This window comes from Mizuhopecten yessoensis, unplaced genomic scaffold (genome assembly GCF_002113885.1).
Source record: "Mizuhopecten yessoensis strain PY_sf001 unplaced genomic scaffold, ASM211388v2 scaffold10913, whole genome shotgun sequence".
In the NCBI taxonomy this organism is placed as follows: Eukaryota; Metazoa; Mollusca; class Bivalvia; order Pectinida; family Pectinidae; genus Mizuhopecten; species Mizuhopecten yessoensis.
Genome location: NW_018408784.1, coordinates 253,025 through 325,113, shown reverse-complemented (window position 1 = coordinate 325,113; position 72,089 = coordinate 253,025). Strand labels below are relative to the sequence as shown.

Sequence of the window (72,089 nt, the reverse complement as noted above, 5' to 3'; positions counted from 1 at the left end):
ATAGGTCTGGTTTTCTAGTCTGTCAATTTTTGTTTTTAAAACCATTCATTTATTTTTCATCTTTATTTACCATTTTCCTTAAAGTAAAAGTAGATACCCTGATTTATCAGACCAAAAATCAATACATATTTTAACATAGCAAAATCTGACTGATAATTTGCAAATTTCTGCTCATAAATCAACTAAAAATAAACACTTCCAGAGTACCGACCATGTTATCAATCTCTCCCGTTATAGCCAGTTTTGCCTGTCGCTCTTTCTCCATAAATGGGATGAGGTGAGCCACCGCCTTCTTCATGACACGAGCAGACTTGATGACCTGGGGCAGGAACATTTTCCCCGCCCCGAACAGGTCTCCCACCACACTCATACCCTGAAACACAAATAATTGTTCATTTTTTCTTCTTCTTTTTGGACTCTAAAATGATGTCTTATCACATTTAAACACTGAAACATATCTACTTGTACTTCTCAATTGCTTCTTCTATTGTGGGATTGTGTTCAACTTTAGAAATCTACTATATACATAACGAAGGCCGTCTTACTTCTGATTTTAATTTCATAACTGCAAAACTTTTTTTTTACTGAATCTTTTATATGTCTTACCTACTTTAACCTACTTTTCTCTAAAGAAAATCTATCATTGTTCAGAAGATGTAGGCCAGATTTCTGACAATTTTGTTTTGCAAATCCATGTCAATAATACCTTCATGAGTGGGCCCTCGATCACGTTGAGTGGCCTAGGGTACAGTTCTGTGTTTGTTCTCGCCTCCTCCGTATCACCCACTACAAACTTGTCTATACCCTGTCAGGATCAGGCAAAAACAGACTTAGAATTCATACATGGCTAGAACTGGGCACACAACATCATGTTTATTATTCTGCATAGGTAACAAGAAATTCAAATCTGGTATTCCACAAAATGATCTCTAAGGTTGATTCTTATACTATTAACTCATTCACCCCTGAAATTTCATAATGTACTATTCCAACCTTTGAATTGGACGAGTTCAAATGCGTCTGCAGGGGTGAATGAGTTAAGTACATGAATTCCTTTTTTCCCAGTTTAGTATTATATCAACATAATTTTGAAATGAAGAAATGTTACCTTTATGAGAGAGTAGGAGAGTCTCTCCTCCACTGGATTAGACCGCCACTCGTCACTGACCACACCCTTCTTAGCGTCCGCACTCATGCTCTGTAGAGTACAAGTTTATACCCAGGTAAGAGAACATGTGATTCAGAGCACACTTGTGATGCAAATTTAATAATATACATGATTTCCAGTGGAATAAACTTTTAAGGAATGTCAATCACCAGTTTTCATTTAATTTGTTCCAGGGCTTGTTGGAAATTTTAAAATAACTTATTAAATACGAACAAAATGCCTAAATACCTGAGCATATACAAGTAGTTTTTCGGTGCCTTCGGGGTCCTTGTTCCACAGAAGATTTTCACACATTTCCAGCAGTTCCTTGTTGATGTCATCGTACACAGGTAGACACCCAGCATTCACAATCCCCATGTCCATACCTTCCTGTGTACAGATTGTGATACGAAGTGAAACACAAACTCTAGGTATTCACCATTTCTATGTCTATACCTTCCTGTGAACAAATTGTAATACTAAATGAAACACAATCTCTAGGTATTCACCATTTCTATGTCTATACCTTCCTGTGTACAAATTGTAATACTAAATGAGAAACAAACTCTAGGTATTCACCATTTCTATGTCTATACCTTCCTGTGTACAAATTGTAATACTAAATGAAACACAAACTCTAGGTGTTCACCATTTCTATGTCTATACCTTCCTGTATACAAATTGTAATACTAAATGAGACACAAACTCTAGGTATTCACCATTTCTATGTCTATACCTTCCTGTACATCATACACACAGGGAGACATCAGATATTCAAAATCATGGTAATTTTGAAGTCAATCCTGTTCTAGAGGGTTTATATTTTGAAACCAATTCAAATGATATGAAATAGAGGAAAGAATACACCAGGAGTGACAAAAACAAACCAACATTTCAACACAATGTATCACCACTGTTACTTTGTATGTAGTTAAATATAACATGAAAGTATTAAACCTGAAGTAGCCAGAAGAAGATGTTTGAAGAGAACTACAAACCTTGATAGCGTGGTACAGGAACACACTGTGCATAGCCTCTCTCACTGTCTCCATACCACGGAAAGAGAAGGAAAAGTTGGACACCCCACCACTCACACGGGCCCCTCGTAAATGTTTCTGTAAAAGAATCATTTATCAAAGTTAACAAGTCATTCTCTATTAATCAATATAATATAATGTCCAACAGTAGATGATTTACATGGTGTTGAAGACGATTCTGTGTATATATATTGCTGTCTATTTTGTCATTGATACCTCACACCTGAGAATGTTAATTCGTTTTTATTTCTTGTTATTATTTCATACCATTTAATATTTTTCATTGTGCATAGACTTTTCTCTTCATTTTGTTCCATTGAGAATTTATCTCATGTTAATACCAGTAATTATTGGTAGTGTCTGCTCCATTGGTGACTAAATCATTTTCTGATAGGGAAGGATAATTGAAATGTCTGTCTGTGAGGCCAGTGGTACCCAATGACTTCAATGACCATCTGTAACTTACATTACATGGTCCACAGATCTCCCTTCATGACACCCAAAGAGACCAATTTCGAGCAAATTTTGAACATTCCCAGGTGTAGTCTCTTAACCCTTTCACCCCTATGTAACTTTAGTAGACTCTACCATGCATTGATCTGGACAAGTCCATTATGGTCTACAGTGGTGAAAGGGTTAATATGAATTTAATTGTTTCAATCTTTATGCATACATTATTCACACGACTTGTGAATGGAATTTCAATTGATTTTTTCTTTCTTTCTATATTCATCTTAAGTCTCAGACTCCTACCTTTATTTCTCGCGTGGCCTCTATGAAATCGATTCCGTAGGTGTTGTGTTCCTCAATGCCCGTAGCTATGGTGAGTATATTTGGATCAAAGATGATGTCATTACAGTTGAATTTGACCTTGTCGACTAAAACATCATATGACCTTTTACAAATCTCAAACTTCCGCTGACTATCTGTCGCCTGAAATGAAGAAAGATGAAAACTGATGAAGATATGCATTACTGTCATGTCTTCATCCACCAAATACTGTATACTGAAAAACCTTCACTGGGTGAAGTATTCACCTAGTAAAATCTGTCTTCAGACACTTTTTATTTCCACAGTGGAAAGCATATAGCACTACAAGACAAGAAGCTGCAGATTGTACACCGTCTAAACTGAACAAAAAGTTGGTTCTTAAAATGAAGACAATCGAAAAACTCGAACTCTCTACAAATGAGCTAAATTATGTGGTCTCGAGGGTATCTGGTTAACACAGAGATGTACTCATATTGGCTGTGATAATAAATTTGGGCTTGTAGCAGACAGGAAAAGACGCAAATATTTTATAATGAACAGTCACCAACAATGACTGAAACTTGTGTTTGACTTGAAGTGTAAATAGGCTAGCCTATTCAAATGTTTACCACGGTAGGTGAAATCATCACTTACATTTAACATGCATTCAGACATGGTTGTTTACAACCTCAATATCTTTGATCACATAAATCACCCTTTATCCATTTCACTTGCTATCACTAAAACAAATTCCAGTAGTATGTTAAGACAAAGGATAGGGCTTTCAAAATTTGTATTAGAATTCAGGAGATAATGCAATGAGAGACATATCCACACTATAGCAATAATTTCACAAGAAATCGGGTTGATGTATCATAATTCTATACAGGTTTAAAGGAACGTCACAATGTTTTGAAATGCATTACATAATGGCTATTTTTAATTGGAAAAAAATATCAGGATTGTGACGGGCTACACTGCACTCGGAAAGTACCTGTCCCTCCTCATCAAAGGCCATGATGACGACGGCAGCCCCGTAACGCTTGACCTTCTTTGCCTTATCGATGAAGTCCTGTTCACCCTCCTTTAGACTGATACTGTTGACTATACACTTGCCCTGGGCACACTTCAGCCCAGCCTCCACCACAGCAAAGTTGGACGAGTCTATACACAGAGGCACCTAAAAACAACAATCATTTTAAAAACAAAATAATTGATTTTTTCAAAGCTATTAAAGAAAGAAAGGCAACTTCTGTTAAGTTCATTTATAGCTTAAATTTTTATTCTCGAAAACACAAATGAATACGAATGATTACTATCATAAATTACACAAAGGTTTATAGGATAAGGTACTGTTTTTTTGTAATTTCTTAATTAATTAAAAATGGATTGTTGAATAGATTTTCTCCATAAGAAGTTACTCTATTACAAGACAAGAGATTTAACATCTGGCTAATTTACCCTTGAGATGTCAGGTTCTGATGCAACGAGGTTGACAAACTTTGTCATAGCAGAAGGCCCATCCAGCATACCCTCGTCCATGTTGATGTCCAAGATCTGGGCCCCACTCTCTACCTGCATCTTGGCTATAGACAGCGCCTCCTAGAATGTATAATGTACATCTGAAATTACAGATGGTCATACCTTCCCTGCACAGATACAAAAGCCTGGACTGAGAAAATATGGATAATAATATTTAGGAATGATAATTTTTCATGATAATTGTTATTTCACCTATATAAGAAGTTGAAGTAAAAACTGCAGAGTTTAAATATCCATAAATCATTGTGCATTCCACCATCATATTTGCATTCTAAGCCATTAACAAATTACATGAAACTGTTATACCAAATGATGGCATGAAATATCCTGTTTGAACAAGTTTATCTAGAGTATTTAATACAAATGCAAATACAGTGTTCTTATCATATTTGATAAAAAAAAAATCTTTATAAGAAAATTCTAAGATTTTTTTTAACTTAACAGCCATACTTCATAATCTCCATTTTTGATGAGCTTGGCAAACTTGCGTGACCCTGCCACATTGCATCTCTCTCCAATGTTGACGAAGTTGGTATAGGGCCCAATATAGGCTGGCTCCAGACCTGTGGAACAAGAAAGACGATCAGACCACAACACACTATTGATAAAGTTTAAAAACACATTGTTCACATCAACAGTTAATTTTCCTTTAATAGTTGAACATTTATATTACTCACCCGACAGCAACATGTATTCATCCCGGAGGCCCTCAGGAGGGACTCTGGGTTTGTACTGCCCTACTTCTTGTGCAATCACCCTGAAAACAAAATGACATGGTCATTACTTATTAAACTATTGAAATTACTGAAGAATTATACCGTTGTTAAAAAAGATACTTACAGGATTAATTTTTGTGTTTGTAATATGAAGAGCTTCTTTTCCCATCTCTGAAATAACAGATATTTTCACTGAATCCACTTTTTGCCTTATTATTTTGACCAGGAAAACACAGAAAATTTGAACCACACAAACATTGGTAGGTTTACTGTATATAGTGTTGTGCCAATTAAGGGCACGCCAATACTTCAAACACAAAAATGTTTTGTAAATTAGAAAAGTTATTTGAAAATTCAGATTTTCCCAGCACAGTGTAAACAACCTTGGTTATTCTGCAGCCAGGTTTTTGATCAAGCACTAGCTAATCCTCCTTACTGTATGTGTTTTGGGGTAGTTCCGCAGCAGCCACCAACTATGTTCAGTAGACCATCCTTGGCAAACTCCTGTAACAGAAACATTAACGCAGTCAGAAACTGTACAATTCACACAAACATTTTCAACTCTTTGAAATCTTCTTGCTTCAGATTTATAGTACCTGATAAACTAGCAATTTTCTAGGAGTATAAACTGGGATTTTGAATGGTAGAATGGTAGTACTAGACATACAACATAATATACATGGTACATGTAATACATACAGGATACATTTGTGTGTTTACAACAGAATTTTAGCCTTTTTAAATCTGAGCATTTATTTATTTAGATAAAATGAATGTATAATGAATAATGAAACCATTGTAATTTTAGTCCACATCAAATATTCTCCTTTCTCCAGTAGAATTCATAATAGCCCACTGATAAATTTGTCATGAACAGTGTTCTACTATTTGTTTTCTGATATGTTCACCTGCGATAAAGAACTAGTGAAAAGGCAAAAGTTTGCAACAGTGAAATAAATTTAAGCATTAAGCTACAAAGAACTTGTGTTTACATCACATGGCCTTGTAAATAAGAATTTTAAAAGGTGTATTAGAGTGATAAGAGGTCACATTGGCCAAAACATCTCGATTTGGCTGGCCCCGTCTGGTTACCATGGTTTCCTTACCTTCAGCTGACCTGCCATCATCTCTGGAGTTTCATCATAGTCACCAAATGTGTTAGGCAGACCTGAAAAAGTATGATTTGTGCATAACATCTTCCATTTTCAGCACCAATATTTTTGGATTGAAAATAAATTATTATATGCTCAAACACTAAACAGTAGAATTTGAACTTATGAAATGTTTCCAAATTTGGTAATTTAGAGTAAAACAAGAACACAAACTGATCAGCATTAGGGCCCTGCCATGTGCATGACCATAACCCCATGTTCTATTTTTAGTAACAGTGACCTTGACCTTAGATACATTTTTAAAAACCTTCATTTTTATTGCATGTCTATATAGCACAGCATTTTACCATGTCAAACAAACAGATCAGTCTCTTGTGTTCAGAGATAATCTCCAGAAACGAAAATGTGGAAGGAAGGACAAACGGATAAGCAGAAGCTATGATTTCTGAAATGCACCCACATGTCTGATGTTGTGCCCTACTTATACAAAACATTTTATTAGAACACTTTTATTTTCATTAGTTTTATGAAAAAAACAATGTTGATGGATAAATATGTACATGTAATGAACAAATACCCTTATAACGGAAACAAAAGCAACTGAAAACTAGAAATAACATCATAAAGCGACAAACCTGCATTTGGGTAACATATAACATAGGCCTCTGTGTTTTTGCTGACTGCCTCTATGAATGGTCTCATCTCCAGGGCACCCAGAGCACAGTTGAGGCCCAGACACATGGGATTGGCCTGGGACACACTGATGATGAACGCCTCTGTTGTCTGTCCTGACAGTGTACGACCACTCTTGTCCACGATTGTACCCGAGACCTGAACATAATGTAAGTAGTGGAGGCCTTGAACAATAAATACTTCCAACAAGATTGATGATACAATTTTCCTTTTAAAATCTCCCCAAAATGCAGAACCTTCTGTAGATTGCATGACTGGATTAAAGGCCTGCAATAGTCCTATAGATCCGGCCAGTAAGGGCTATTCCAGGTATAAACCAACGGAAGAGGAGACTGACAGGGAGGTCCTTATCATTGATGCATGTATATATACTGGTGATAGGGTATGAAATAAAAGTAAAGAGGGCCACAGGGAAAATCTTGATGTACTGTTTGTTCCCACTTTACCTGTAAAATTAACCTAAGTCTGGTGTTAATTTTGCCTTTCACAAGTAATTACTATATTGTGTACAGCTACGCTAAGTACTGTTATTTGCTGTCGTGATAAAAACCTCATTCAAATTACCTTTCATAACTTTTACAGTTCATTAAAATAGTCTTACTTTTAAAACAGTAAAGCAGGTTATAACTTTAGCTTGGTGACACTGATTGAAATGCTTGTTACGTCGACATCAAATAATACATCTTTCAAGTCACATTGTTCTCTATCACGATTCCACAGCATACAAATAAAGAGAGGTTCTACATTTTGATGACATACTTACAAAAATTGGACAACTTCTATTCTCTTTTTCAAACAATTCTTCAATAGCAAATAATGCTGCCTGAAAATGAATTTCACAAGGAGATGTACAACTCATCCAAAATCATTATTACATTAAACATCAGTTCGAATCAGAATTTCAATTACAAAATATACTGCAAACTGCATATCTTTCTTATTTTCCAATTAGCTTTTCCCCACACAATTGGCTCTGGAACGATTTGAATATGTGATTAGCAAAATATTTCTGGTTTTAAAAAACATATTTTAAACCATGTTTTAATTGATAACTTTTGAATAAAGAAAATTTATGCAAATTATTAATAGATCCTCTCTCTGACAAATATAAGTGGTATATACATACTACTATTTACTCATTCACCCCTGAAATTTCATAATGAACTATTCCATCCTTTGAACTGGAAGAGTTCAAATCTGTAATCAGGGGTGAATGAGTTATCAAATGAGCACCTTAGAATTAGCTGTGTCAAATATTGTTTCCACCAGCAAAACATCAGCTCCTCCTTCCAACAAACCACGGGCCTGTTCTGTGTAGGCTGAAACTAGCTCATCAAAAGCTGTAAAATATTCAATAAAAAATTACCATAAGATGCAAGAAGGGAATCTTCATATATAACGAAAAACCATTAACTGTTAAACATGATGTTAATATGTGAATGAGCTAGTTGGCGTATTTAAGAGTATGGATTCATTATTGGTGAAATATTCTCAGTAAAAATCAAATAAAAACAGAGAACACAAAAAAATGTTAAGTATTAATTTTTTAATGTAACAATTTTTAAATGCTTTGAGGCTTTAATTTAAAAGTGCATTTATTGCAATTCTATTATTGTAGTGTTTTTTTTTGTGTTATACAAATGCAAAAAGGAAAAAACAGGAATTAAAAAAAAGGCCAATGTGTGGTGAAATATCTCCCACATTATTATGCTATACATTTGATACATAAAATTTCAATTATTAAACCATTTAAACCACAGTAACTCTCTTACTGGTTTTTATCTTTTTGATCAAGTTTTTTTTTAAGACTGTTTAGACACAAGGTGCATGTTGATTCAAAACACTCCATATGCCGAGAGTCAAACCAGCGCTTACCAGCACACATTGGTTAAAACATATGATGCTCTATACCTCACTGCTGACTGGTGCAGGACGTCATTAAACCACTAATGACAACCAAATACTTGTGTTTGGGTCAAAAAATAAGTAATGGTACATACTGACGTTACGGAACTCCGGCCTTTCCACGGAGGGAGATATAGACAATGTCCGGTTTGTTGGTCCCATGGCTCCAGCCACATACCTGGCCACACCTGGACAGGTCAGATGATCAGTTTATTAAGTTTTATCCAATCAGATTCAATTTATTAATAGCTATGAAAGGTTTAAATATTTCTAATCTCAAAGTGAATATCTTAAATTTCTGAATATAAATATTGTGGATATTACCGCATATTTCACATTTCTGACCAAGAAACCTTCATAAGAAGCAATCATTTCGACAGTTCCAGGATTACTGTTTGTAATGCATTGATACAGATACTTCAATATCAGAAATGTCAGGGAATACTAAGTATTATTACAATGTCAGTATATGTATTGAACCACATTTTATTATTGTTTATATATATGTCTGTCAGCCAGTGTGAATGCATGGCATTTACATGATCATTTACCATGAAGACCAATGGAATGTAACAAACTTGCATTTATGTCAGAATGAACATTGGTGACAATGCCATTCAATTTTTATTTGTACAAATTGTCAATTTTGATTATGGAATGATAATTCAATATTGAAATCAATATCTCTATTCAACAATTCAAATGTTTACCTGTATTATTAGCAACATCTCCACATGCCCTTTTGGCAATCTTGGCTGCTTCAAAGTTGAGGCGAAATGTCTGCAAATAAATCCAAATACTTCAATTATACTTCAAATCAACTTCACAAATATAACTAATAAGACTACGATTTCCTACAAAAAAAACCACCATTGTTTTGTTACTATCTAAAACACATATATTAATGTTTAAAGTACTTTTCTAAATAAACTAGAAAACATGCTTATAGTCTGAGACGTGCAATGAAGTACAATCTGTATATTAAAATGATGGTTCTGACAATTGTAAAACAAAATGCATCTAGGATCTAGATGTATTAACTAACATAGGTTACAAAGAACTGTCACTGTAAACAGGTAACATACTGACCAGATCCTCTGTGCCGTAGTCTGCCTGGGCAATCCTTGTGCCGCTGAATGTGTTGGTCTCCACAAAATCGGCCCCTGCCTCTAAATAATCCTATAAATAAACAAATGTTTCCTTCACTTCATACTTTATCCCTCCTGCTAATTTTCATATCTTTTCTTCATCAGCTGGATAACCAAACTACTCGGTAGTGAAACGGACGTAAAACACTCAAACAAACAAAACAAATGTTGAATATTACTGAAATATTTCACCTTTTTTTATTACACCTGTATAAGCTATAAATCTAATAGGTAGCATTGATCAGTATTTTTCGCTTCAGAAGTTCATGGCCTTGTGTTCATACATATGTAACAGATAAACAGTTTGCGGGAATACTCATGGCATCAAAATGACCTGTCTGTGGGGTTCTGAATTATGATCACCTCTCCTTTCAAATTGAAATAAAAATTAAAAAAAAAATAACTGACTTACAATAAATGCACTATAAAATATCTACTGGTTTGCAAACATTTTCAAAACAAACTTATGAAACATGTATGTTGTAATATCTCACTTTATGGATCTGGTAAATTATATCTGGTTTTGTAAGACACAGGATGTCATTGTTTCCTTTCAAACTTTTTGGGTGGTCTTTGAACTCTGAACCTCGGAAATCTTCTTCTTCAAAGCGGTGTTGCTGAATCATGGTTCCCATCCCACCATCAAATATCATGATTCTTTCCCTCATTGTCTGTCTCAGTTGTTCATCCAATGAAACTGAAAAATGAAAGTTTATATGAGCATTATTCATTGAAGAGTTAATTAATTATTATTAAAGTTACTATGCCGCAATCTGTCCGGAAACCTGCTGTTACAATTGAAGTCATAAAATCACATAAATATTTTAAGGTTATATTAGTATGAAAAGATTTTAAATTCAAATGATGTATATTTATGTCAAGTATAAGCATATGAATCCTAGCTATTCCTGTCTGTTACTTATCTCACCAGGTACAGGGTTGAAGCCATGTTTACATTATTATCATGCATAAGCGAATGGACAAGATGTATTAAGAGCATAATCCAATGAATGACGACCGTGTTCAACTGGGTCAGAGGTAATGTTGACATTATAAATGTGCAATCATCTTAATTGATAAAAAAATATTACATTACTTGGTATGCTGAACAACTTTACAATTCACTTATAAAGTAGTATTAAAAAGTAGTAAAAGGAGAAGATATTTCTTCATTTAAAGGGGCCTATTAAGGCATGCGTGACATTATTAAAAAAAAAAAAAAATTTTTTTTTTTTTTTATATCTTTTACACATTTAAATTCACATCCTGAGTGTGCATGGTATAATATCAGAAAGTTAATAACTTTGCTATGTAAGAAAAATTAGAAATGCCAGTTTTTTCCTGATTGTCAGAAAGATTAGCGAAGGTTAGCAGCATGGTACCTTTAATTTAATTTTATCATTTTATGGTACCTTTAATTTAATCTTAAATAAAGGTTGATTTTAATAATAATTCCAATTGAAAACTACTTACCTCTTTAACACTAACAAACATATTTATTTCATAACATTCATAGTGACTTGCCATAGAAAAACAGAGCCCTCTAAGCATCAGTTGTTACATCGTGAAAACAGAAAGTAGAAAGTTCTAAAAATAGATCTATAGTTTCAGTATAAAAAAAACCTTAGAGATTCAGAACACACGATATTTTGTTTGTTTTTCCTTCTATTTAACAAGGATGACTTCCATAATTTTTCTATTTTTATTTCAGTATGACGAGTTCATTGAATTTCACAAAATTATTTTCAAAAGCGTGGAAGGCCAGACCATAATGATGTTTTGTGACTTGTTTACATGCACGTGAAAGATAAATTTTTACAAATCAATAAAAAAATATACCAAGCAACAAACCATTGGGTGTAACAACTTGTTCTGATAACATCGGAGGCATTTTGCTGTTTCGGGACCCCTTGCCGATGCTTTGTGCTTGTTTTCAATTTCCTAAAATTCCATCACTTGTTCCTTCGATGTTCACACTTCACGGCCTACCGACCAAATGCCGATTTTACAGGAAATACCCACAATCCACTACGTTCTTTCGGAACATTTTTCTTGTTGTATAGAACGAGATGGAAAGCTACAAATAATTCCGAAACATAAGTTGCGCATGCGTGGAATTACAGGAAATTACGTTGTTTGCTTCGTGGAGGTACTTGTGTATTTGCGGTGTTGTTTAGTGACTTTATTAGACAGATGAGAATTGGGAAGTCAACTATTTCTTAATATTTTAGTGTATTTACCATAACATACATAAGGACATTAAGTCAAACCAGGTAAATATCTTGAATCTTGATTTGGAAACGAAACCGACTATCCAAGGCGTGTCGACTCAACCTGCTGTCAGACCAAAATACAGTGAAAATCGTGACTTGTTCGACCATTTATCAGACTTCATAAAGGTGTCACAGTGTCATCGATCACACGTTTATTTTTTGTTTCTGTTTTTATGCCTGTTACATAATTAAATCTAAATTAAAACAATACGCATACTACTATTTTGTCTAAAACATTTTGACACAGCTACAAAATCTCATATGCAGTTCCACACTGAGGATAAAACTATTGTCATGATGCTTGACTTACAAATGATACATGAAGTTTCCTTATGTGACTCATTTTTAGTCATTATGATATAATTAGTCTGCATTGTCACATTTTCCATACATGTTTTAGGCTGAGAACTGTCATAAATATCTGGTGCTCAAGCCAAAATTGATTGAACAGGTTGAAATTCTAATTTGCTAAACAAATCACATATCAACTATTTAGTGACTGGTTTTTTTTGAGGAGACAAAATACATTAAATTATATAAACAATGTGCCAGATTCAAATGTTAATCCAAGTGCAAACAAATGTTTAGAAATACTGAAATAACTTTTGTAACATACCGAAATTGGTAATTACAAAATGACAACTAGAATACCAAGACATTAATTCCCCTATATTTTGTTTGTTTTCCTAGGCATAGTGAATGTAACCATTATAGAAACAACATGTAACTAGTTATTAGCTTGATACAGTAAATACTATCATGCTGCAATTGTTATTCAGGTCAGGATAGACATTTTGAATACATATAATGATCATGTTTCTTTACCGTAATTTGTTGAATACATGTAATGATCATGTTTCTTTACCGTAATTTGTTGAATACATGTAATGATCCATGTTTCTTTACCGCATTTGTTTTGAAAACATGTCTAATAAAAGAACAAGCAGAGAACTGATTTTACATGATAGGTACTGCATATATTAATGAGGGAAAAATTACTGTTACTTTATCTCTCCTAAATAATTAATCAAGTAACTCAAATGCTGGCCTCAGTGTGTCATACTGCCATCATTAATAAGTTATTCACTAATCTAGAACCATTTGTTAACCCTTTTGTGCTTGAAATATTACACTAAATTTATAACTGTGCTAATCACAGTTGCTGTATATAGTTTATTGTGTAGAAACAACAGATTATGTTCATCCTTTGACTTATGTGTCACCAGTACTTTATTTTTATTTAAACCAAATATGAATTTGAATGCCCGAGTTAAAAAGATGGTGAAGCGTTTGCAATGTTGTCTAAATTAATTGTATCAAATGTTTGAAGAGAAAAGAAGATTAGTAAAATGTGGTTTAATTATTTTATATGTGATGTACATGTATGTACAATATTTTCCCTTCTTTTTGCAGATATATTAATTTTGAGGTGATGTAAGGTGATAGATTCCAAATGATCGCTAGACGTAGGAGAGTTAACTCTGGATCTGAAAATCAGCAGGAACAAAATCACACAAACCAGCGCAGTGGGACCACTTTTGTAAGCGGGAGCCAGTCATCGGCCCCAGCAGCACATCTAGACGCAGAAATGTCATGTCGAGACCGATCCTCGGAGTTTATGTCCGCAGTCAAACTCCTGCAATCACGACAGGTATAGTGAACTTTGTAAGGTTATTATGGAGAAAATTGGAAGAAATAAGTTAAAATTGGACGAACAACAATTTTGTATGCTCTTGAATTTGGAAATTTTGGTGCATGTTTCAAGTTTTTGTCTATGTGTGAGAGGTCTAATTCCATCTATGACCCACTGACATTAGTTACAGCTGACTAGTAACCAGTTGAATGTCAATGAGTCGGGCGGGCGGACATCTGTGTAATTGTGTTTCCCCATCCAATGAAAAGAGACTTAGTTAAGTACTGAAATGAAGTCACTGTGATTTTGACCTCAAGATCACGAGTCAATTAAACGTAAAGTTTCCACCAATTTCTTGACTGGTTAAACTGTTAAATATATCTTAATTGAAATCCTTAAGTATACATGCATCACCCCAAGGAGAAGTGCACTATATACAATCATTAACTCAAGCTCAAAGGTTAAATAAGTGCGAAATTTTAAGTCAAATATCGTCTTGGTTATAAGTTTTCAACAATTGAAGATAATTTCATGAACCTTGAACAATAGCTGCATAACTCACAAACGGTCTGCAGTGCCTAATAGGTGTATATACTGTAGGTCACTGGGATATTTCACCTCTTGGTAAAGGTCAAATAAGTGCAAAGCATATTGGCTGATAAGTGGAGATATACCGGGTACACATATGATTATCTAGCTAAATGGTGTTTATCAATTAGGATAGGGGTCAACATTAAAATGTTTCTTAATTATCTATCTCATTGGCCGAAGTAAGAAAAAGTTTGTTTTAAAATTGACGTTGCAATTACTTGTGGTATGAATAATGTGAAAAGTATTTTAACCTGGCAGTATGATATTAATACAGTATACAATGTACTTAAGTATTTTAACCTGGCAGTATGATATAAATACAGTGTTTTAAAGTATTTTAACCTGGCAATATGGTATAATACAGTATTTTAACCTGGCAGTATGATATAAATACAGTATTCTAAAGTATTTTAACCTGGCACTATAATATAAATACAGTATTTCAACCTGGCAGTATGATATAAATATAGTATTTTAACCTGGCAGTATGATATGAATACAGTATACAATGTACTACAGTATTTTAACCTGGCAGTATGATATAAATACAGTGTTTTAAAGTATTTTAACCTGGCAGTATGGTAGTAATACAGTATGTTAACCTGGCAGTATGATATAAATACAGTATTCTAAAGTATTGTAACCTGGCACTATAATATAAATACAGTATTTTAACCTGGCAGTATGATATAAATAGAGTATTTTAACCTGGCAGTATGATATAAATACAATATTTTAACCTGGCACTATAATATAAATACAGTATTTTAACCTGGCAGTATGAGATAAATACAGTATTTTAACCTGGTAGTATGATATAAATACAATATTTTAACCAGGCACTATAATATAAATACAGTATTTCAACCTGGCAGTATGATACGAATACAGTATTTGAACCTGGCAGTATGATACGAATACAGTATTTGAACCTGGCAGTATGATACGAATACAGTATTTGAACCTGGCAGTATGATACGAATACAGTATTTGAACCTGGCAGTATGATATGAATACAGGATTTTAACCTGGCAGTATGGTATAAATACAATATTTTAACCAGGCACTATAATATAAATACAGTATTTCAACCTGGCAGTATGATATGAATACAGTATTTTAACCTGGCAGTATGATATGAATACAGAACATTTACTCGTGGATACACTGGATTATTTAATGCATGATAATGAAAAAATAATTGCAATCTTTGTCATTTACTATTTAATTTACATGAATAAGACATTACAGGAAATACTTTTAGACAGATTTCTGCTAGGATAGGAATGTTGTTTACATTTTTGACCATCAGTGTTTTGGCTTCAAATTTAAAAGACAGACAGGTCTAGATCTTGATGAGGCCCAGTGTTAGACAAAACAAGTGTTTCTTTTTCTGTTGAATTAGTACTCAAACTGCATGCTGTATTACAAGCATACACATAACATGTTAGTGCATGTGCGCTACAATAAGTGTAACACACAATTTCTTTGCACATAACATAATATTAATGCACACCATAGCTATAGCCATTTGTTTGATTAATTTGCCTTTGACATTCGCAGGGAAATGGAGTCAATCATCAGAAACAAAACCACGCTCTCAGGCAGAGAAGTGAATTCACACAAAAGGCCAAGTAAGTTTCTTTTATAAGTCATATTCTGATAAAAAGAGTCATTTTCCTGTAATATTATCCTTGAAATCCTATTATGATACATTTTGTTTTATCCATGTTACTGATTTTGCTGATATCTATTTTCAGAGGTGTGGGAAGAGACTTGTCCAATACATTTTCAAAACTTGAAAAACTCACAATTTGTAAGTGTCCATTTTTTCACCTTGAGTAAAAACATAGGATATATATGTAATGAGAATTAAAGTGAAGAAATCATTTGGAATGTTTAAAACCTGGTGCTTGATAGAGTAAGAATTCTACATTTGATAACTAATAATCAAATGTCTGATTCATGAATGTGAAATCTTGCCCAAATGGAAGTTACCTATATCTAGTTTCTCTGATAAAGTTTAGTTTTAATACTAAACATTAAAGAAATTGTTGCAGAAAGCAGAACTGCCACTACAAAAGCTTTGATCTCGCCTAAGGAGTCCTTTCATAGGTTTTAATGGAATTCGTTTTCGAAATATATACTTTTTTTTATTGATTGCAAATATTTCATTTTCTGTTTTAGTGGCAAAGAGAAAGTCATTATTTGACGACAAGCCTATTGAGATACAGGAGTTGACGTACATCATTAAACAGGACATCACCAGTTTAAACAAACAGATTGCCATGCTCATGGGTCTGGTCAAATCACAGAGCTCACAGAACGGCCGCCATTTACAAAGTCATTCCAACACTGTGGTAGTGTCACTACAGGTAGGTCATCAGCAATGACTGAGGTTTTTGTAAAATGGGGTTTTTAGTCTCATCAAAAAAAAAGCAAAAATGTGTTATTATTGGTATTCAGCTTTCTTGAATTATTGTAGCCCATCTCCAACAAAGTTAGGTGTGTGTGTGGGGGGTATATGGGAATAAGGGTGTCCATATATTAAGGGGCAGATGTCTTTGTCACACCATAGCTCATTTTCTCCATGAAACTTGAAACACCTTTATTAGTAACTTTGTAATGTATTTTAGTTTTAGATTTTGAAGATTTTGTTGGGAGTTATGCCCCTTTTGTTATAACTCTTTGTAAATTTTGTCTGGAGCAACAATACCTTTCTGACTGATAATTTATGAAATTTACTTCACTTATTTGGGTAGTTGTATGGTGGTGCCTACTTGTGATTTTGACTCTTTCTATTGGATATGTGTCCATTCTCTGATCATGTGGAAGCTGGGGTATTAGTTAGCCGGTAGGGAATATTTCTAGCTGAAATAATCTATAAGTGTGTGTCTTGATGTCACATTGTCTCATTTTCATTTGTGTTGAGAATTAACTCATATAAATGGATTTAAATCACAATCAGCCCCTGCCATCTGGATATATGTTGTTTGTTCTGGCTATCATTGTGTAAAAGATTGCTAAGATGTGTAGTTTGGTTCTTGTGAATTATCAGTCTTGAATGACGTCTTTCTTCACTTAAACTTGTAGTTGTAATTAAGTAATGTTTAATCCTGTTTACAACTGTGTTGGTACTGCGTTCAGCTTATGATTGGTAAATAATTAATAACTTGTATTAATTTTAGTAAAGTAGAATTTTAACCTTGGTATGTTACTTTTACAAGAGTTTTATTACCAAGACACATGATGTCAATATTTCTTGTCTTCCTTTTCAGTCCAAACTGGCTTCAATGTCTACTGACTTCAAACAGGTACTAGATGTACGAACAGAGGTACGTATTGTCATGAATATTGTCTGTGATCTGTTTGGATAACATTAGTTTCTAGTTGTAACTGAATATATGTAGATAACTGAAAATGTTCAACTCACACAGAAAAAGCAAACCATTGTCGAAGAGTATAAAAATCTCACCAGTCCATGTCCTTTCTCATCCTCTAGACTCATTGGAGCTTTCATGTTGCATCTATCCATCTTGTTGATCTACATGTATTGTACTGCGATGCAATGTTTACCATAATTTCATAGAACTAATGACGTTGTAGATGATTTTACCTGACTGTTTGATATCAGAGACAATTTATTAAATAAAAATCTTGACATAGGTTACCAAAATATTTTATTTAATCCTAACTATAATAAGAAAAATGAAGAAAGCAAAATATATTTATTGACTAACAATTATTATGAAGAGTTCTCAGTACATATATTAAACCTTTTATCTAGTTACAAAGTTTAGTCTGATTTTACAAGGTTAACTTTTCATTTACAGAACCTGAAACATCAGAGGTCAAGACGAGAACAGTTCTCACAATCTGTTGGAGCCACACCAGTGGCATCATCAGGGTTTGGTGACCGAAGTAAGTTAAACATGTGGATTGTCTCCCTTGTATTAAAAGAAGTGATGTTTATTTTGTTATATTCTGTTTGTGCTGTACACTCAGTAGGAATTAGTTTTTAGAGTCGAGTTTTCGAGACTCATTTAGTGTTGGATGAGGGAACTACTTTTTAAGCATTACGTTGCTGAACATTTTCAACTTTAATCCACAAATAGACAACAACACAAGTAAAAAATCTGTTGGACATTTTTCATACTTTCCATTAAAACCTGTTTTCTGGATGGAAAATCTGTTGGACATTTTTAATAAATTAAGGATTTTTCAGGGAGCCATCAGTACTTTTTCTTTTATGAGACCGCTGAAAACCTAGATCCTTGCTACTGCAATTATTTTTCTTTTTCTACTTGACGTACACATCAAATCGATAGTTTTTGGTTCGCTATACCGTAACTTATTTATTTGATGCACATGGTGATAAAAAAAAGTAATGCAATCACACTTTATTGAGACATAGTCGCACCGCGTAATGATACGCACAGACAGTCCACTTGTAGCTAAGAATAGAGTTCTTTTACTTTCGTTTTCGATATCACCTTGACTTGGAACAGAATATGGTTGGGCCTCTATAGTTTGCAGAAAGCAACGTTTCTGTTGTCATTGGTAATTTAAGATATCTGTTTTGCTCTGGATAACATTTTGCAAGACAGTCCAAGTATTTTAAAATTTCCTCTAGTTCCAAGAATCATTTTCTTCCCTGTACTTAACATTTCTATCTATGTGTTTGTATTATCCCCTGCTTTCACCGAAACAGGTTATATTAAATTAAGCTCAGCCAAGTTCGATGACGACTTTCAGCAGACCCCATTTGGCGAAGTTATTGCCCCTTGAATAACGAAAAAAAGTAATTATCTGCTGGGTTTCGTTTCTGTGCAATAACTACAACAAATGTTAACCGATTTTCTTCAAACTTGGTCACAGGGTTAAATGCCTTAAGGTCTCAGCCAAGTAGGATGTCCCCTTGAATAACAAAAAACGTCATTAACTGTCGTTTCTGTTCATTAACTCTCGCCAATATTATCCGATTGTCTTCAAACTTAGTAACAGGGTTCAACACATTAAGGGCTTGGCTAAGTTTGACAACCACTTTTAACGGACTCCAATTGGCAGAGTTATGGCCTCTTGATTAAGGAAAAACGTCATTATCTGCAGTTTCCACTTTATAACTCTAGCAAATATAAGCCAAATTCCTTCAAACTAGATAACAATGTTTGTGTTCCTCTGTCTTTCCTACCATCTGGGGCACTCCTTGGTTTTCGTGTGATAATTGCTGTAGATATTGTTAACATGTTTCAACCAAATACCTTATGCACATCCAACTCCTGCTAAGTTTGCCAACTGATGTGATTTGTGCATATTTACGGATAATCAATGAGGTATAAGGCTTTTTTTCTTTTCTTCAAGTTTCAAGCTAAACATTATGTCTCAACAGCACGATACTCACATGTTTAAACCTAACCTCAATAATGTTAACCTACAATATGTCCTGCAAGCGGAGGATATAAATTCCACGAATTTTCTTGTTTGTCTTAAATATCATTTACCTGAAAAACCTTCAAAAACATTTGCCCAGTGTGTAACTCTCCATATATTCCAAAACCTCTTAAACATTGCTTTATCCATCTTCTTCATTTACTACCAAATATCTTTGTACATTCTGTAATACCAAACTTCCACTAGATATTATATGATTTTAGTGTATATGATATATATATATGCCATATATTCCATATGTAGTTTTGTGTTGTTTTATAACTGACTTGATTGGGTTATAGGTCAGTCAGTCCTGCTTCAAGACGAGGCTAACCACATGAATGGGTTAGCCCAGGGTGGAGATTTCGTTCTCAACATGGACGGACAGACAGTGGAAAAGTCTAAATATCACCAGCAAATGCAGATCATTGAAGAGCAGGTACGATTAAAATACCAATTAGTGACAAGTTTCTGCCAAATGTGAATCATACAAAAAAATACTCTTCTCTATGAAATATGTGCTTTGCTTGTGCTTTTAGAACCAAAATGATAATGGTCAAGGTCTCACCTCATTTAAAAGTTGTTACCCCTAATTTTATAATTTCACAAGTGCAGTAACTTTCTAATATTTTGTTCAAAAAAGAGGGATGTATCTTACGGTTGTGGTTTGCTTTGTTTACAGGATAATTATATACAAAGTCGAGCGGAAACGATGCAAAATATTGAGTCGACAATTGTGGAATTGGGATCTATATTTCAACAATTCGCACACATGGTAAAAGAGCAAGAAGAAACAGTACGAAGGTAAATCTTTTTTTCACTGTTGAGAATTACTTTAGGATCTGTAAAATATTTCAACTGATTTTGTTTTCAAAACATTACAAACTTCATGTTTAAAGTAAGCCTGTGTACAACATGGCACAGTTCATCATAATTTCTTGGCATTCTTTTTATTCCAGAATTGATTCAAATGTGGAGGAAACGCAAATGAACGTGGAGGGAGCACACAGTGAAATTCTGAAATATTTCCAGTCAGTGACTTCTAATCGGTGGTTGATGATAAAAATCTTCGGTGTGGTCGTCGTATTCTTTATATTCTTTGTGGTGTTTATGGCGTAATCGGGACTACAGAGAAAACAGAAATGTCAGATCAATAGAAACAGTTCAGAAACTACTTCAGGGCTGTGGTCTTTCAAATGTAATGGTAAAGATTGCAGTACCACACAACAGTATTTGACCTGTAAGAATTGATTTTATCATGATCAGTTCAAAACACATACATTGTACACTCTTCATAGGTGATCTAACATTGTTGTACATAGCTACTAATTGATCAAATATGAAAGTACCAAAAAGAAGAAGGGAAGTTGTAAATTATTTTTTTTATCACAAATTTCATTGAATGCTTTAAAGTTCCCGTGTCAGAAATAGAATATAATTCAAAAAACAGATCTGCTTTGAAGGGAGATTAATCTTGGATGTTTCAAACAGAAGACGCTATCAAGACAGGAAGCAAGATGGAGATGAGATTTTTAAAGCATGATTGGTATGCCAATATGTTGCTATAGATTTATTTATTGAAAGTGACGTGGCTCGCATACAAAGAGGTGTGCAAGGAACATACAACTAGACGAATGCAGAGTTTGCAGTACACATAGCGGAACTTAGTGACAAATTGTGTACAAACATATTGTGCCAACACAAGACATGCTGGTCACTGTCCAGTGAGAGTGACACTCTGTCCAGTGGTGTGATGACCATTGGTCTTGTACAGGTACTTGCTGACCCCTGTGATCAATGTCCAGTGGTGTGATGACCATTGGTCTTGTACAGTTGTTGACCACTGTGATCAATATCAAGGATGCCTTTAGTTCTGTATGATGTACATGGTATCCAACTATTGTTTTCAAATTGACAGATTGTTCCCGGAACAACAAAGAATGTAATCTTTGAAATTTGGAAATACAATGTCAAAAAGATGTGCAATCAATAATTCCATGTGTTGTGGTTGTTTTTTAATGAATTATTTAATATTCTTCATTTAATTGCCATAATTCTAAGTATTTCATTAAACAAGAAAGCATTTGTTACATATTAATTTTGGAAGTGCATGTTACAAAAACTGGTTTAACAATAGCAAACAATATAATTGGGTACATAATATTTGTCACACTGCAAAAGAAAATGTACGAAATTCCAAGGGTTAATCACTCTGATTGGTTTAAGCATGGGTAAAGTAAGATAACTCCCCGAGTTGTCTGGTAACTTTCATGCCATTAATTAGAAATAATTACAGGTAAGACTAATTCTAGTCCCATCTTGGAAACAGTTGATATCCCCACCCCTTGACCAGTCGAATACAGATATGCTACAAGGATCAGCCATGGGTTCTACCGTCTGATAGTTTGCCATGATTGCTTAGATATCAAGGTGAGTGATAAAGGTCCTCTGGGCCTCTTGTTTGTGTAGCAAGACACTAGGTATATAGTTTATTACAGTTTCCATGGGCGTGCTGTTTTTCTGGATTTCGTAATACCCTTGTCATTCTGGATGCACATTTCGTTTTGTTCTGCTTTATTACCGAAAAAAATGATATCATGGCTGTGTGTAAATGCGTGCTTTTTTTAGCGTTTGTTAATTGATGTGGAAATACCCAAACCCAAACATTTATTTATATATATGAAGATTTCAGAACCATTTACAACATGAAAATGTCCTAAGGGTTAATTTCAAATAGCATTTCCACACAGGAGAATTTCAACTTTTATACTTAGTTAAAAGGAGGGGGGGGGGGGACGTTTTTGCTCATTAAAGGATGCAACATAAAACATTAATCTTTCCTGAACATGAATTTTAAAGGTCATTCAAAGGCCTTTTTTTGCCTACGAAAATCGTTGTATAAAGAGGATAGAAGGGTGGTTTTCAATTGAATGACAAAGATAATAAACTATAAATTACCATGCCACAGATGTTAAGTGCTTATATGCTATTCTAAAGGAAGCTGGTCAATTTTCTAGTTGTTAACAGTTCTGTAACTCTAAAATCTATCGTTTATATTGAGAGAAAAAAATCCATCTTAGAACATGCATGACAGCGATATTTTCCAAGAATTTTATTTACTGCTGGTTACATTTAACCACAGATGGTCAAAATCTTTCATCTGATTGTTCCCGTTGTAAAATATGATTTGGCTGCTAGTACACGTAATGTTTAAGCCCGATTCATTACCTTTGTTAGACAAATTTTAAACGACCCCAAAGTTGTTTTTGGTACAAGCAAGTACACGTAGTGATCACCAGTCTCTAACACAAGTCGTTACTGTTCTCTGATTTGTACAAACCAAACACCAGAAACATATTGTAAATAAGTTCTATTCCGTGTCTGAGGAGACTGGTGCACAGCAAGTGTTCAAATGAATAATTTACATTCTCAATTTACCTTACATTAGATACATGTTATAAATCAATTGCAAAAGAATGTCCAGGATTAGTTACTATTACGTGCACGTGTATTTTGTGTAAGTGATTGTAAGATCTGTTATAAAGGAAATATTATATTAAAAAATATATACAAATCATTGGATAGACGTGGAAGGAGCATGTCTTTGCAGGGACATTAATCACGATTATCTGTGTTTGTCTTCGGTTATTTTAAGTAATCTGAAGAGAATAAATGAATGATAAATGATTGGATGCATTTGTCCTTAATTAACTCGCATAACGAAGATTATATAGTTGATACTGTATATGAAATAGTAATGGGTTACTTTTTATTTATTTTTTTATTTTTTTATTTCCAAAGACCACAACGATGTTAAAAATGAAACACTAATGGTTTAATAAAGGTTTACGCGTTTAGTTAACACACATTTTACTCAAGACCCTCACTTTTTAAAAATCACTTTAATAGGCCCACAACGAATACAACTAGTATAACGTTCTGTTTAGCAATCGTTTTAAAAGCATTGATATATCAAGGTTTTACATGTCATAGCTAGAATTATGTGTAATCAAGAAGATTGCTTTTGAGATATTGTTCTTCTAGTTAATAGCCAGATTTTTGACATGTAATCGACAAAGTTGAATCATATTTATCGGATAGACTCTCCCCATCCTCGTATCGATTCTTAGTGTCTACTTTAGTGAACGCTAGCGTTATCTTATAGTGTCTCTTTTATGAAACATCAGACATGAGCTACCTGATCCTCAGGCTGACGGACTCCCGTACCAATCAGCGGCACAATCACTTTGTATTCGCAAGAATTTGCATTGAATACATTGACACGGCAATGTTTATACAAGAAGTACCAGACCAATATTTACACGGTCGAATCAGATTTTGATTATAGACACTTAAATATTACCAAGACTATCATATTAACTTGTTTTCACTTGACTACTGACAAAGAGACGTGAGCGTACAGAGGAACTGTAATATTGATCCTATTAGCAAACTTTCGATTTGTTAAAATGATGTTGAACTAACCCCCTTCCGGATGAATTGAAGTGAACTAGACACTTACAGTGACGTATCGACCAGCCACCCCGACTGGATTAAATGTTGGAGCTTATTGACATGTCACAATTTTACCATATGTCCATTTTACCTGCTCTGTTCAGCGTTATCTTATCTTATGACAACGGTCATCAAAGTTTGGGACTACCACATTGGATAGTTAGCTATACAGATTCAAATTATGCATTTTTTTTGCATATATTTATTGTTGAATAATGGGTATATTATTATATTGAATAGACAATAAATTGTATCCGGCCGCAAAATATTCAAAGGATTATATTTTTTTTAAGAACAGTAATCAATTTTTTAACCACAAATTTTGTATATTAAATATTGGTAATTATTTTCAAAAAATATTGAGTTATATATAGAGCTATAGTATGGATGTGTTTCTGCGCATGTCAGTTTCAAATAAGTACCCTGTGAAATCACCAGCACGGGGTTTATATAGCGAGTTGTGGTCATCTTGATTGGAAGATAGACACGTACGGACTATATCTAACAGACACGTGGGCGAGTTATTAATACACCAAAAACAAACCATTTCATTCACCGTATTTAAAAGGAAAGTATCGTGAGATGTGTATGGTTGTTCACTTCTTAGTTGGAAGATAATCTGAGCGCTTTTGGTACGGATCGTGATGAAACCAAAAGGATACCAGCCTGTTAGGTTTATCGATTTCTGAATATACCAACTCTAGTGGCGATAGTACACCTTTACGGCAACGCTTACGCATTGTCATACAGTCCCACGTGCACGCACATAGTGTAGGCTAGGGGACACATTCTGGATTCAGAACCATATGCCATGATGGCGACACTCGTCCGTTGGATATGGGGGATTGTTGTTGTGGCGTTAACGATACCACCAGCCTCTACAGTGTCTTATACCACAACCTGCGTATGTTTGTCGGAACCTGTGCAATCCGGAGATTTCCACAGTCCTGTGGCATTTATACAAGACAATGAGCGATACCTTGTCGCAGAGCAGAGCGGGAAGGTGCATTCTTACTCCCTGTCGTGGCGGAAGTACGAGGTTTTATTCCTGGACATGAGGGACAAGGTTTCGTTTGATCCAAACACACAGGACGAAAGGGGACTTCTAAATCTAGCACTACATCCACAATTCAGTGATAATAGGAAACTATACACATTCTCCGTTCGTACTCTACAAGATGGACACGATTACGTCATTGTGTCCGAGCTGCAGGAAAAGAACGGATATGTTGACACAAAGAAAGAGAAAATATTGTTGACTATTCAACAGACATCTCCATACAGGAACGGTGGAGCGGTGAGTTGATAGGTCTTTGGCTCAAGTGCTGGCATGCTATTTACTTTCTCATCGATAGTTCTCTACTTAATGAAGCCACAATATTTACTGAACCATGAATTACACAATGCATAACTCAATGTGACATTTGGTTGTTTGGGATGCTTTTAATTAACCTATTTTCCAATGAAACAATGTAAGAGTCATTGATTAATTTAACGGGTATACTGATATTCTGTGAAACATCACAAAACAACAAAATTAGCATGTTATTACAGAACTTTGAGCAAAATTAATGTTTGCTTTTGTATAGGTTATTGTCTATCCTAGCGAGGCCAAAAATACGTATGTTTTGAGATAGAGCGTCCTCGGTTCACCAATGTGCAACGTACACTCGTTTTAACAGAACTTTTTCGAGTGGTACTTAAAAGTGCAAAGAGACTGCCTCGATCGCCATAATACATTGTTATTACAGCAAGAGTACATTGCAAAACAAAAACAAAAACAAACAAAAAACATTAGAAAAGTAACTGCTTACGAAAAAAAGCCATTCGTTCCGAAATAATTACTTCTACCAAGGACTACTAGTAACTTCCTTTTTGATAGACACCCAAAGGTCTGGTAATATGGATGTTACAATACTCTTGTGACTGTCCAAATAGAGCAGTTATCATCTATTAAATTGAGTATGTCAAATATTGACGAAAACCAGGTATTTATATTTATATTTTCAATGACCGATGGAAGGCTGTAGTAGAAGGAGTAGAAGGAAAAGTTGTGGTTGTGAATTGTATGATTTTTAGTTAATGTTTATATTTCCAGCTTCTGTTTGGTCCTGACGGGTACCTGTACGTAGGCGTTGGTGACGGAGGGACCCAAGGGAACTCGGGGAACGAGCAGCTTGCCACACAGGCCCAAGATAAGTAAGCAATTGTATCTATAACACGCGCCTCTGTCTGTATTCTCATTTGCCATGACACTTTGGTTCTTCCTGAGTTTTCGTGAAATGTTTTGCATTTACATGTGTATGCTTAGCCCGAGAACCAGACATCTATCTGTCAAAATGTCCAAGTCTGGTGTCAGGGCCAGAGGAAACACGGGCTAGTGCATGCTTAGCGACATACGTGAATTAGGGCACGATTTTTTTTGTGATAACTAAAATTCGATCCATCTGTTTGCGTTGAAATTGAAATATTGTACTATGTAAAATAAACGATACCATTCCATGTTTTTACAGACACAACCTGCTTGGTAAGATTCTGCGGATAAATGTGAACACTCTGAACTACACAGTTCCAAGCGACAATCCGTTTGTCAATGGTAACAAAGGTCAACCAGAGATCTTTGCTTACGGATTCCGGAACACATTCAGATGCAGTTTTGATAAATGTAAGTGTTTTTTGTTTAAACTTTAATCGATTTCGATTGATAAATATAACATAAATAAATATATAATATTGCCACTTAAGAATCAACAACAGACATCCTTTATTTTAAGGCATTACTTTTTTTGCACAAGTCTTGCTAGGGGTGTGTACTTTTGGTTGCCAAAACTCCAATCATACATGTCGATGTCAATGCTCCTACAACATTGAAAATGCCGAGCGGATTTATATAAAGTCATGATACGTTACTGCCGGCTCATATCGGCCATCGTAACATCGATATGAACATTTTAGTGTTTGCCTAGTCTAAATTATATAACTGTGCAACATTTAGTACTTTCTCTTAGCCAGACTTTGCCCAATTGACACATATCAAGTTGAAACAAAATCTAGCGAATGATAGAACAGTTACGACACGTGATGCAATTTAGGTGTTTGCCACTCATCGTTACAGTTTCAACACCAAATATTTACCCTCTATTCCATTACATTTGCCAGGTAAAAAGACAGTGTATCAGATGTCAAATATGTCTATATACAATGAAAGTTTAGTCAGGTTTACAATTAATTTACTGATTTTTTAAGTCATTGCTGTGGTTCTCTTCTTTGAACTATCAATTTGCATGCAGTTCTCGTTGTAACTTAAGTATTTGAACATAACAATAATATTTGAAAAATTAAGATCAACTAATAAGACTGCGAACAAGCAGTTTGGACGTAAGGAATGAGATGCATACCTGGTTTGTTGTTCAAAATACATTTCCTATACAAATGCTTTGTATTTACTTGTGTTACTCCAGGATTAAATATTTAGAAAAATAATATTTATTTCCGAATTGCATTACTGGTTTTATTTAGCGTTCCTCCTTGTTGACACATCGGCCATCTTATGATTATTCGGCGATACTTTTCTTTAGACAGCAACGAGCTGTTCTGTGGTGACAACGGAAACCATCACCAGAACGAGGTAGACGTCATACGTAAAGGAAGAAACTACGGATGGAACATCAAAGAAGGGGATATCTGTTTAGCGCCAGGCCAGTGTGAACAACTAGGTATTTATGTCATTTCTCTCAAGCATGATAAGCTTACACTTTCACTCTGATATTATGGTCGGTTATTTTTTCTTCAAAAAGCCATATACCTTTGTAGGCTTTTTGAACCCATGTTGGAGTCCCCCCGCCTCTGCTGTCTATCCCTGACATGTTTTCCAGGAAACGCAAACGCACACTTTCAAGATCAGCATACCTGATGGATGAATTTAATAAGACTCACACAGGTCCTTTAGAATTTGGTAATTGATACAGGGATTATGTGCAAAGGACACCATAATACAGCCCGGGAGAGGATACAGCTAACAGAGGATTCACCCTGGTCACTATTGGATTCAGAAGGATCAGACCTTCCGTTTGGGTGGAAAGGGTTCTCAACTCTAGGTCCAGCTCCAGGTTCAGTAAGCTGCCCGTTTTCACCTGCTAGGCACCAAATGATGATATAGATGAAAAAGACGAACACATTATACAAGAGGTTCAGTCAGTCACGGATAACATCCCAATGTGTGATAAATTAGTAGCTATGTGACATTTCAGTGCACGAGTGGTTGAGCATTGGTATCACAATGGATGACGCCATGAATATCATTAGTGCGATGTAAGGTAACGAAAGTAAAGTTGGTAATTTGGTAATAGAACTATCTCAGTCGAAAACTTCTTTTTAATCATTCACATTCCAGAAGCGGTAGATGAACTGGAGGTCAGTATTAAAGCTCGTTCTGAAGCTGATTTCTGTGAGGATCTGAACTCACAGGAGTGGTAAGGTGCTGGGAAATACTAGCATCTGCCCAGAGGTGCGGAAAGTCAAGTAATAAGATTTCCCCATAATTCTTTGAAAAATCTTTTATCGGACATGGGAGTAGGAACAGACACCAGAAAAACGTGACATTATCAATATGCCAAAGAAGGGTAACAGAGGAACTGTTAAAAAATGGCCAGACATCACTATCTTGTAACATACAGATAGAATCTTCAGCACAATTTCATAGAAGAACATGTCGCCATATTTATAATGAGACGGTATCAGGCTGTCTTCATGACAGAAAGATGAAAAGAGTGTTTGAAGAAAAGATTTGGTCAGAAACTACCATTAATTCTGTCTTCATTGTCTTTGCCAAGGTTTTTGCCAGTTTACATAGGAAATTCCATTGCACTAGGATGTGCCAAAACGTGATTTCACAGAAGATCGTAAACATTATCAAAGCCTTTCAGACGTATTTCGGCAGCCAGGCTACCTGCAGCAATCGCCAATCAGAAACATTTAGCGTTAGTACTTAGATGATACTGAGATGCCTTTTTTTCTCTATTAATTTTAAGTTATTAATAGCACAGATGACATAATGATCAATGGGTTTTGAAATGGTTTCATTTGCCATTTAGAAAAAAACATTAATAATTAGTTTTTGTTGTCGACGAACATCTTTTATCACAAGCAGGTATCGGGATCGCTTTGTAGTGCTGTATTCAGTCGATTATTGTGCGATTCTTGCATGAAACCGCCAGTTTTACTGTTAAACAAGTGCTAAGTATTCATGGGCCAGCTTTTATATTGATGTACTTAATTTGTCTATATGCCATTTTAATGTTTATTTACTGACTTGCATTTTGTCACAGCTGATGAAGAGAAACCGATATTTACGTATAATAACTCCAACCAATACAGTGCTGTGATTGGAGGCTACGTATATAGAGGGAAGGCGTTCAGATTACACTGGTTAGGGGACTACATATTTGGGGACTTTTCAGGGTATGTACAGGCTAGACATATTCTTTAAAGGATCATTTGTGAATTGCTTTGCTGTATTGGATAATATTAGGGGTGCCACCCGTGCAAATATGACAGTTTATAAGTGCTTAATGATTACAATAACTTTTTTAAATGTAATATACGACTGGAAACGAGTTGGTGGCTTTGTGAAAGAGGTAGAGTCAAATTTCCAGCAAACATGTTTGTATTACGAATGTACATATACCGTAAAAGCTAAATTGTCGATGTTTGATGGTGTACTTTTGTAGATTATATCTTGGTGATAATCAATATTGTGTATTTTTAGAGGTCTTCTGCGTTTGGTGAGACACAATGACAAATGGCAATCTCAAACAGTCCAGTTGTGCCCTATTAGCTCTTGCCCGTGTGATGCAAGAGCAAAGTACGGCCAATATCTGCATTCTTTCGGCCAAGACGACAACGGTAAGATAGTCACAGAGAAACGAAACACGTCAAATTTCTATGTGGAAACATAAGCTACTAGATGTAGAATTAGGTGATAGTTGTATAATTAGTGTATTGTATTCTTCGGAAAAGGAGATCGTTTTACGTGTGTGTTTTTGCGTACATCAGTGCTCAATAAGTATGTGAAAAATTAAATGGCGTGGTGTAGAAACAAGATGAGGGTATATATAATTTGCTGTATATGAAAACTAATTTAAAAAATCGACGTGGCATATTTTTAGCGCTTTAACTTCGTGAATGATTAATATATTAGAATTTTTCACCACATCTAGTATAATTACTTAATCCAGCAGATAACAAGAATCTATTACCCCCCTGTCATATAAACAGAGAACTACACTCTATTTCCTCTGTGTTATGTAAACAGAGAACTAGAATCTATTTCCTCTGTGTTACGTAAACAGAGAACTAGAATCTATTTCCTCTGTGTTATGTAAACAGAGAACTAGAATCTATCCACTCTGTTTGATATAGACAGGAAAATAACAACCCGGGGTAATATCTTTGATCATAAAAGGTGTGAAGATCAACGACACTGTCAGCATAAATCCCAGCAGTGATAGTGATTTCGGGATCTCTGAAGAGGGCAATTTGCTGTATTTCTTTATTTAGAGAAAAACATATCATTCATAACCAAAAACTGGAACAAACCTGTGAATTGTCCGTTTTTAACTTTGTAACACTTATTTTTTAGACCTTGCTACCGATAGTGTAGCTTTTTGTCATTTTTTTCCTTGTCTTGATTAAGAGACATATGATTATTATGAAATACAGATGTATATTTTTAATGTTCATTCTTAATCTTACACTTAATGTTTATGTGCCGACGATAGTTGAACTAAGGTAAACAGACGCATCAGTCATCCTTATATATTTGTTCAAAAACTTGTGGAAATATAAAAAAAATCAACAGGCTAAGAACATAGGGAATACCTGTTGACAACTTGCAGCAAGGGAGAGAACTTGCTTATATACAGACACGACTCTGGATCCTAGCATCCTCGATATCAAGGGGTTACGCTTACCCTGGAATATGTCATGGGAAAATTGAAGGCACGAAGATAGCTGTTTGATTGGTCTGGGGTAAAAAAAAAAAACCTGACCAACCCTAGGCTGATACCTGTCCTTTGAAGATTACAAAGGAGAGACTACCGACTTCAAAGCCTGACAATTTTACCGTTACGTGACCGCGAGATACTTTTGATGTACATCAAAGGATCGAACTAGTCTTCAACAAGGTGGCCCACATCGAGCCTTTAATTTTGCCATGACATATACCAGGGTGGTAGAGAGCAAACGTGAACGTAAACCCTGGATATCGAGGATGGGATCCTAGATGGCAACACATTACAAAGTAATGCTTTCAAGATAGGATTTAAAACATTACTTCGCTATATCGTTAAAATCCTCCACAGCTCCACATACTGTGACAGTGATCACGACGAAACTTAACCTATATATAAGATGAATGAAACTTATCCGATTTAACTCTAGGGCACTTTGATATACATGTTTTATTACATTCGATTTACAGGTGAATTGTATATCATAACATCGACATTTAACGAGGGCAAACAGATGGCTTCTTTACTCAAGCTAGTCCCACCCAGGTAAGTGTTTTTAACTTGTTAATTTTAAATCTCGGTACATTACGCCATGGTTTTAAGTTCATTTAAATTATCAACAATAATAGAACACTGATGATAGTACGATTCACACTACAATTCTTGCTGATTATTTCGAGATAACCGATTACCTATTTTTTTCAAAACGCAAATTGCAAATTTTCTGTAGAAGTTGAATAAAATTTAGTAACTAATTCACTATAATAATTAATATCCCGTAATCGATTAATGTATGTATGTTGTGTATAATTTCAGTTACTTTGTCTCCAGATCTGATTAGAAAACTGGTTAATAGAAAACACATATCCCGCTTATTTAGCTAACAAGTAAAGTATTGATTTCAAATTTTGTTTCGGTTTCAGTCCGAGTTATGTAACATGCTCCGGAACGAATATCCAATTTTCTGCGGACTTGACTCTCTTTATCTTCCTGGCTGTCCTTTTTTTGACGACAGCATTATTAGACACTTAGATTGGTTTCGGAAACCTATAAGAAAGATAGTTGTTTGAGTGATACATACAATTATATATTGCAAAACAATGATGCATGCATTGTCAATAGAAATCTCAAACTTCATTATGTCAATTATGGGTGTCTAGCAATGCATTGTCAATGGGGAATCCGAAGCCTTATATTGTATCGTACAACGATTTTCGATGAGTGATTTCACAACAAACGATGTCAATTACAAATGTGAACGCAATACCATATCAATAGAAGAAATCAAGCAATCTTATGTCGCTTGAGAATCTCGAGCAATACTATGGCCATTGGAAACTTGGAAATATGACATTTTACATTTTCTTTGCATTCTATTCTTTATGCAAAAAATACGAACGATGACGTTGGAATACAAATAAGAATACAAAAATTCTTGTTTAACACAACGATCAGTTTTGTTGACATGAAATATGTATTCAGTATTTGATGTTAATACTTTTGTTATTGTATAAAGTATACATGTTAAATTTGACTGAATAATAAAAATAACACAACATCATAGAGGATTTTTGCATTATTTACTTCTACTCAAATTAGCTGAAAAAAGTGTAAACGGCGTTCCAACACATTAATAAATCTATGAACACTAACTAACCTTATATATTGGAGATAAGGAGAGACATCACGCATGTAATCGTTTTCCCTAGTGACTTCCTGCTATAATGAAGGTTTATTGATTATTGGCCGTCTTATTGTGACGTCACAATCCATCACCCCTTGATGTCATACGGATTTTATGCTCTCAGAAAAATATACTTCCAGTGTTTGATGAGGCATTGAGTGAATAGATTTCCTATTTTCAACCATTTAACAAGACCCAGTATTTTTAATCTGTTTAGTAGCATGCATTCTGACTGAAGTGCTAGGAAATTACTTCCATTTCATAGAGTCTGAATGTGAACAAATACGTTCTTTTAACTTTTCATTACCTGTTCTCATAATTTCCCCTGGGTACGAAACCTATCATTGTATCGCCTTGTAGTTTTAATAAGACATGTTGGCAGGACAGGAAAAGTTTGATAAATTGATGTATAATCGTAACTTAATGATTGTGAATTTGAGTTAAATGAATATAACGCATTTCACGCGAGTTTAAAGAGAGTGACATAATCTGCAAAACTTTCCAGTAACACATTGACACACTGAGCTCTGATACGTCAAACAAGATAATCTTATAGAACTAAACCCTTGCTCTGTAATAGGTTTCGGCGATGTATCATCCGTTGAAAATCTTCAATAATAGGAACAAACCTATTTTGTCGTGATATTGAACATATGAATTACTTCGATTCTGCTCTTTACTGATTGACGTATCCAAGTTTATTAACAAAACATTTCACGACTAAAGATTCTGTAAAACTAACACACATATTTTAAAATGATATGCATAACAAATATATTTGAATACCAAGCTAACAGTAGACAAACTAGTCATGTTGATAAAGGAGACAAGCCTTTGTTTACATAATTTTATACTCGGTAGCAACATAAAAACACATTTTAAGTCAGATATAAGAAATCGTGCTACCAAATCATTCCATGTATTTTTATAGTATTGATTATTAAACCTGGTCGGGATGCTTTCAAATCAGATAAGTTTCTTCTCGATTTAAAGATTATCATTGACTTCTATTAAAAATCACAACACTTTACCGGCTCAAACCAAAGAGATTCGGCAATACTCGTTACTATATGAAATCCTGTGTCTAGCCTTAGAAACACTCTATTTTAAAATGGTACTGTGATTCCTTCAACAATAACATAATCAGCGAGGTATTGGATAATGGTTCTACTCAGGGGTTAAGGGAATGCTAAACGTTAAAACAATGTAAACAATGAAAGAAAATCAAACAGACATATATCTACAATCATACTTTTCATCAAAATCAATTATCATATATACAAATAATTGGATTAAAAAATACCTAAATAAATACTCTCTTCTTTACAATATTTACACTCAGGCAATTAACTGAATTAAGACAATATTATCTGCAACTGTTGCATGGACATTTTGGCGTTTTTGAAATGCTCGCATGTTTGCGCGTTTAGTAAAATAAGCGCCAAAATAAACACACTCAAAATAAAAAACAGATTACATGCATTACGGATATATTTAAAGCATATATAGATTTTAGAATCATTGTCAACGCGAACATTTCCACAACGCGATAAGTTTAAATGGTAACAACGCAAACATTTCCGCAAGCGAATATTTCCTCTTTTACAGTATAACGTTATCATACTTCAACCAATTTTTTGGAAACTTTACAATTAAATGCCATTTTTACATTTATATCAACACAATATGTACATTCATAATAAGTTATTGTAATAAAGAAATTTTTGCTATTTTTCAAATAAGAAGATTCGAAATAAATTTTCAGAATATTCGGAAATATTCTTCATGTAAGTTTTAGCAATGGTTATATTACAGGTCAGAACCAATCCAGAGAACATTCGGCAGTAATACGTCAGTATCCAAATAATGAACAGGATAAGGAAATAATACAGAACTCACATAAAACTAATGTAAGAATTATGCTTTCTAACATGAAGAGTTATCCTGAGACTATGCGAGTTATTTCCCCTTAAGACTGGTTTGTAAGACTGTCACATTATAAACTGGTTATTTGTGAAGTTATTTTTAAAATATCCTAATTGTGATTATGATATAGGTTTACAACAAAATTAAGGAAAAGGAGAGAAAAATAACCTCCATTTTACCCATACATAAGTTTTATACACAGTGTAAGCCAGAATACCTCATGTGATGAGTCTTATACAGATCATTATATGATAGCATTATAGGATAACTCTGTACATTAAAGTCTGGATATATTACTTAATGTCCTTAATTTTATTTCATTTCCTTTTAACGGTCAACGATTTCAAGGTCCCATTTTTCTGTTTTCTACGCATCCCTTGATGGATTTTCAATATTCTAATATGGCAATGTATTGTCAATATTTAACATTATAAACAATGTACACACACAATTTTCACACTCATCATTACAAAAATAGAAAATCTTATATACATATTTGATGTCTAGTTTGACTTGTTTTCCCAATCTTCACTTTTTGATTTTTTGCTGAAACGAAACATCATGGTTCTTTGCACATTGTATTCCTCTTATTACCGTTTTCTATCAATTGTTAGTTACCCTTCCAATCCAGTAATGATAATAATAACACGCACAATTGCAGTCTAAATTTGAACCAAATAATTATAAATCACACAAAGCCATCTACGTAGTTCGTTGTTTTCGTTTTCTTTGCTTCAAGATAGGTATCTACATTTTTTCCCGCCGCGTCGATTGCAGTACTTATCCGTATTTGGATGACCACTCATGTATTGCCCATGAGCTAGATCACAAATGTAATTCTACTAACATATATGATCGTTTCATCAAATACCACAATTTACCGAAATTTCTTAATTATTCCCTAAGATTCTCTACGAAAAACCTGGGACAAGTTTGGAAAAGAAGAATATACGAGATATGACACTCAAATTGACAGGTTCGTCTTCTTGTTGTACGTGTATGACGATACCACAAATATGCATTGCTACATAAGCAGATATGTAGATATGCTTATCTTCGCAGTATTTCACGAGGAAGGTAAATCGAATAATGTTAGGCACATGTGAACAGAAGATATATGTCTGTTTTTGTTCGTTTTGAATCAAATTCTCTGTTTGATACTCGATTGCAAAAACTGAGTATTTGCAACAGCAAAATGCGTATTTGGAACAAAAAAGCAATTACAGGGATAGAACATGAAAACCTATCCATTCCCGATCGTATACTTCACCAATGTAGCTATCCCGGCATTCCAAATGTTCTAAATGCACAGTTTTTAAATGAAACATGAATTCTTTGTCAAGAGAAATGACTGTTGGCCAGAGAAAAATTAGTTAATTTTCTTTATCTTCTGTCTACATGGGCAACATACTAATCAAAAGGTCACGAAGTGTAACTCTTCTTTGAAATTATAATGTTTGCTATGGTACCCTTACCTTTCTGTACATATGAATATGCCATGCGGCTTTTTGCGACACAACAAATTTCGCTAAAACCCTAGAGTGAATGATCTTGCTCATACAGCTGTCATGTCCCTTTGCTGATCACTACTGGCTCCCGGGGGCTGCAACAACGATTGGTTGGCACCAGGATCAGACGAGCGGTCCACACTTCGCTGCTGTAGTGGTCGGGGCTTAGTCTTAACCGGGTCCTCCTAGAATACATTTAAATGTCAAAGTTCACAAGCAAATTATTCATGATATGAAACTTTGACAAAACATGATGAACTAAAGAATTATAAAACACAGTCTGAAGAAAACTACATCTACACACATAACTAAATCAATGTGCAAAAAGGTAAAAAAAAAAAGGAATAAGAAAGTGAAAAAAAAGCGTAAGCAAAACCAGAAACCCCGAATGTTTTGCCTTCAATAGGCCTTTAAGTTTTAAATGATATTTCTTCATTTTATGTTAAAATGATATAATATAAAATAATATCTCTGAGCATAACTTACCGCCGATTCTGCGTATTTGAATATGACGATTTCCAACAGAGTGACCAGTCCACCAAGAACCAATCCAATAGCCAATATGAATAGAGCACCACTAAATGACCCTAGATCAAGGGGATAAAAATGTGGAATCTCAAATTTTTCGTCCTCCGACTTCTCTAACATATATTTGTTGCAGTGACCACGGAACCACTTAGCCTCCAGCCTACGAAGTTCTCCATTCTCAGATAGCGTCAGCAAGGCTTGGTTCACGGCCTTCATATCAGATGAATTAAGGGGAAGTACTAATCCATACTGGGTTGTCAGTAGTAAGTCATTGACAAAGTAGAGTTGACAACCAGCCTGCTCTGTGTAGTACTTAGCCATGGCCGATTCTATAATCACTGCGCGTGTACCTGGTGCAGATTCCATGACCAATTGAATTCCTTCTCCTATAGTGTTAACCAATGATTCTTTGTTTTTAGAAATTTTAGTTGCAAGAGTTTGATGTTCTGTAATTTTGGAATTCATGATATTTGCCTGCGTTGCTTCACCTTTCACCACGTGAACTATGATTTCCTCGTTAAGTGCCAGGTCGTTGAAGCTCCTGACTTTGGCATAGGTTTCTATGGCACTGGGACGTGGTCCGACGCGGAGAAGATTTGACAGGTTTCCTACATAACTGGCGAAGAATACAATGACAAAGAACCACCAAGTTATCACCACGATCCTCGCGCCAGTCGAACGTGGGGAACGCGTGAATCCTGAAATATAACATAAATTCTATACATTTAAAACTATTATTTCTCACTTATAATAGAATTTGGTGTATGATATAACTTGTTCTGTAAATGTTTACAAAATAGTTAAGGAATGTTTGAATGAAGAATGATAAGATATATTTTGTACAATTACTATCGTTGTGCATACGTACAAATGGTTTGCTAATATAAAAACACTACATAAATCTTTTACGGGTTGACCTAAAGAAGATCGCAATTACTACCTTCTTAGTAGCGAAATTATTGACTTTGGTGGGAAATTTTCGAGATAAATAGAATATCCCGATATTTCGTCTTCCTCAACGTGAGCCTAGCTGTGTTTTCTTTACTTCACGGGTCATATCAAGAGGTAACAATTTAACACGAATCTGTCATTAATTGTTCAAGACATAGTATACCTTGTAGGAAAACAGCACTTATTGTGAACCAGAACGAGTTCAGACAAGTGAAGGATTCCCCTTCACGAATGGTGGCTTCACCATCACGTGACATCCGCCGCCATTCATACGGGTTACAGTAGGATATGATGTACACGATACTTCCGGTTATGAGGTACGCAAGGCAGGACAAAAGCCACACATCGTTCCTGAAAGGTTTCAGGATGTGCAATAGACGGTCCTTAAATGGAGGCATTTTTTCATCCGGTCTGCGCATGACGATCACGGGACCGGTAAATTGGAATGGTTGTGAAAAATCTACAAACTTTGCTCGGTTTGACGTCACAGTAATGGGTCCGGCGGCCATATTTGCATTCTTCGGGATAAAAATTAACAAAACATGATTATGTTAATGTATGCCTAGTGTATATTCAATAACATAACACAAAGCATATATGCTAATTGTATCAATAATAGTAAGCAACCTACATCTGGTGTCAATTGCATGATCAAATCTATTTCCTGTACAAGAAATGCAATCACTTGACTCAGTCAACGGTTTAATATGCATAAACAACAATACTACTTCGTTTAAAATGGTGAATAATATTTCTTATAAAATGTAAAAAAATAAATATGAAACAAATAATGATGTTCAATCAATTCATGACAGTTATGCAATAAATGATAAAACGACTGTATAACATCAACCCAAAGAATAAAATCAGACAACCATACGAGTCGACGTTACTTAAAACAATTTTTTCTTTAAAACATCATTTTAGTAATAGCGGCATTGAAGGGTTCCCTATATTCCATACTAACCGCTGACACCACCTGACCCACTGCTCCAGTCCATGTGCCATTCGGGAGCAGCGTGCCGAACATCTGGTCTATTACTGGCACGAGCTCGTATTTAAACTTTAGTCTGTCCCCTAGCAACTCCATTAAGTCATTGATGAACCCTTTGTAGGTCGCGTTCCCAGACCCAGTGTTTTCGTCATCCACCATGACATAGGGAGGTTGCTGTTATAACAAAAATAACAAGAAGCGTCATCGGTTTTCATTTGTTTGAACAAATCTAAATCACACAAAACGTCATCTTTGACATATTAATCAAAATAACTAGAAACGTTTAAATTAGGAAACATTCCTAAGGGAACAAAATGCTAACTGAAATGTTTGAATATCCATCAATTATGGCTATTTGTTTAAGTGAATATGAGGTTATATTGACCTGAGAAAGTAATATTGAACGAGACAAAGTTGAGGCCAATACCACTTTCTCAGGTCCAACTATTTATCACGGACAAAGTTCAATATAACTTTCTTTTGTTTATATAACTACATAATTTACCATGTTGTCGAGGTTAATATCACTTTCTCAGATCGATATAACTATATATTCATAAAAAAAAGTCTTTGATTGTTACACATGATGCTTAATAATGTTTTAATCCTAAAAAAGGAATGTATGTAGAAATGTACTGTATTGAGAAGAAAGCATCTTGACGTAACAATTGAAATGACGTCATTAAATTAATATTGACCTGCTATTTCTAAAAGTAGCAAGACCGAGTCCATATCACAAATCTCTGACCTCCACGTGATTTTGATCCAACCAATGGTCTAATATTTTCTTTTAACTACTGCTATTATTAGAGCACCTTTACTTTTCCAGGGAAAAATCTTCGCTGGAACTCTACGGAAACTAAATTAGTGATGAAAACAAAGGAAAAACAGAATTTTCATTATATTGTCATTTGCGCAGGAAAAGAAATACATACAATTTTAATGTTTGAAGAATGTCTTTAAAATATAACATCTTCAATATTGAAATAAGAAGTACATATTTAATTATGGCATGATTCACAACCAAAAGCTTTTTAGTCATTTATATACTGTTTAGGATTATATTTCGATTCGAGAGATTGAGCAACGTTGAGCAAATTTACCAGAGTAGATCATAATTATATCATATGTGAATGAATTTCCCCCGTGTGAATTAACATATAGGAGAAAAAAAATGATGTTGTAAGGGACATTGATAGGTTAATAGAAACGTAAACATCAAAACAAAAAAAGATCGAAAAAATAGCAACATATACAAACCAGACAAGGTAAAAACATTCCTAACTCACAATAAGACACGGCAGGACCATGTCTTCTTGGCACAAGTTTTAACCTATTCAAGATCCTTTCAAACGCGAACAAGAGTGTGCTGATTCCTTTTTTTCAAACATCAAGAGGCCGACAGTGTTTAATGTACAGTTAAAATGTTGTAATGGTATATGGTAAATATCACTCGTCTTGGCAACTATGCCCTGGCTTCAGTTTTATAAAGCTTTGTCATCTTAATTATTCAGTTTACGGCATCAATTCACTTACAACTTTGAGTGAACATGTTCTAAATCTTATTATTATTGTCGTAATGTCAGTATTTCATATACCTGCGGTACACATTTGTATCTTTTTTTTCATAATATTCGTCATATAAAAATAAGTTTTTCGTGTAAGCTTACCAGGCTTTGAATAAAATAGCTAAGTATAAAACGATATATAACTATTAACTTGAATTCTATCATTGTTTAATTATACTTTATAAACTTTTTTATACTTTAGCCAAATTTGATGCCATGCGACTTAGTATGTAATGTAGTGACCAAATGCTGTAGAATTCATTTCAGATCGTTGATAATAATTTCACGATGTTTTGAGTAAATACTTACAGGGAATTTAAGTTTCCAAATCTTGATTTGTTTCATTTGCTACGAACACGATTATTTGACAATATAAATGACAAATTATCGTGTTTGATAACATATAAGCATTCGTCAAAATTATAATGTAATATACATGTATATATATTTTAAAATGCAAAGCTAGAACTTTGAACAAATTGCAAAATATCATGACATATTCATTATGCTAACAATACTTTATATCATACACGTCGATGGTAACAGCGTGGTTTGGCTTGTGCTGGTAGAAGGTTTTGCAGAGGCATTGTTTTGATAGCACAATATATACAAGTATATAATACCTGTCAGCATGGCTGGAAACAAGATGGCGCCAGAATTAATGGGAAACAGATACAAATAACAACGTGATACATGTAGTCCCTGATTTTATTTCTTTATGTTAAAAAACTAAGCACGATGTAATGGCTAATTATATTATTTCCCATCCAATACCGGTTACACCTCACAAATCTTTATTTGACGTCTAAATTGCATTATTTTTTTCCGTATCTACATGAAGACACTAACAAGTGCACGTGAGTACGCCTGCACAATAAGCTAGTTTTATCTGCGACTTCAGATAACCAACGTCGAAGACGGACAGATGATGGCACGTTATCACAGCAAAAATGTGGTTCAGTAATAATTATGTTCGCAGCCTATTTCCGTTGCAATACATTGATTTAATCAATGAATAGCAAAAGATGAATTGCACTCAAAAAGAAGGGCGGTACAACATTATTCTATTGAACATACGTGAAAAGGAACATTGCATTACATGACCAGAAAATTGTCTGTATGGCTACAGTAAGATTACAAGGTATGCACTAAAACTGGCTGTATCAATAAAGTAAGATACATTAGGTATGTTATAAAACTGGCTTAAGCACTACCGTTAGATTTACCAAACGCGTAATAAAATTGTCTGTAATACTGCAGTAAGATTCATCAGGTATGTGAAAAAAACAGCCTTTATCTCTTTAGTAAGATTCATCAGGTACGTTAAAGCATAGCATGGCTGTAAAACTATAGTAAGAATCACCAGTTATGGGATAGCTATAGTAAGATTCACTAGATATGTGGAAAAAACAGCCTATATCTCATAAGTATGATTTACAAGGTATGTAAAGGCATATTATGGCTGTAACACTAGAGTAAAAATCACCAGTTAAGTGATATAACTGGCTTTACTGTGTCACTGTAGAAAGACTCACTAGATATGGGATAACTATAGCAAGATTCACCAGGTATAGGATCGGATAAGCGTGCATCGACTGAATTGGTATAAAATAATCTGTCTCTGATAGCAATAACCTGGAGTCTATAAATAAACACGGGGAGAGTCAATTGAATGCATACCATAGCAGATGTTCTGTTTGTCTCTCACTGTGTTATTGGCAAGCAGATGTTTATTTTGACAACTACATGGACTGATCCCTTTCTCCCTCTAGTAGTGATGATAGATTGGTGCCTGTTAGGACTGGTATGTAACGCATGGAGTACAAATTTGTTTTATTCAGTTTATGGTATGTGGGGGTTTATAAAGTTGTGATTTTTTTCCTGATATCTATTGTTGTTGTTGTTGTTGTCATTCCTATACTAGAAAATATCCTAAACTGTGAAGAATTTATTGACGAAGGTATTATGGCTGTTTCCGGTTGATTAGTATTTAGAGATGCGATCTATTGCACCGTATTTAGTGACGCTACATATCATAGCAACCGTAAATGGATTAATATTACTAGTATCAATACCGAAGAATTAAAACAGAAGGAAAAAATAAAAGTATAATTCCCATTTGAAAGACAATAAAAGCAAAAACGATACACCAATACAAAATTAACGACCTCTTGAACTTCCATAAATATTATATCGACATCTTTTTTAGAGGGTTACGGAATGTTTTCAAAATGTGAATAACCTTCTTCAAAGAACATGAAAATGGGGGAAATGGTTTGGGGCAAAATTTAGGACTAGTAGCTACTTCATAAACTATGTTTGAGTTATGATCGACAGGCTGGAAAACTTTTCCTTTTAAGATACGAATATGCTTCCTATTTGTTTCTCCTTTGAGATGATATTACAAATGAAATTAAATAGAAAATACCTGACACTATGAAAAGTTAGTTAAGTCAAAATATCTGTATTGATATAAAAAATATATAAGTATACTATGTCGTCATTCTAACATGTTTAAATGATTAATACATGTTATGAAAATGTGTTTGAACAAAAAGCAATGTAGTGTCGAAATGTTTATTTTCCGTAGTATGATATGATGAATCAATGAATCATGCTATTGGAGTCATATACTCACCAATAAAGTACTTATGGTCAAACGTCGTGTCTGAAATAAAAGAACAAAAATTCATCATATATATGTTACTTCGAACAATGCAAAATATTTTTTATTGATAAGAGCGATTTGAAAACAAGTTTTCAGCTTGTGAGCATTTGACTCATTTGACTTCCCATACAATATATTCAGCTCAACAAAGTACATCAATTGTTATTCTAATGAACATTCATACTGACAATAAGGTGATGGAGGTTTGAATAAATGGTAACTGAAAAATATTTGTAAAAATGCATTTTTCAACACGTAGCAAAATTGAAAGTGTCTTTTGTTTACATATTCAGGTGGGTGTGCGTGCTATATTAAGAACGGCAGATGGAATTCAAGATAGCGACGAGAGAGGATAAGAAACGTTCTTTCAGGAGAGTTTCCGCCCTTCATTCTGGGAGTGAGTTTATCATGACAACATTGATTTATCACACACGTGTTGTTTTATGTCACCGGAGTGATAGATATAAACAAACTTTCAATGATGAAAAAATCTTTAGTTCATTGTTAAAAACATCATGAAATTTCGTTTATTATCGTTTAAGTTTGTTATAGTAAATGTCTGTAATTAATGTTTCATCACTTGGTCGATTAAATCAAATAACAGCACCTTTATTGCTGATCAATTTGAAGCATCCTAAATAGTGTATTATAGTTCAATACATCATATGTGCAAAAGTCTCAAATAGCATATTAACTGAATCGCATGTTTAACATACCGTATTTATAAAATACTGAATTTCTCAGATGTTTTCGTCACGCTTTGTCAGTATTTCTGTTAGCTCTTAACAGCAAGAAACTGATAGCGCATGTAAACTTTTCAGGGCTAAAATAAAAATCCCTTTTCAGATATTCTGGATATTTATGTATTTTGCAGTACTAAATCACATATACGAGAACGCGGATCTATTTAGGCATGTGCGTATATATATACGTTTTTCATGATGTATCTTCTCTGGAGGAAACTTTTCAGAAACAAGCAGCTCTCATTTGATCCCAATCCACAACAGCTGTTATAGATATAAACAGCATTTTTCTGTGAAGGTCAAACATATTATGGACCGTGTAGTCAAAAAACCGCTTCGGACTTCTTGTGACTTATCCTATACGAACTTTTGTTGTTACCATGACAACAAAGTTTCCGGAAGCAATTGCTCCTGCTTGTAAGAGCTTCTAATGATGCATTTTGCTACATTACGTTTGGAGTCTACGAATAGATTTTCTGGCGTCAGCATCGTAAAGTGAAGATACTTTTCCTCGCCCGGAATGTTACAGAAGTATCGCATCTCGCTGAGGAATCCTTTTTGTAAATGTCTACTTGATTTCATATCTTTCATACAGAATTCTTCCAAACAATTTTTTCTGAAGTGAATAGACTACTGTACATAGCAATTGCCAGTTTGAGGTATTATGTTCTGTCAGTTAAATTCATGTTATTTAAGTAGCATAAATGTATCATGAACTTATTATTATCATATCCGAGTAAAAATTTCGTATTAAACAGCATAAAACATCAAAACAGAGTATTATATATTCTCAACGTGGATTTTATTTTACTGGCGTCTGATTTTGTGTAAAGCAAAACACACAAAACATCACGAAACCACTATAAAACATCAGGAAACCACTATAAAACATCACGAAACCACTATATGTATAATAATGTAACATAAAACATATTTATTTATTTCCAATCGATTGCTTTGTTATTTAAATTTGCTACATGATAAATATCAGTGAAATATCGGAAACAAACATCAAAATCAGACATAGTCATATCCTAGCAGAATAATCAACAAAGAATAGTTATAATCAGACATAAACATTCAAACATTTCTACACATTTACAAATACCTAACAAGAGCTTATATAAACATCCTCCAATTATGTTTCTTATTAACACATTTCTTTTCTTAGTCTAATCTGTGGTCAAGTTCGGAACAAGCGCATACCCTAGGTAAAACATTCATATTTCCCTCGGAATCTCAAGAGCTGGGTCAAATCGGTACCGTTTCAAGAACACCTGAGGCTAGCAGCTGTTTCGGTGAACATATAACGCCCAAATAATTGCGAATTAACCATAAGTGCCGCGTGAACGAATAATGGGTGCTAGCGTAAGAACGTTGGCTAGTTTGTATTCTGTCTTATATACTGTATCAAACAAAACATTAATTAACCCATTATGATAAAAAGTTTGACCCAGTGCCAAAATCCTCCCTTACCCCACCAGACTACGAATCCAGCGATGTTGTCATTATTCATATATACCGTATATCAGTCTTTTTACACGTGTTGCAAATTTAGCAAATATTTGGAAAAATTAAATGTTTCTCGTTTGAAGTTTCCCTTTTTCTTTACATGCTAATGTTATCACTTAATAACGTGACATTTTCGTTTAGTGATCATAAGTTCGCATACTATCATTATTTTCTTTATTCATTTATTTTTAATTTGCTTTTGTGTGATTTCACCTCCCACGAATAAAGCGGGAAAATAGATAATTTCGAAAAAAAACTGGTATATGGTATACTTTAAAGTATACTATAAAATACGTAACTACACAAACAAGGATAGCAAAAATTATGAATTTTCTTCTCAATACAGTACTTTCTACATACATTCCTATTTTAGGATTATCCACAAAGCACTATATCATTGTGACATCTTAAGCATATCAGTAATTTATACAGTTTGGTATCCGATGGATTGATTTGTAGTTCTATTTCCTTTTGCTTGATTTACATCAGTCAGATAAGAGAGAATATATGTGGGCCTGAGGTCAAATCAGTTTCTGAAGGTTCGTTTATATTAATGGTGTGTGCCTTTACATTCTCTGCCTGGGATAGCATCATAGAAATCTAAGTCCAGAGTGATTTAGGGAACTCACTGAATTCTACTTTTCGAGAAGACCAAAATACTCATACTTTATTGAATAAAATGTCCACGAACCGATGGAAGATGAAATTAAGACACACTCATGGGGCTGCACCTTCTAAATTAGGTGATATTCCGTCTTTTTGTATTGTAGAGTTATCTTCTCCTGTAAGCAGGTATTGATTGTTACGTCATTGGTTTGTGAGAGTAACGTCATCAATTTTTGAGAAACCGACGTAATTTTCTCAAACAAACCAATGACGTAACAATCCATACCTGCTCACAAGAGAAGATCACTCTGCAATACGCAAAGACGGAATAAACAGCATACCAAAACTGAATAACGCTGCACCACACAGCTGTTTCGTCATTCTAGGAATCATCGGTGATGGTAGAGGCCGCCACTGTCGGAACAAAAGGGGGAGTTGCGTAAACCCCCTTAATGATACGAATTCAAAAAAAAACCACTACTGGTTAATTTCAAATTAATGACAACGATTAATATGTGTATAGAAACGTGCCACTACTCAGAATAGATTACTGTGGCCATCAACGCTACATCAAACCTTTGAGACTAAGATATCCACCAGCAGAGTCTTCCGACTTGTATCTTGAAAGATGAGTTACAGATAATACTACACATTGATTGACAAAATCTCCAGGACTGCACACTACAATGGAAGCCTAATGAGTTGAGTAAGTAATTCACGCTACGCCGACAAGATGTAACGGGCCTCATAGCCCCTCATTTCTCATATGAGATTTCGATTTATACTATCTTAGATTGTCAATGTCTAACATAGCAGCCTTTGCTGTATTTGACGGAAATAACCATAACGGGTGTGACATGTGGTGACGGAAACCACCACGACGGGTATTATATGTGGTGACGGTAATCGTCATAACGGGTTACACATGTGGTGAGGGGAACAACCATAACGGGTATAACATGTGGTGGACGGGAACCACTATAACGGGTAACATATGTGGTGACAGGAACCGCCATAACGGGTTTCACATGTGGTTACGGGAACCAAGATAACGGGTTTCACATGTGGTTACGGGAACCGCCATAACGTGTTTAACATGTGGTGACGGGAACCACCATGACGGGTATCAATGGGGTGACGGTAATCGTCATATCGGGTTACACATGTGGTGAGGGGAACAACCATAACGGGTTTAACATGTGGTTACGGGAACCACAATAACGGGTTTAACATGTGGTGACGGGAACCACCATAACGGGTTTCACAAGTGGTGACGGGAACCACAATAACGGATATCACATGTGGTGAATGGAGCCGCCATAACGGGTTTTACATGTGGTGACGGGAACTGCAATTACGGGTGCCATTTTGTTTTCATATCGGCTGTGAGTTCTGCTTTTCTTCCGATTGTGTAGCTGATTTGGCATGTATACTTTTTCTGTTATACCTGCTAAATGCTGACTTGTGAAGAATTTTGAACAATTTGTTTTTTGGAAGACAAGATTTTTCTGGAACTTATTCCGGCCTGCATGGAGAACATACAAAAATATATAAAGCGTGGGGTAGCCAAAAAGACAAATGAATGGACATGAAATGTATAAATCATATGATAATCTACTTACACAATGGCATTTTAGTTTCTTACTTGAACAATTTCGACAATAGGATATACAAATGTATATCTACTAGTAAAGATAGGAGTAGCAGAAATAGTACATAAACTGGGACTTCATCATCACCCCGTATAATGAGGACGAGAGGATGATCAAATACTAGAGATGCCGAACGCAGCTTAGAAACGAGGACAACTGTGTTGCAATCTGTCCATCATTATGGCTCGTAGCACTCTATTTCATAGGTCCTGTGTTAGGTTATCACTGCGCTCACAGCTGTAGACGGAGTGTATGCTGGTGTACCTCCAGAGACTTACCAGGTATTGTAGTTTACACAAATAAACACATGCCGAGTGGAAAAACATTCCTAAAAACATGTACTGCTCCTTGGCTAATGAATCTCTTCAGCAGGTTACGGCTCATGAACGTCGGAATATCACTTTGTTCCGCGGGAGTTTACGAGAACACTGCTATTTATTACACAACTCCCGGGAGGAACGTGAGAGAACTCAAAGGTAGTTAAACACGTGAAACATTACAACTATTACTACTATATATAACAGACAAATTGTGATTGCTTAAGTGCTTAAGTGTATTCTTTTTAAAGCAGAGGTGCGTCTCCGATTATGCCATTTCAGGGTATCTGTTTTGTAGTTCCTTGTTTTACAAACAAAGTAATTTTGATGTTAAATTGAAATATTCTATTGATGTACACACAAGCATTCGTCAAGATTACTCCCGGTTTTTAACATTCAGGACAAATTATGGATAAAGATTTATGCATGTCCTTTTAAAACTACTGAAAGTACTAAATTAAGATGGCTTCAATACCGAATTAACCATAGAATCTTAACTACAAACACACTCCTACAAAAAATGGGAATAAAACAAAATTCAACTTGTACTTTTTGTAAAAGATTTCCAGAAACAATTGAACATCTATTTTGGGATTGTGGTAAAGTATGTGAAATTTAGAGAGAATTAAAACAATTGCTTGCAACCAGTAATATTGATTTGAATTTTGACGAACAGGAATTTATATTTGGACAATTCAGTTCTAAGGATGCTGATTTAAAAGTGGATAATCTTATCCTATTATTGATTAAACAATACATTTTTAAAATGAAATGCCTAGAAATGAACCTTAATATAACAAGTTTAAAGAATCACATTCTTTTTGAACTTAAATCTCATAAGATCTTGATAATTAAGCATAAAAACTGCAAAAATAATATAGTCTTGCTTAATAAACTAGAAAAATGGCTTCTCTTATAAAATAATGTGAACAATTATCATTATACTATAAAGAAAAGTTTGCAATTCAAAACATTCAAACAGGAAGTCTTGCCTCTCTATTCCGGTTTTGTGATATATTGCAACGAAAAACAAGTGCATACACCTACAGTATCCTAAACATTCAGGGGAAAATAGCTCCTAATAGTAAAGGACAGACCTTTTCTAATTGTTGTTTTCTTGTCATATTAATATACGTTAATCTGCAGAGTTTTGTTTCATTGGTAGGATCAAAATTGAACAAAGGGCTGACGTCTTCAACTACGGGAAATATGGACTAGTACAAGTACAATCCACTGACTTTATGTACGAATTAGTTTGCTTTTTATCACAAAACCACGATCGAGAACAAAATGCTCAAACCGCCCATAAAACTTACAGATTTCTGAGCCGCATGTTTACAGGGTTTTTATCCAAAGAGTCTCAAAAGAAATTGGACCCAAACGTAAATACTTTGTATCGCTCCGTGAATTAATACTACTCTTTTCCCCCCTTTTTTTTTATCTGTGGAGGTACAACCGAGTGCACTTTTAATGGTGTTTTCAGGATGATTACATTTCTATTCTGTCTTTCCTTGAAAACTTTCCAAAGTTCTGTCGAGGATTTCATTGTTTACACAAAGGAGCATACCTTCTCTTATTTTTGCCTGCTTTTAAAACTGCCATACATTATGTAAGGTGTGTGTGTATAAAGAAAACACCCAAGCACTTTTCGACTAATGACCGTCTACACCTTCTCATCATTTGTGTCACTATAACACGTCGTGCTAGGGTTATTTACAGAACCACCTCTGCACATTACATAACGCCAAGCAGAAAAAGATGTGCGATTTTGTTTTAGATAATAACCCAGTCAGATGTTACATCCGTCGTATTTAAAACAGCATTTTACTATCTGATGTGTTTTGCTTAGAAGTGGGTGAACATTAATGTGTGGTTCTTCATTATGTTATGTTCGAGTTTCCATTTTGTAACATTTTGCATTGTTAGTGATTTAATATAGTCATACAGATAGGATTTAACCATTGGGCAATGCCCCTTGATGATGTCATGCACTATCAAGCATTTCTTACTGAACGTTTGATAATTTGTAACATTCTGCAGTTTAAGTGATACTTATTACAGTTTTCATTTTTGAAAAAGTAGAATGTATGTATATTTTGTACTGTTCTTGTACCAAAACTGTATTTCATCCTGGGCCAGTAAAGGAACGTATATAAATTCTCATGATATCAACAGTTCTTATAGCACCACGTGATTAAATGTATATCTATGATGGCTACTGGTTAAGACCCTTCAGAATAAACCTGGCACATATTTTGTTTAAAGATGAGAACAACCATTTGTTTTGTAGTTTAATGACATGTATTATTCTTAGTCTGTTAATTTCTTCTATTGAAAGCTATTTAGATGTTGTAAGATTTTACCCTTACTTATGGTACCGTGTCTGCCTTCATTAACATTAAATAACCGGTACGGTACTTGTGTTAAGGTATATATTTATAGATACATAGAATATTAGTGACATCAAAATTCAAAACAAAAGTGAATGTAACGGAATCTAACCAATGGAACTTTCATCCTGTGCGTTTATGAGTAAGATAAATACAAGTTTTGGAGCTGTTAATCTTTGTTTAGGTCCAAAGCTGTTAATATGTGATTCCTCTCAGAACTCATTCTACATTTGTATTATATATACACTTATTGTCTGTTGTCCAAAGTATTGTTAGCTTGACATGTAGTTCAGTCACATTTTAAAGATATGTTTTCCTTTTTTTATCTTCGTATTTTTTTTTTGATCGGTTATTCTGAGGATATACATTTAATTCAGACGTGTGTTACAAACGTTGGTTAGTATAAATGGTTCTTAATAATTTCATAAAATATAGTTGATTCAGTCTAACATTAAGCAGTCTAAGCTTGTGATCATCAGGGTTCCAGACTGCTGCTGTTATGACATCTTATGTCTGTAGGTTGTATTTTTATATATAACAAAGACACATGTTTATATCTGGTTTTGATGTACCACGGGAAACCAGCCAAACAAACCCCACCTTGGAAAATACACTAAGATACTCCCTGCAGCATTGACTATATGCATCATGTAACTTTACGCCTAAGGAAACTGATCTATAAATACACGTCTTATCTGGTTGTTGTTATTTTTAGATGTATTTAAATCTGACATGATGTGTGTGTACGATACAAATAAACAGATGAGTGATGCCACAACGTGCTGCAAATACCTAAATGGGATTATTACAGATATATCAGTAAAGTTGTTCAGAATTTGTTAGCTTGAAATAAAATAAGTCAATTTAGATCACGATGTTTTTATCATCAAAAGCAGACTTAAATATCGTCATCAGATAGCCAATTTGAACTCTCATACATGCTGTTTTAGTTACGAATTGTATTTTTGTTCTCGATAAACTGATATAAAACTGATGTGAAAATTTATTTCTATCTGATATTAAGCTGACAAGGTTTTGAAAAAGGAGCCAATGAATCTTAGTTGCTTGTTAACTTTACAAGATTTTTTTTAAGAGATTGTCAGATTTTTTTTTGTCATAAAAAGGTGATTTGCTTAGAATATATCTTTCTCTACTCTGTGGTATTTCAAAAATGTGAAGATCCCATCAACATATATAAATGGTATAGGTACATTAAATGTATCCAATAATCGCATTTACTTGTTTTTTTAAGAAAAAAATGTTTTAGGAAAAAAGAGCAATGAGACTTATGGAGACTATTTGTATGATAAACAGAAATTGTATAGCAATGAAACAGTACATTCGACCTCACATTATATTTTTATCATAAATGTAGAATATATTTTAGAAAAATCAATACGAGTGTTGAACTGTATGTTCTCAGAGAGAGAAAAAAGTCTTCTAATTTCTTTCGTCTACTTCAAATTTACCTTTCAATTAACAGTACAGTTACCATCAATATCATATCGATATTAATTTCATTTCAATATCTGAACACATTATGGTAGAGAATAAATCAGTATAGACAGTGTTTTAGAATATATATTTGTATAGGAACCAAGTCGATTTAGGCAATGACATCGTATCGTCATTTTCTATTATAAGACTTCATTATTTAAAACATTTCTCCTGGATATATACATCTATATTTGAATATCTATAACAAACATGTCTTTTTAGCATCAAAACGTTTTATTTATTCAAACTGACACGGTTAAATGATATGAACACGTTCTTGTTATAATCATAACACTTACTTTCTATTCAAACTGACTAGACACATTTATAAATACCCGGATGCCACAACGTCAAATTCAGAAGCTCCTCTATAAAAGAGTTTTTGATCGAACAGAATTAGATGGAAAACAACTACTTCAGTTTGTTAATTGTTGACTTCCGCATGCGGCATGTTTGCAAAATTTATGTTACGGTGGATGTTTTCAGTAAAGTTATATCGTAGAGAATTGCCAGAAAACAAAAACAAAAATAACAAGAGCCATACCGCTGACTCTCATAAAATGTTTATGGTTGTATATCCTCGATTACTGGTTATAATTGGATTCTGTGGTCCATAGCAATTTTTTGCCTGCAATTATATGCCAATAAATGAAATGGATTACCAAATCTCCATAAAAATCTAACACACAATCTTTCCCTAAATCACTCGAGTTAATGATGCGGATAATACCCTAGCCCCAACTCCAATAAACATACTACATCATATTATATATATATATATATATATGAATTCCAGCGATCATAAAACCAGAACCTTTCCTACATGGCCATTGCAACAGTAGTGTATTCATGTGAACGTGTGTTGCATGCTCAGATTCCCCATTCCTCACATGCCTTGTATGAGTTAAAGACAAATGAAAATGATAGTTACACAAAACATCGGCTTCATATGCTGGAAAGCTTATATATAAAGAGGTATGTTAACTATAAATGTAGTGGCTGTTTTGCAGATGTAATGTGAATGTTGTTTGTGTCCATTATGTTGCTGGCTGATGTTGTAGGGGAGATAGAATCTAAGAGATTGCCAATCATCCGTATTCATTAGAAAATATCAATTAAGTAATAACTTGTTTTTCATTATGACTGGATATAGATACTTTTTCTTGAAATTGTGAACAACATCAAAATTTAAAGTTACTATTGGACATGAGCATCCTTATTATAAGGATTTTTGCTGGAATGTTAGGTGATTGCGCTTACTATAACCACAAGCTTCAGCCATCCGTTTCCTTTGTTAAAACCTCAATTAGTACATCTCCTAAGTCACTGGAAGAAACAACGTCTTCAATGTAACCCGTTAGTACTCGTTAGTGTTAAACGTTATTTGAAAGGCATTAATAAAAATAAATTTAAGACTGTTGTAATGCTGTGGAAATACAATCGGTACTTAATTAAAATCTGTTTTTTCTGACTACGTGCACTTGCAGATATATATTTCCAAAAAGAGCAATTATTGTCGAAATAAATGTATTGTAAATCATCATATAAATGACATCAGTTTATAGAGACAGCTATCAAAGTGATCCAGTAGGACGGTCGCCCAGTACAGATCACGGCTGGACCTGTATTTAGGCATACCGGGGTCACAATCGATATCGGCTGACGTCTGTAACTTTGTTATAGAAACGTTTTAGTGTGAATTGCTACCCTGATAACTTTATGATGGACCAAGCACTTTAGGAAGATCTAGATGTAAGTGGACACATTCGTTTTATCCAAATTGAAATATATTACCATCACGTTATAAAGCTCGAAAGCTTAGGGCACTATGAAGACTTTTTGAGTTTTCAGGCTGCTGATAATCTGACAATAATTCTTTTTTATGATATTGACACAAGGATATTGAAAGCCAGCTACAGTGTATTTCCCACAAGTGCCTTAGCAACCGAATAACCGCTTTACCACCGTAAAGAAACAGTGGTACCTGGTAATTAGAACAGTTAGTGATTACTTACATGTGTGAAAGCAGCATAGGGGATGTAGCAGGTGGCTTTATTGTATCTGTTGTGTACTGTTTTGTATAGTGTTCTGTTATATCTTTATTACACTTTTTAAGTTGTTTTGTCTATTAATAGGATATTCTTTCATAATGAATGGCATTGTGAGGATGGAACTGATATGACAAGATTAAAAAATATTATTTTAAACAAAAGGAATATATCATCAAAACATTACTACTTGAATTAACTAGGCCTAATATAAACTATACCTATGACACCTGAATAAATACCACACGACATTTCATGATATATATATATTATATAAAGAAAAATTCTTAACAACGAGTCTTTAGTACTTTCATCGATATATATATACATACATTCGGAGGCCGTCACTGACCACTGATAGTGCAACCAATTTAGTTACCAGGGAAACAGAAATGTGTTACCACTTAGAGGTAGTTCGTTTTCTTCATAACGCTATACTTCATACCTAGACATGTATTAGAGTCTTGCAGCACGTCTATTGTCGCGTGTATCGTCGATCGGGCTGGGAGTTTCTGTTGGGCATTGACGGCATCTAACCGTAAATCTCTCGAGACTCTAATCACTAGTGGTCACTGATAATGTATTGATTCTTCCAAACGGCTTCTGTGATATTGACGGTATTATCGCTAGTAATTACCTGTAGTCGGATAATACTGAGAGGAATGAATGCTACAGTGGTGACAAATGATTAACTACCTGCGTCCCATGCTACATGTACACTGTGTGCCAGTGGCCATCCATACTTCCTGGAAACAATAGAAATCGATTACTCCGACAAATCACTTCAAACTATATGCTGTATACAGAAAGTGTTCGCTGCAGTAACTTTCGCCTTTTTTCGACCGTTGGGATGAGGGCGAATACTCGTCATGACGACAAACACTGTTAATACTATTTGCTATACGTAGTATTTCTAACAAAAAGAGCGAAATAACCGCTGGTGAACATGTTTTGTTTTCCGGCAGAAGATTTCACCGGCCGAAAGAATCCTTGTTCATAGTATGCCACTGTTATATTGCAGCGAATTGTTGCTATATATATGTGGGTATGTATCTATATTTATTTTGAAAATTACATTTTTGATACGTATGTATCATTTTTCTTCTGATTATTTTCGTGACATTTGTTTTATCTAGAAAGCTTTACTAATCATATCTGCAGTCGGGCAGATACAATTATCAGGGTTTCTATTTTTTATCTGATGTTTTCATAAGCCGGTTATCGCGTACATAATCAGCGGAAGCCTGCCTAAGCTTGAAGTACCTCTGGCGCATTCATCACCAGCAGGGTATGTAATTCTCTAGTACTCATTATAGTAACATCACATCAGATAGATACCAAACACATCCCTGACAAACACACATGTACTATTGTTGGCAATCAGTTTGCAGTTGTGATGTAAACGTCTTTCATACTAATAAACAGGTCAACAATGCAATCATATTGTGAAGAGTGTTGCTTGTTATACAGCAACTCGATACATATTACAGCCGACACGCATTGTTATATAAATGTTTGTATAGATAAACTTGATGACGGTATGAATACTTCAAAGACAGCAAGGAATGTTAGGAATGAAGAGTTCCCATAGACGGGGTACCTACTAATAAGTTGTTTGTCATTAGCAGAGTGTGAAACTACGTATTCAAATAACGATACCAATCGTATGCATTCCTTAAGATTGGCGCAACAGCATGCATAAATACTCACCGCCTGCCCTGTGGTCAGAGGTGCACAGAGTAGCAATATAGTCTGAAGAACAAGCAAACTGGACATCATGACGTCAGAAATCTAGATATTATCTGCACACAAATTACAACTTTGGTAAAAACAATTAATCCAATCAACAAGAAGGTAGTGGACTTTGGTACCGGGACTACTACAACCCTCTACGCGGGAGCTGCGAAGAATGACAGATGCCTGATTTGGAGTTCGACTAGATCGTATTACAGGCAGCGGCATTCACAGCAGCCTGCGGGCGGGCGCGTGTGTGGAGAGAATACGAAACTAAATGGCTACTTTATATACGTCGTTGGCATGGCGATTAATGTATAAACAATCTCAGTGATAACACATGTTTATCTAAACGTAAACTTTTCTTTCCAAGATCAAGTTATTTGAAGAAAATGTCAATTGACTTTTCATTTCCTGTGTCTAGTACCAGAAAGCTTCACGTAAGATACCAAACTATAAGTATATCGTGATAACATCTGTACTATACATTAATTTGTAGGTATGAGTATTTCTTGTGTAATGACAAGCAAAACACATTGAGATATCTTCAAGATTTGTTTTATTATTGTAAAACGGAAAGTTCCTCCCAATATATTATACTTGTCGCTCTTGAAAGGGACTTTTTTTAACACGATGTATTATTGTAACTGAAATTTTACATTATTTTGAAGAAAGTAAAGACGAGATTTTAAGTGATTAAAAACTTGACGAGTTTGTGTTATGTTTTGAAAATACTAAATAATTCGAAAGAAAAATTTCGAACACACGTAAGAATAATGATGATTCAAAAACTAACGTTTACAATGACAATGACGTGATGAGTAAAACTCATTTTATAGGCGAATATAGCAATATAATTGATAATAACGACAGCTAATTCTTCAATGTTCGTCTCTCTTTTAGATAACTAAATTATGATGTTTTGGATAATGAAGTTTATGATAACAGCTTTTAACTTCGTCCTTTCGCAATACTGGTTTGATGTTCAGTTTTTGAAAGTTGTCTATTTAAAAAAAAACTGCTAAAAGGTAGCTTTTGTATAAGTATTCGCCGAAGTTTGGGAATACGTAAATACGTAACTACCAGGCCTCAATTTTAAAAAGTAAACCCGGCAACATTTTGCGGAAACACATCTTTTTCCGCAAGGTTTGTTTATTCATTAATTAGATACATGTATTTTAATGAAAGATCAGGTTGATAAAAAATGGATAAGTGTTCCAAGACATTTTTGTTTATATCATATTTTTGTAAGTGTTGATGAAGATTACAAGAGTCTAAAAAAGCATTGAATATAAACATTTACAAGTTGTTATGAAGGTTAAACTGTTAAAATGAAAACAATGTGACGCCTTATTTTCAATTATCTGGTTGGTTTAATTGTACATTTACATCTAGTGAAAGTATTATATTGTTAAATACATAATGTAGAACTCCTGTCTTTGAAATAAACTACCAAACGCGTCACTCTTATGTTATCAAACAAAAAATTGATTGGTTACTACTCGATATTGAATATAGTGAAGTGTCATGTGGCAGTATTTTAAACCCAACTGTTTAACGGGAAAAGTTACAAATCTTTTGTAATATTATGATGACACTATTGAATATTCATGAGCATTTCCCTTCATAGTTTGATGGTGTCGTAGGTAGATACCATTGAACGGAGCAAGCTGGGTCGAACAAATCATTCGTGTTTCGAATGTCGCTGCAGAAATGTTCATCGCTTATGTTTCAAATTAGGAAAAATTTGATTGTACATCTGTAAAAAAAAAAGGTTTGTTAGAAAAACACCAATATTTAAAACCTGGCTGAGAATTGATTCGTGTGACGATGGTTTGGCACAATCAGTGTTGTTATATTATCTGTGCGTCGTGGCGAGAAAACACTCAAACATGAAACTTTGTAAAATGTATGATGCAGTTCTTATCAATATCCACAGTTCTATGAGTACACTACACTTATCTATCGCACTTGGCATAGCACATATTGCCTACTAGTACATGGTCGCATGGTATTGTATAGTAATTCTCAATTTGGACTTATTTTCAAATTCAGCAGACGCAAACATAAAACATAAAAATGGTATATGACATGTGTTCTGCAGTTGTATATTACTTATTTCTCAAAGTGTTGACAATTGACTGGTTGATGGTAGAAATTCATATATAATCCACAGTCTCAGTTGAGTTGCGGAATATTGATGACATATGTATTCTTAAAATGGCGATTGCGGACTCTCGGGAAGAGCATTTCTCTTCTTAAATCCGGCTTCGAGGAAATTCAGTATGAAGTGAATTGCCTTCTTATAAATGTGTTCCATGTTGGCTGTGTAACGGTCTCCTAGTGTCTCGTGTACCGCCAACAAAAAAGGCTCCTCTAATCTCTGGTCGGGAAAGATTTAAAAAGGAAAAACAAAAAAAGTCATTATCAACATGTACGTACAAACAAATCAATAATTTATGATGAAATAAATAATGTTCAGAATGATTCATATTCATGTAATGATTTAAAGAACAGATTGAGGGCTTTACACCTCGATTACCTGTTTTTTCTGAACAAATCTTTCTTATAAAGAGGATGATCAGCAACGGCCGGTTTTTAGCCTAAACGTTTTGTGTAGTCTGACTAAGGTAGGGAATAAACTACGGTAATAAACATATCTTAAATTATGCTCACAACAACGAAAATTAATCATGACATATGGTTTCTAAGTCATGTTTGAAAAAAGGATATCTCATATAAGGAAAATACATGAGGTATTTTAAATATATGTAATCATAAAATAATGTTTAATTTCTAGCAATAACTTTCTAATAAATCGGTAAAAATGTTCTTTATGTTCAGGATATTCAAATTCAATACATAATAATAAACTTGGCTATGAAAAACTTGGTTATAATAAAGGGGCATTGGTTATGTTTGAGAAATTAACCTGACTGTCATTTTCAGGATATACTTCTCATAACAAGAAGGTACCTGATTATTCAATGGAGATTTCTTGATATAAAATTTGGAAGAAAATACATGCAATATGAATAGTATGAATTTATTACAGCTCGTGTCTGCTAATTTTATGTGGGCTTCGATTGTGCGACATTGTACATATATATCCAATATTGATTAAATTATTTAGATGTCGGTGAATTATCACAATTTAAAACAAACACATGAATATGCAACATCATCACTAATGTAACAACATACAATCATGCCAAATCATCTAGAGAAATATAGCATTGTTAAAATAGCAATTGCCAAAAAAATCATTTCAAAAGCTAACACGTAGTTTGTTAAACATTGAATTTCATTTTTGATATTGTGGAAAGTATAGTCTTACAAAAACTAACCCAGAAATAGCAGGACTGAAACCAGGGGAATTTTCTGTGAGATTCTCCAACGTTTAACAACAGATTTTCAACACACGTGACGTCATCCAAGTTAGACATTGCATCATCGATTATGTGCATTACCATCACTGCATGACCTTCAAACTTTGAACTCGTCCGTATATCCGAAATCGAGGGACATTTAGAAACATCAACGAAGTAGCCCTTCAATTCTTCATTAGTTTCAAACAATCTGTGAAAAAAGGAAAAATAAAAACATCTCTGTTACAAAAAATCGTAAGAAATCAAAAAGTCTTTTTAATAATAGATTTGATAGAAGGATATCATGTGACCTTGTGTATGTTCATATCTTACATATATGAGTATATGTATCTGATTCCATTGTAAGTGTAAAAGATGCTTGGTACACGGCTGAAAGAGTTACGTTTCTTGGTGTGAACAAAATGCAATGAGAAGGTTGAAACTGACTTCAACGTTCATAATGAACGTAATATAACTTAGGTGAGTGTACGTTTAAGTTCGGTAATAGATATAGTATGCTAAAAATGAAATACACTCATACAACTGTTTCGTCCTTATAGAACCCATTGGTGATGCTAGAGGACGTAAAAGGTAGAGATCCATATGAAAAAGATAAGATTATATTGATCGAATTTCAGGGTGCCTCCGGATAATGTCTATTAATTTTACCTGATGTTGGTCTGGAAGCAAACAACTGGAATGCAATGTAACATATCATTTACAACCTGTAGAAACATTGTCCTATTGTGAAGCGGCTTCTAGATTCCTCCTGGTAGTAGTAATTCATTTGACCTTATTTTGATATGAATAGAAAGCAAACAACTTGCACACTATGTGACCTTTACAACTGGTCCTTAAAGCCCGTTCCTTTGATGTCTGATGGATAGTTTTCACATAACACAGAATAATCTTCACAAATAACAGCAGTAATTAATGCACAAACGGTTCAAACGTCATACCTCAGCAAATTCAGATCGGTTCCTGTCGATATTCGATATTATTTTTACTATATACTTTTAAGTCGGAAGGTGATTAACTCATCTTGTAGATTATCAGTCCTCAAAATTGACAGTAGCACTGTAACTTGAATTTTATCTTGGCATTGTTAACATGAACAAACAGTTTAAGAGTGAATGATCTGATTATCCTAAAGTTAGAAATTGTTAATTATATAATGCTGCTTCGTTCTTCGTATTTACATTTAAATTAAAGCGTTACTATCATGTGATCCTTGCGTTATGTTATTAGTAAAACGACATGCTCTCAACACTATATATCAAGCAATCATCCCAACCCATTGTGTTAAAAGCTTACCATTGTCATGCTGTTTTTCTTGTTTTATTGGATGAGTCTTCTTTTATAGAAAGGATTAACAGAGTTTACCAATGCATTGATGTGTAAAGTCAATACATACGAATTCGACCATCAGACACCCTTAACCAAATGGAATAAACCACACACACAGCTTGACAGATAGTATGTTTTGGACTAAATGTTCAGCTTTACCAGAGCTATCTATGATGGGCTATAGTCTATGTCCAAAACTTCAATTTGTTATTCTGTTACCAATCTTATATATATTTTGAAATTCAGAACATCATATATTTCCAAAAGTTAAAAAAGTTGCCAAAGATCAGCGAGAATCCATTGCCAATTTTAAGGTAAATAGTACCACTGGATCAGTTATTCCGTCTATACGTATTGCAGAGTTATCTTCTCTTGTGAGCAGGTATTGATTGTTACGTCAATGGTTTGTTTGAGAAAATTACGTCGTTTTCTCAAAAATTGATGACGTTACTCTCACAAACAAATGACGTAACACTAAATACCTGTTCACAAGAGAAGATAACTCTGCAATACGCAAAGACGGAATAAGTGCGAAGAAGAGTTCCACTTAGAGCTTGTTTTACTTGGAGTATTCTCCCCTCTGTATAGAAGTTTTTTTCTGTCTTAGAGTAAGCTCCCCTGTTTAGATTTTCATATGATTTGTTGCCTATAAGTTGGACACTCATTTTGATGGTGTACTTCCATAATCCCTGTATGACAGCGTTGGTTAAGTGTACGATTTAAATATGAAGGTCGCATGTTCGACCCCACTTCTGTCAAATTAATGAAAACTTTATGCAATTTTTCTTTTGAAAAGTACTTCAACAAATATTTTACAAAGTGACAATGGGAATTATGTATGTAAACTTGTTGGTACGCTTTATCTTAACGTGTGAAAGAAGGTATTGGAAGGTTATTACATGTTTGTTCATCATAGTCGAAATGAATTTCACATTGAACATTTTACATCATTATTTTGTTACGCAGGATGAGCAAAAACTTCAGATTGTGCGTATATGGACTAGATTTTTAGCACCATAAAGAATGTTCATTTGCACAAGTAATCACTTATCTTGATTACATTTATCCATGGTGGAAACAGGCCGGATATTGGTGTTTAATTTGAGTCTGCGAGAGGACCACGTTCGTCCCTTGTTGCACAGCATTAGAGATAGTGATGCAGATGAGAGGGACATTAGATAGTGGGTTCATTAACGGTTCATACTGTCAGCACGAGAGACGATTGTTGTGTGTTTTGACAAAGTACATTGATCAACAATCGGTACAAAAACATTGCCTGATTAATCAACATGTTTATCCCTAATGTGATGAGCACGTACCTGGGACATATTTGTTACAATATATTGGACGTTTGATGTGAAAATCCGTGTGGTCAGTGGCTTTAACATTGATTTGAATTATGAATTGAAATTCCAACTTTATGTACATGGTCCAGTCTAAGTGCTGGTCAAGATTATATCAATAACAAAACACGGAATATATTTCTAACGTCTATCATATTCATATAATTAATTTGATGTATTGACTTTTTTTTACATGGTACGTGTATCTGTTAGTGTAATTGCATTTCATGTTTACCGTCCAATTTACATATGCACATTATACTCAGGTTATATGCATAAAGTAAATGATCATTCAATGGATGGTCAAAATGTGTCAATAAAAACATGAAACCGTTTATCACTTATCATAGTAATCACTGAATTTGATTTATGCGAGTATTGTGTATGATATTCATTAAGATAATTGCATGCCATGTTTAGGGTCTGAATTTTGAAAAACATTTGCTTATTTCATATTTGCATATCGACCTCTGATCACAATATAAATCGGATAGCGTTGGATGTTTGCAAGTCACTAGCAATGAAATCATTGATTCTGTAGTTGGTGAGTTTGGTCGTGATTTGATTCCATTATTTACGGATTTCACTGAACTAGAGTATTTCTGTTTAAAATTTTAATTCATATTACAAGTTTTTAAAGCTTTGCATCGCAATGCAACAAAATTAATCATTGCTATTGTATCTCCTTTGATGTATGGGATTTAAATACAGTAAAACCTCGATATAATGCCCCTCCTTTCATTTGCCACCTCACTTACCGCCAACATATTCCAAGGTCCCTTTTCAGTCTTGTTTTCTTAAGAATTCCCGTATACATTGCCCTCAATTTATTGACTTCTGTAAATTGCCGAAATTTCCCTTGACAAATGGTGGCAGTATAATGAGGTTTTATTGTAATGTATAATATTCACATAATGAAATGAAATATTTTTGAGCAACTATATATCGAAAGCGGACATAACATGATAAATTGTCTGTTTTAAACGCACACGATAGCTGCATTTATTTGGTTAATATATTATTTGACCTACTGTAAAAACCATTGAAATATCTATATGATAGCATCAATTTACTTTCTGAGGATTTCATACAGCTTATGAATGATCTGAACAAATTCATTTGAATAAAACTCACTTTAAGACTTTTTGGATGTGAAAATTAGTTGAACAACATAAGAAGCGTGCCAGTAAATATTGAATGCAGAAAACATGGAGTCAACTAAAAACACAACAAAATGGCATCAAAATTAAAAAAAAAAACGACGGATAGTGGGATCACAGGGTGCATATTTCGTGCATTTCGCGCACTTCTTCAGGCTGAAATCAGAGCAAACATACTACCTCCGATATCAGATATAAGCGCCATTTAAAAAAAAAAGGCATTTTAACAAAACTAATACGAAATAGATGAATACCTTGTACACTGTTATTGTTAATTATATACCGAATATTTGAAATACATGTTGAGTATTTTATCAAATATATAATTATCAATATTGATTAGTGAATAGGACATATTCCAATGGAAATAAACTTATGCAAATAAGTTACCTTGTAAACATGTTCACGGCTGTAGTTTTAATCTCCCTCGAAATACCTTTCCACGATTTCAAAATCAGAAACTTCTGTCGCCTGTTTAAATCCAGCTGTTGTTCGAGTAATTCTTCGCTCTGTGACGTGTTCTTACTGACTTCATTTATATTAATATCCTCAACAAAAGTATGCCGACTGATCTTGAACTTTTCAAGTTGTTTATGTCCGGCCTCCATCATCGACGGTTTGGTAGTTGTCATTGTGCATCCCATGTCTGTTTCTTATAAATATGTCCTCAATTTAATTGCTATATTATTATCTCTCAAGAGATCTTTTATGTTCTACATCAATACCGGAAATAAGACAAAACATCAAACATATACGACATTTCTTAAATCCTTTGTTGCTTAGAAGAAAAGAGGGTTAAAATACGCCATTTGAATTGAAAACGTCGTCCCGATCAATTTCTATTCGCCGGCAGTAAGTATAAAGCTGGTCTCATCCTTTTACCAGTGTTTTCTCCGGAAATCAAACCAAAATCCAATTAAGTTGGTTATCCATGCAAAAAGAATATGAATCAAACTTGTTCATTACACAAAAATGACAATAGCTATGGAAGTCTTTGACATCGGTCTGTTTGCAGGTAGTCATGAAATTCAATAACACGGAGGCGGTAACTCGATTCCAGGTAATTGTGGCCTTCCTCCGATGAGAAATCTGCTTATGTCTTTGTTCACCATCACATTTTTAGAATCCCTGTTGAGGTAATAAATATGGTTAAATGTAAAAGAAGTCGGTCCTCAAAGATAATATTTCACGTGATTACACATCGTTAGATCAACAGTCGTTATTATTGAATCGAAAATCGCTCACTGATCTTTGGCATTGGTTCCATTGAACTGTGTGTCTTTCAGAAATCATCAGTTACATGCAACACCATCTCAACAGTCTGTGAAAAGTCCTTGGGGATGATTAGTGTCCACTGATCATAGAAATTATTAAAACTAATAGGCTTATACTCCTGGATTTGATTACAATGTGATGAGTTTCTCATAAACTCATTTTGTACAAATACGTTTGAAGTCAACAGAAAAATTGTTCTCTGGAAAACATTTCAACACATCTCTTTCGGGCTTAAAATAAACTCCACCGTTGCTAGCCAATCATCGTAATGTTGAAATACACACTGGTATAAAAAAAAAACTCCTCACGGCATTTGTTACTGATTATACAAAGCATTGTCTACTGTCACAGATTGCCTGCGTTGACTCAATATGAAGTCGTGCACATAGACATTGTCATTTGTCAGTCAGCAAACTCCAGAATATAATAAACTGTACCGCGGGTATGGTAGAAGAGATCAAGTAAGAATCAGATGTCTAAAAGTATTCCGTCGGCTCCATATAAAAAGCAACAAGTGAAAAAACATGAAATGAAAATGTTAATATCCAATCAAATGTTGGTCATTATGTCCATAAGTACAGTTTAAAAGTCTCTTATTTCTTTATAGCAATATTTGATTATCGCTTAAGGTGATGAGATATTGACGTTTCTCACATTTCACCAACAACATCCAACAGGGACAGTCATGAAGCTTAGATTTTAAATATCAATGAACAATCCAAAATTATTGTTGTATTACATAATAGATACTCCTCCAGATAAAGCAGATCCGAATGTTGAAATACTTTCTTACGCTAATTTAAGTCCTCGGTCCAATAGTTTGCTATAGTTCAATGAAATATTTCCTTGACATTTTCTCTAGAGACTGTTCTGCACTTTTTGTCTGGTCGAAGTGTTCCGTACTTGTTTTCTAGACTTTGATGATGGTCAGGTATACCTCGTCTTTGTTTCTATTGAGAGGTCTCTTTCCGGCAATCGCGCATCTAGTTGAGAGAAGGTGATTAACTGTCGCACCAATTCCTGCTCACATGTATTGATCACCACACCACGTGATGATTGGGAAGGGAATCGCTATAACTGTTCGTGCACAGAACAAAAACACCTGAGCGTTAAAACCCGCTATATCAACAATCAGTTGTTTCTATAGAAAATTTACAATGAGCACGCGCAGAAGTTCCAGAAATGCTTTAACAGTTTGAAACATGCAATAAATAATTCATGTTTCTCCCGCAAAGTTCAAAGATGAGGTTTGTATATGGAACAAATACAATCTAACTGCGGATTTATAGATATTGATTGGGGCCTACATTTGTACGGCTTTTCACTGTTCCGGAGACATCTGTCATTCAACTCCAGTACAATGTCGAATTTAACATTGCATGATGATATTATCAAAACATAATACTGTACGCATTGATGGTGTCTCGATGGCTTACTACTTGCAGTAAGCCCTGATTTCTGATTCAATTAGCGTAATCTGGGCGAAGCCAATCAGATACTTCTATCATTAAGCCGCTCTTAAGTACATGGAGACACATAGGAAACGATTTCTATCATTGTGTTCCTTTATTGTGGGTCGGCGTAATCTGAACATTTCTATAATCGATATTAATTGCAGTACGGAAATCATGCTTATTGCAAATGCGTGTTAATCCCTTTGAATTGTCAATGCAGGGATTTTAATTTGTCAATTCTTCGATTTTTCAACATTTTCATTTTTGCATATATCCTCATACCTGGCATTGGTTATTCATCAGCCTAATCGGAAGGAAATATAGCCATCATTAACTTCAGAAAAAACCCAGAAAAAAAAACAACAACAGGATAATCAATCAGAAACAACAGGATAATCAATCAGAAACAACAGGATAATCAATCAGAAACAACAGGATAATCAATCAGAAACAACAGGATAATCAATCAGAAACAACAGGATAATCAATCAGAAACAACAGGATAATCAATCAGAAACAACAGGATAATCAATCAGAAACAACAGGATAATCAATCAGAAACAACAGGATAATCAATCAGAAACAACAGGATAATCAATCAGAAACAACAGGATAATCAATCAGAAACAACAGGATAATCAATCAGAAACAACAGGATAATCAATCAGAAACAACAGGATAATCAATCAGAAACAACAGGATAATCAATCAGAAACAACAGGATAATCAATCAGAAACAACAGGATAATCAATCAGAAACAACAGGATAATCAATCAGATATCTATTTGGTTGAAGTTCAAACAGAGGTGAGAAGCAGATCAATTTCACAACCTTTATCTCTACATAATCTTAAGTTAGAAGATCACCACCAATAGTAACAGAGTTCATCAAATTACTAAAGTGTCTATATCAGTGAGCCATCAAGGAAAGAACTATTCGGGGAATTCCTTATATTACAGGGGTCATATTTAAGTCGGATCAAAGTGTTAGTATGTGTCAAGTCGCTTATTTGCGAGCTTTTCATTTCATTTTTGCATGGTAGATACGACGTTTTTGCTTTGTCTCAGCAAAAAAAAAAAAAAAATAACGAAACCGACAAAATGTCGTCAGCAAACACATGATACGTCGCTCATTTGTTTTCAACTGGAAGACGAAAAAAAGTCCGTTTTTCTCCCAGAAAAATGACGTATCTACTGCGCAAAGACAAAATATAGCAAAGGTTTGCAGAGTCAAGTTCCATTTGTGAAAAGAAATCGAATCTTGTTGATTGTCGCGACTACAAATACATAAAAGAAAACATGATATGACTACTAATTAGCCATCATATAAAACGGAGATCGCGCAATTCACTATGCACAAAGACACACACAAAATAGCAAAGGTTTGCAGAGTCAAGTTCCATTTGTGAAAAGAAATCGAATCTTGTTCTGATTGTAGCGACTACAAATACAAAAAAAGAAAACATAAAATGACTACTAATTAGCCATCATATAAAACGGAGATCGCGCAATTCACAAGAATATATAAAGACATTAGATATTGGTTCTAGAAGAATCGGTTGTACATTACTTGTTATGAATCAAAACCATCCGTAATAACCCCACATCATTTACGTAATGATAGCTTCGTCGTCTGCTGGTCAAATCAATAGCTGGATAAATAACGAAGAAAACATGTCATTTATGAGGTTTCGACGGCAATCAGTTGATCGTCTGTGCGTCATTGTCGCAGAACACAGATCATCAATCAAAAAACATAGACATAGATCTATCGTTTGGAAACTAAATTACAGGTAGGTTACTCCGCTTGTGCTTGTGATATAGGACACTTTCACGTATAATCTTGTCCTCCTAGCAAAGTATTGACCCTATATACGATGACACGGCGCGATGGATTACACGTATTACAAAAATGATGAAAGAATTTATTATTTTGAAGGTTGGCTAGATCTCGGAGATGGATCTTTGTTTAGCATCAACAAAATTTACCTACTTTATCCCTTAAGATATAGGTGATGTTCGTCTTCTTCCTATACTGTGCTGGTTCGATAGGAGACATCATCGCACATTTTTCTTCGGTGTTCTCAGTTAAGGACTAAGGACTTGCTACACTCCTTGCAATATATTTATCTTCGTTTATTTCTACTTTGTTCTGTTCTTACTCTTCCAGGTAGTGTCACCGTTGGTATACCTTTCTATTGTCTGCCTCGTGACACTAAGCTGATACGCTAGTAAAAGTGTATCAACCCAAATAAAATCGATGGACATGAATGTAAACCAATCTACATCGGGTCCAAGTTGTTCAAAAGTGTGATGATTTTTAACAGTCGTTAACGCTAGTTTTCAAATGAGATTTTTAATAACTTTGTAGAATTTACCTAAAATGTGTTATGCATCTTAGCATATGAAATGTCTCTTCATTCACAGAATTATCATCCGTTTAGCCTGTTCATGTTTCTTCTGTCACCCCAAGGGTATAATAAATAGCTCAATGTATGATTGTATGTAAGACTTATGTAACAGTAATACTGTCTATAATAATGCTGTATAATTTATAGTGTAAGGCTTGTGATACTGTTTATTACAATGTTGTTTGATTGCTTAGTACGAGAAGTGTATTACTGTCTGTACTATTATATGATAATGTAGTTTGAGGAGTGTAAATATGTCTATTATATCAATGTGTGATGTAATGTATGATTAGTGTTATACTGTCTATCATCATAATTATCACCGTATAATGACTGTAATAGTACCTATTATATCATTGTGTTGTGTTTATAGTAATTATGGTATGATTATTATGAGAAAGGATTATTTCCAGATGCATGGACGGAGGGTTATATTATTCCTTTACATAAAAAGGGATCACTGTCAGATGTATCAAATTATAGGGGAATAACTTTATTGAGTGTAGTTTGGAAATCATTTACGAGGGTTTTGAATAATAGGCTTAATTTTTGGGCCGAGAAATATAAGGTTTACGTTGACGCACAGGCTGGATTTAGGACGGGTCACAGTACCATAGATAATATCTTTATTTTAAATGGAGTTATCTCCCATCTTCTTCATTTAAAAAATAGTCTACATTGTGCATTTATTGATTTCTCAAAAGCCTTTGATTATGTTGTAAGGGACAATTTGTGGCTTAAACTAATAAAAGTTGGCGTAAGGGGTAAAATGCTTGATATAATTAAAGTTATGTATAGTTCTATCAAATCAAGGGTAAAAGGAAATAATGAAATTTCAGAAAGTTTTCGATGCATAACTGGGGTTCGTCAAGGTGAAAGTTTGTCTCCCTTTTTATTTGCTATGTATATAAATGATTTAGAAAATGAATTTATATTGAATGGTTTTGACGGTATAACAATTAATTGTTTGAAACTCTATTTAGTTCTTTACGCGGATGATATCACAATTTTTTCCGAGTCTGCTATACGGTTACAACACGGATTAGACATTCTGAAAGTGTATTGTAACACATGGAAATTAAAACTGAATGTAAATAAAACTAAGGTTATGATATTTAGAAAAGGCGGACGGGTCGCAAGCGACGTTAGATTTTATTATGACGGCGGAGAAATAGAGATAGTGAATAGGTTTTCGTTTTTGTGCATTGTTTTTACATCGGGGGATTCATTTTATGAGGCTCAGAAAACTCTGGCTGGCCAAGCTTCTAAATCTATTTTCAAAATGGAAAAATATTTACAACGTTTTGTTAATTTATCGCCCAAACATATATGTGATTTATTTGATAAATTGGTAACGCCCGTGCTTTGCTACGGTAGTCAGGTATGGGGCTTCCATTCGGCTGGGGATATTGAACGTGTACACCTTAAGTTTTGTAAAAGATTATTATATGTAAAGACTACAACACAAAATAACTTTGTTTATGGCGAGCTAGGTCGTTTTCCATTAAAAATAACAAGATATTGCAGAATAATAAAATATTGGCTAAGGATAGTATGCGATTCAACAAGCGATCTTGTTAGATCAGTATATAACATCTTGTATCAGGACGCTGAACAGTTTTCCAAACAAAATTGGGCTAGTGCGGTAAAAGAACTTCTTTTTACGAATGGTTTTGGATATGTTTGGTACATGCAGTCTCTAGGTAGTATAGAAGCCTTTATGCATTTATTTAAAAATAGAATTAAAGACATTTTTGTTCAAAATTGGCAGAGGGAATTATCTGGCTCTACTAGAGCAAGATTTTATGTTAATCTTTCTAATAACTTCGAATATAAACTATATCTCGACCTTGTCAACATAAAAAAAATCGTATAGCGTTAACAAAATTTAGAGTCTCTTCTCATCGTTTGAGTGTTGAGGTAGGCCGTTGGCACAGACCGAACCCTATTCCATATGCGAATCGTACATGTAGTGGTTGTGGGGTTTTAGAGGACGAGTATCATTTCCTTATGGAGTGTACCTTATCAAGAGAAGGTATTTTCATCACCCAAATAGACCAAAGTTCCTGGAATTAATATCGACTACGAGCAAGAGTACATTGAAAAATATTGCCGCTTTCATTTTTAAAGCGAATGAGATACGGAACATTAACTTATTTAATCAGGAGTAACGTCCGCCCTGATGTCGTGAAACCTGCATTTAAGTATGGAAAGTCACTGTTTTACTTTATTATATATTTATGTAATTTAATGCATTGTACCACTACATATATCCTTGTATATGCAATGTATTTATGGCACAAAGACATGTGTGTCTATTGCTGAATAAAGATTATATAACATGTATGATGCGTGTACTATTATTATTCTCTTATGTGTGTGTCTACCATGAACATGTGTGAGTCACTATGTAAGGGTGTGACCATGTTTGTGAATGCATTTTCTTCTCTTTCAATAGTGTTGAATTGTACGTGTATTGTTCGTTATTTCTGTAACTCTTCATTTCTGGAGGAAATAAAGGAAATAATAACAAAAATAATAATAATGACGTCATAGGAACAATTAGATATGACGTCACAATTAGAATGGAGAAAAAACCCAGATTACAAAACGTTTTGTATTCAAGCATAGTATTTGAAAGATGGAAGAAAAATAATCAGTTCCTACCTTGAGGGTGAGACAGAGACATCTCCAACCCTCGGGTGAAAATTTGGTAGCTTAGTCCTGGGCGGACCCTCAATTTAAACAACAAAATAAATCACAGCTCGGGTTTCAGATTGGTTTAACTGTCACGCCCTCCAGGTAGGTGAAGATTCTATTAATCATTGTGATTTTTAATAAATACAACTTCAAGTTAGAAGTTCAAGCTTTTTAAAAAAAAAATACTAGTTTAAATGACCAAACTTTGATTAACGGGACCCGGATGTCTACGTGGGAGTATTTACACTTTAGTTAGATTGTTACAAATATGACGTGGAGACATATTGATTTTGTCTCGCCAAAATTTAGAAATGTACGGAAAATCTATAGATCGGTTTACCTGGCGTCCTTGACGTCCACAAGAAATGATTTTCTTGACGAATTTAAGCTTCTTACCATTGATATTATAAACAGGACTGTCATACGCAGTATCGAGCGGAAGGACTTTATTACCGGATGTTCACGCGACTCGTCCATCAATGAATAAAAAAACAGTAGATGTCACAATTGTATTATTTAGGTTTTCGGTATTATATCGTATTCTGTCTAAACTGCTTTTTAATGCAGGGCAACAGATTACTCTTGAATTTGCATTTGAAATATATTGAAATCTGAGTGATACAGGCAACTTACCAGACAGTGTGGCTTGGATACCATAGTCTGAGTGATAGGTACAGGAAACTCACCAGACAGTGGGGCCTGGATATCATAGTCTGAGTTATAGATACAGGAAACTAACCAGACAGTGTGGCTTAGATACCATAGTCTGAGTGATAGATACAGAAAACTCGCCAGACAGTGTGGCTTGGATACCATATTCTGAGTGATAGGTACAGGAAACTCACCAGACAGTGTGGCCTGGATACCATAGTCTGAGTGATATATACAGGAAACTCACCAGACAGTGTGGCTTAGATACCATAGTATGAGTGATAGATACAGGAAACTCGCAGGACAGTGTGGCCTGGATACCATAGTCTTAGTGATAGATACAGGAAACTAATCAGACAGTGTGGCTTGGATACCATAGTATGAGTGATAGATACAGGAAACTCGCAGGACAGTGTCGCCTGGATACCATAGTCTTAGTGATAGATACAGGAAACTCACCAGACAGTGTGGCCTGGATACCATAGTCTGAGTGATAGATACAGGAAACTAACCAGACAGTGTGGCTTAGATACCATAGTATGAGTGATAGAT

General features: G+C 34.4%; 5 protein-coding genes across 7 annotated transcripts in view; 2 read left to right on the top strand and 3 right to left on the bottom strand.

The window, feature by feature from the left end:
* The window catches only part of LOC110463520 (methionine synthase-like), a 25,651-nt gene extending 13,618 nt beyond the window's left edge, over positions 1-12,033 (bottom strand). Inside the window, exons 1-20 of the mRNA XM_021518162.1 lie at positions 11,902-12,033; positions 10,545-10,747; positions 9,992-10,081; positions 9,613-9,682; positions 8,998-9,090; positions 8,231-8,337; positions 7,761-7,820; positions 6,940-7,135; positions 6,299-6,360; positions 5,629-5,696; positions 5,154-5,233; positions 4,927-5,039; positions 4,396-4,536; positions 3,929-4,114; positions 2,938-3,117; positions 2,146-2,262; positions 1,397-1,537; positions 1,109-1,198; positions 707-805; positions 212-373 (exon numbers count right to left, since the gene is read on the bottom strand). Coding sequence (XP_021373837.1) covers positions 212-373; positions 707-805; positions 1,109-1,198; positions 1,397-1,537; positions 2,146-2,262; positions 2,938-3,117; positions 3,929-4,114; positions 4,396-4,536; positions 4,927-5,039; positions 5,154-5,233; positions 5,629-5,696; positions 6,299-6,360; positions 6,940-7,135; positions 7,761-7,820; positions 8,231-8,337; positions 8,998-9,090; positions 9,613-9,682; positions 9,992-10,081; positions 10,545-10,747; positions 11,902-11,941 — 2,298 coding nt within the window. The 5' untranslated portion in view covers positions 11,942-12,033. The remainder of the gene's footprint in view (positions 1-211; positions 374-706; positions 806-1,108; positions 1,199-1,396; positions 1,538-2,145; positions 2,263-2,937; positions 3,118-3,928; positions 4,115-4,395; positions 4,537-4,926; positions 5,040-5,153; positions 5,234-5,628; positions 5,697-6,298; positions 6,361-6,939; positions 7,136-7,760; positions 7,821-8,230; positions 8,338-8,997; positions 9,091-9,612; positions 9,683-9,991; positions 10,082-10,544; positions 10,748-11,901) is intronic.
* A 101-nt stretch (positions 12,034-12,134) lies between these two features.
* On the top strand, positions 12,135-21,970 carry LOC110463509 (syntaxin-5-like). 3 transcript variants are annotated; one of them, XM_021518150.1, is made up of 10 exons: positions 12,135-12,199; positions 13,737-13,974; positions 16,111-16,181; positions 16,308-16,363; positions 16,735-16,922; positions 17,826-17,882; positions 18,381-18,468; positions 20,280-20,416; positions 20,660-20,781; positions 20,937-21,970. In XM_021518150.1, the coding sequence occupies exons 2-10, from the start codon at positions 13,777-13,779 to the stop codon at positions 21,094-21,096; spliced, it is 1,077 nt and encodes a 358-aa protein (XP_021373825.1). In that variant the 5' UTR covers positions 12,135-12,199; positions 13,737-13,776; the 3' UTR covers positions 21,097-21,970. The 3 variants fall into 3 exon arrangements, with proteins under 3 accessions (XP_021373825.1, XP_021373823.1, XP_021373824.1); XM_021518148.1 differs by having other exon boundaries at positions 12,158-12,323; XM_021518149.1 differs by lacking the exon at positions 12,135-12,199 and adding an exon at positions 12,335-12,449.
* A 2,949-nt stretch (positions 21,971-24,919) lies between these two features.
* On the top strand, positions 24,920-33,403 carry LOC110463506 (HHIP-like protein 2). Its single transcript, XM_021518145.1, has 8 exons — positions 24,920-25,789; positions 26,591-26,691; positions 27,006-27,157; positions 28,071-28,208; positions 29,820-29,952; positions 30,260-30,396; positions 31,973-32,048; positions 32,426-33,403. Exons 1-8 carry the CDS (start codon positions 25,304-25,306, stop codon positions 32,532-32,534), a joined length of 1,332 nt encoding a protein of 443 aa, XP_021373820.1. The 5' UTR covers positions 24,920-25,303; the 3' UTR covers positions 32,535-33,403.
* LOC110463505 (glutamate receptor U1-like) lies at positions 33,068-56,521 on the bottom strand. The gene is made up of 6 exons (XM_021518143.1): positions 55,805-56,521; positions 43,300-43,329; positions 39,067-39,267; positions 38,263-38,617; positions 37,107-37,846; positions 33,068-36,805 (listed from the first exon to the last, which is right to left on the bottom strand). The coding sequence occupies exons 1-6, from the start codon at positions 55,871-55,873 to the stop codon at positions 36,668-36,670; spliced, it is 1,533 nt and encodes a 510-aa protein (XP_021373818.1). The 5' UTR covers positions 55,874-56,521; the 3' UTR covers positions 33,068-36,667.
* Positions 56,522-57,468: 947 nt separating this feature from the next.
* LOC110463507 (neuroglobin-like) lies at positions 57,469-64,613 on the bottom strand. Its single transcript, XM_021518146.1, has 3 exons — positions 63,437-64,613; positions 59,176-59,407; positions 57,469-58,211 (listed from the first exon to the last, which is right to left on the bottom strand). Exons 1-3 carry the CDS (start codon positions 63,688-63,690, stop codon positions 58,044-58,046), a joined length of 654 nt encoding a protein of 217 aa, XP_021373821.1. The 5' UTR covers positions 63,691-64,613; the 3' UTR covers positions 57,469-58,043.
* Between the last annotated feature and the right edge of the window lie 7,476 nt (positions 64,614-72,089).

What these genes read in the sequence shown, in the direction of transcription:
- LOC110463505 (XM_021518143.1), bottom strand. Translation starts at nt 55,873, where the DNA reads ATGATGTCCAGTTTGCTTGTTCTTCAGACTATATTGCTACTCTGTGCA. An exon ending in TGACCATAAGTACTTTATTG is followed by an intron (nt 39,268 to 43,299) that starts GTGAGTATATGA and finishes TTGTTATAACAG; the next exon opens with CAACCTCCCTATGTCATGGT. An exon ending in AAGTGCTGTTTTCCTACAAG is followed by an intron (nt 37,847 to 38,262) that starts GTATACTATGTC and finishes GTTATATTTCAG; the next exon opens with GATTCACGCGTTCCCCACGT.
- LOC110463506 (XM_021518145.1), top strand. Translation starts at nt 25,304, where the DNA reads ATGATGGCGACACTCGTCCGTTGGATATGGGGGATTGTTGTTGTGGCG. An exon ending in CAGATGCAGTTTTGATAAAT is followed by an intron (nt 27,158 to 28,070) that starts GTAAGTGTTTTT and finishes ACTTTTCTTTAG; the next exon opens with ACAGCAACGAGCTGTTCTGT. An exon ending in CTCAAGCTAGTCCCACCCAG is followed by an intron (nt 32,049 to 32,425) that starts GTAAGTGTTTTT and finishes TTTCGGTTTCAG; the next exon opens with TCCGAGTTATGTAACATGCT.
- LOC110463507 (XM_021518146.1), bottom strand. Translation starts at nt 63,690, where the DNA reads ATGGGATGCACAATGACAACTACCAAACCGTCGATGATGGAGGCCGGA. An exon ending in GCCGTGAACATGTTTACAAG is followed by an intron (nt 59,408 to 63,436) that starts GTAACTTATTTG and finishes CTTTTTTCACAG; the next exon opens with ATTGTTTGAAACTAATGAAG. An exon ending in TTCAGTCCTGCTATTTCTGG is followed by an intron (nt 58,212 to 59,175) that starts GTTAGTTTTTGT and finishes TTTCCCGACCAG; the next exon opens with AGATTAGAGGAGCCTTTTTT.
- LOC110463509 (XM_021518150.1), top strand. Translation starts at nt 13,777, where the DNA reads ATGATCGCTAGACGTAGGAGAGTTAACTCTGGATCTGAAAATCAGCAG. An exon ending in TACTAGATGTACGAACAGAG is followed by an intron (nt 17,883 to 18,380) that starts GTACGTATTGTC and finishes TTTCATTTACAG; the next exon opens with AACCTGAAACATCAGAGGTC. An exon ending in ATCAGGGTTTGGTGACCGAA is followed by an intron (nt 18,469 to 20,279) that starts GTAAGTTAAACA and finishes ATTGGGTTATAG; the next exon opens with GTCAGTCAGTCCTGCTTCAA.